Genomic DNA, 72,089 nt, shown 5'->3' on the forward strand with positions numbered 1-72,089 from the left:
ACCACACCCGAATTCATCATTACCCCATCAAACTAATTTATTTTCTGTCATCCATATTTCTGTCAATAGCATCCCAGTTCCTCCAATGAGACCCCAACGTTCTCATCTCTTCCCTCTCCTTTACTGTGTATCTCACCAGTTGTCAGTTTCTATCAATGGACTCCATAGTGCCTCTTGCATCTTTTTTTCCTTTAAATTCCTGCTGCTCCCACCTAGTCCAGGTGCTCATTAATCTCTCTTTCTTGTCTGAACTATAAAAATAGCTACTATAGAACCTTCACAGCTTTAGACTCACCTTAACATAACAAGAACCCTTCTTCTAGAATTAAACACTTTTGTAACAGATGCTTCTCTCTCTCCCTTCCTCTACCAATTGTGCGATGTTTTATGTTTGTCTTCCATCTGTGAAAGTGGAGACCTTGACCAACTAGTTCACTTCTGTATCTCAGTACCTAAAAAAAATGAAAAAGGCTATTTATTGTTATGTTTAGTAATATGATTATTAGATATTATAGTATAAGAATGTTATATTATAGTATATTATTTTTAAATAGTATGATTAAATTTTAAATATGGCTAAAATTATTTGTTGGGTTAATTACTGAATAGCTCCATTTTCTGTCCTGCTCTGATCTATTGTGCACACACTTTATCTACCTAACTTAGATTGTTGGTTAATTCACTTCCCTACTCATACAGCATCAGCCCCTCCCAAGTGATTGCCTGCTGTCTACGTTCCCATTCTAGAACATGATGCTCCAATTAAGAGGCCAGATCTACTTCTGTGAAAGCTCCATCCCACTCAGAATATTCAGAGTCGCTGTCGTTTTAATCAGGGAAATGATATTAGTTGTGATTTCGAAAGCTTCCTCAGGCTATAACGTGCAGGAAGGCAGAAATGCTAATTTTTCTTTACAAATTACGCAAACTCCTAAAACAGAATGTGCAGTTAGTTAGAGTTTTTCATCATAGTCCAGGCATGAAGATAGTATTCAAGGAAAAGAAGTATGAATTTTTAAATAACAAAAATATTAAGGTTGTGAAGCTTTCTTAAACCTTATGATTTTTTCTCTTTTAGATGTAAAAGATAACATAAGATGATACTAGAATGTGCCTCTATTTTACTCAGATTCATTTCACTTCACTTTTCTCTGGATGAGATGTCATGGGATGGATATTTTTTTCTAAACCAACATCTTTTCATTCTTGAGCTTTCTTAAATATTGAATTATGTACTCTTTTCTCAGTAGATACCATAGTTTTACTTTCTTCCTTTCTTCTTTTTCATCTTGATAATTAAAATGTTGCTTTCATATTATTTGGAACTTGAAACTTACTTTTTTTTCTTGAACATCATAGATTTTTCCTCTTGAATTACAGTTTAAAAACATTTTTTCTCCAAAAGGCTCATGGAAATATCCTCAGCATCACTAATTATCAGAAAAATGCAGATCATAATTATAATGAGATATGATCTCATGCCTGTCAGAATACCTGAAGACACAGGTATTCTGAAATTAAACTAGAACTACCATATAACCCACCAATTCCACTGTTGGGTATGTATCTGAAGAAAACGAAAACACTAATTCAAAAAAGACATATGTATCTATGTTTGTTGCAGCATTATTTGCAATAATTAAGATAGGAAGCAACATATGTACCCATCACTAGATGAATGGATAATATTTCTTTACATGGAATATTACTCAGTCATCAAAAAACAAAATCTTGCCCTTTGTGACAACATGGATCAACAGGAAGAGTACTATGCTGAGTGGAACAGAGAAAGACAAATACTGTGTGATTTCACACATGTGTAGAATCTAAAAAACCAAACAAACAAAATAACAGAATTAGAATTATAGAATACAGAGAACAGGGGTAGAGGAATGTGTGAAATAGGTGAAGGAGATCAAAGGGTATAAACTTCCAGTTATAAAATAAATAAATAACTCACAAGGATGTAACAAAACACATAAAGACTATACTCAACGATACAGTAATAATTTTGCATGGTGACTGGCGGTCACTAGACTTACACTGGTGATCACCTCATAATGTGTAGAAATACTGAATCACTGTATTATACACCTGAAATTACTATATTGTGAGTCAATTATATTTCAATAAAAATACTGTTAATTAATTTTTAAGTCCCGGGCTTGCACTTTTTAGTACTGTTACTACCACTAATGAGGAATAACATTCACTCAGACATCTGACTCACTTATTAAAATGCTACCAATTTGAACTTGGAAATTTTTTTAAAAAGCTGACCTCAAAATTTGTAGACATATATAGAGCAACTCTTTTCAAAATAGTTTTTATTCAACAATTGTAAATAACAGTTTTATTCAAAGGAGACTAGTAAGCCAAATTATGTTAAATGAGGCATTTCAAACTTTAGCAAAAATAACGTCTTTTGTACATTTGTGTATACTTGGTTGCTGTCATAAGGTTTACGCACAAAGTTAGCACATTAGTCCTCCTTTATTGGCAGTTTTGCTTTCTGAAATTTGTTATCTATGGTCAGTAGGGGTCCAAAAATATTAAATGGGAAATTCTAGAAATAATTCATAACTTTTAAATTGAGTACCATACTGAGCAGCGTGATGAGATGTTGCATGGTCCTGCTCTGTCACTCTCCCACCCAGCCATAAATTCTCTCTTTGTCTAGCTTATTCATCATACTGTACAATACAGTAAAATATTTTGAGATAGAGAGGCCATGTTCAGATAACTTTTCATTTCAATAGATTCTTATAATTGTTCTATTTCATTATTAATTATTGTTAACCTCCTACTGTGCCTTATTTACAAATTAAACTTTACCGTAGCTACACATGTTTGGGAAAAACACACTGCAGGGTTCCTACTATCTGCAGTTCTAGGCACCGTCTGGGTGTCTCAGAATGAGTCCTGTTCAGCTAAGGGGGAGCTAGTGCATGCATGTTCTACGTATAAAAGGCACATGTAGAAATTAATTTTATTTCTGTCATAGCTAAATTATCCAGTATGGTATTCATTGAATCTTTTACAATGTATTCAAACTCTCCAGAAAATCTTGAAAGTTCCTTGAATCCTGAATTTGCAAATGTACACATAAAAGCCTATTTAAAAAATAGAAGTGCAATTATTAGTTCAAAAGCTATACCCATTACTACAAATATAAACAATTAATCAAGTACCTTGTCCTTTTAAGGTTGGCATAGTTTGATAGCCAATGTTAATCAATCCTACAAAAATGAGCTTTTTATTATAGATGAAAACATCTCTCTTTCACACAATTACATAATTTCCATCATTCCTATGTTGATGTCACATCTATTATCTTAACAATAACATTAAAAAACTGGGAAGAAAAAACTTTAAGTGCTACTTTATTCCTTTAGCATTTTCAACCATAGTATAAGTTGTTATGCCTGTTTATAACTATACTTAACCAAAGGCAGTGTGAAGCCCTGAGATGAGTCTATCTAGCACATTTTTTTGTTACTCATCATAGAACTTTTACAGCTCTCTTAGACCTTCACCATAAAACACGGTGCTAGGGAGAAAAGTTCAGTATCAGATTTGTTTAGACTGCATCCAGACTGTCGTGTTGATGCCAGTTCATATGATGGAAGGAGGAATGTCCATTCCTCATCTAACATTGTAAGGTCAAGTTTTTCAGTCTCACTCATCAATCTGATATTAGCCTCTGTATTCACGAAGTATTTTTTTATCCTGAGATATTTCATGTTAAATGTATAGTATGTTAGGAAGCTAAAAATTGTTTTGGTCTCCCAAAACTTAGTGTCTTACTCTCTTCCCAGTAATGTGCATATATATGTAAAAACATAAGAAAGCCAAATTTTTACAACATACTTCAATAAAAAATATTGAAGTGATGTTTACCAATCTCTTTAAATTCAAGACACAACTAATCTAAGCCTCCAAAATGTATAAAGTTTTCCAAATTGTTATATGAGAATTTGGTATTTTTTATATTTATTGAATAATATTTTTAAAATAGCAGTCTTTTTTTTTAGGTTAGCTCTCTTGAGAAAATTCATGGCCCTTTTAACTAGAGACAGTATTTAATTTTTCCTTGCAATGTAAGCTTCACTTGATGGAAAATTTGTCCATCTACTTACTATATATTTAAGTAAGAATGAGTTTTAAGTATTTACAACTTACATACAACACTTGGACTTTTAGAGACTAAAATAAGAAGAGAGAACAGCAATTAGTTAACGTGTCATCTCACTGCTTTGAGAAATTTTAAGTATCTGCTACATTTCCCTATTTCCCTCCCAAATTAGCATGTTACTGCTTGCAGAATATTTTTGACTGGAATAGGAATGTTCAGCATACAGAGAAAGCTATTGGTAATCAATAATAACTGCTTGAATAGTGATAATCAATAAATAATAAATGTGCATACCATCCAAATTAAACAAGGCAAATTAAATACACTAAATGTATTCAGAGAGAATGAATACTCCTCTGCTACAAAGGCGGGATAACCTGCAGTCTCCCCATTGCACATCTGATGCCTGGCTAAGCAGAGTGCCAGAAAAAGGTTGGGAGGAGCATTTAGATCTGGAGCTTGTGGAAGCTCAAAGAAGTGGATAATAGTATCTGAGGGAAAAGATCCCATCCCCAATTTACATAAAATAAAATTTCTTCCTGTCTACCAGTGGTGAGGAGGCACTCACGTCGCTTTAGAAAATATATATATGATGTTTCTTTTGAACACTTAATCATTGGCAACGGTGCTAAACTAAGACAGGTAAACCATTTTTAAATGCTTTTGAGAACGAAAAATTGACAACTGGAAAGAAGTTGATTCTCAAAGATCATTAATGCAAGCAAAACGTGTGTAATAATTTGTGTATATTTAATATATGGCCACTTCAGATCTGAGAAAATTTCCTGCGAAGAAAGAAAATCCTCTGAGCCATTTTAATTTTTACATTTAAAATGTGTCAAGAGTTCACATTAATATTAACTTTATCAGCTCCTCACATTCTGGTATATTCATTGCGGAGGAAACCCTGCACGCTCCCTTCTCCCCGGGCGAAGACTTGCTTTCAGATTTGCCCTCACATCTGCGTTTACCAGGGAACAGATGCTCCACTTCTAAGGGTCAGAGTCTGGCCTTTTCCCTCCTATCACTAGAGCAGAAAGGAAGGGAGGGGGTTCCCAGATGATGGTGGCAGCTTTCCAGGGGCTGGCCTGGAGTTTTACATTTAAAGCAAGCAGGTGGCATCAATGGGCTATCTAATGACTAACAAGATAAGAGGACAATTGATCTTTTTATTAACGTGTTTTCCCAGGAGCAGCCTGCTCCTCCCTTCTGGGTTCAGTTACATTGTTCTGTTCCAAGAATCATTTTAGACCCCTACACTTTTTGGTCTGCGCTGATACTTCAAGCATGGGGCCACAAACACTGATATTCCATCTTGTCTAAATTCTCCTCTCTGAACCACCAAACTAGTAAATGCCTTTCTAATTTGAATCTGACCCAAAACAATATTTAACACACATGTGAATGTGTCTCCAATCCTCCTCTCTTTATGCTGTCTTCGAACTGTGTTTTGTATTTTTTGTTTTTGTTTTTTTGTCTTCCTTTTCTAGGTCACAGACCACTTACTCTAAAACTCTGAAGAGTATGGAGCCTACATAGATTCTAAGGTAAATGATTAACTTCAAATATGGCATAATGGATTCAGTTACAGTATGAATTTCAGTGTTGTGTACATGCGTTGTCCTTTGTCAACCTGTAGACTTTGTAAGTTATGCCATCAGTCATTTTTTGGTAGAGGGTAGAATCATGATTCAAGATGGTGCGGAGGGGAAGAACAGACTGTGTCTGTGGGGTCCCTCTTCTCATTGTTGGGTTATGTGTTGCATATTGCGTAAAGCTGACCACCTACCCAGATTTCTTACAAAAGTATTCTTGTGACCTTAGGTAGCTCCTACCCGAGGTATGTCAGGACATCTCAAATCATATAGTCAAGCAGAGAGCAATTAGATATGTCATTTTTTGAGAGGGAAACCTGAAATTATTAGGATGTGTTTCTTGTAGATGTAGGAGGAGGTACAGAACATCCCGAGGAGGCTACTGCTACCACAGGTGGTGTCAGACAGGGGAGTACGGGACAAAGGAATCTCTAGAGAATGGCCTTGCATTTCTACTCTGAATCATGGTCATCATTTGCTTTTCCACTTGTTAAATAATTGTGTATTCCTGAGTCTACTGATTCTATATGAACGTAGGCTGGTATGGAATCTTTACTCTCCCCTATAACACAATGATTAATCACCTAGGTTCAGAGCCAACCTAAATTCAAATTGGGGTTCTGCCATTTACTAGCTGCAACACTGAGGGCTTCCATTTTCTTCACCTACAAAGTGGGAGAAACAGTATCCACTTTGAAGACCTGTGGCATAGTAGAAACAAATGAGATGTAAAGCACTCAAAATATTACCTGGCACCCAGTAATCCCTAAATTTACTGATTAACTAAAGCACTTCAATTCCATCCAGACCTCCTCACTTTGTTTTTTTTATTCTTCTTCAGTCCAGAAACTCTGTGGCTGTGGGAATTACTACGGAACCAAATTCCCAAATCCCTTCAGCAGTCTCCCTCCTAAAGAGATATATTATACCCTTCATGTAAATGCCAGGAAGGAAAATAATTGGCATCCTGTGGCCCTTTGAATGGACCCCTGGCTAGCACTAGGTGGTGTGATGGGTAAAGTGACCTGAAAGCAGGGGACCTGCCAGCTCGGGGCGCAGTGTAGTGAGAAAAGCAATTAGAATGCTCCTTGCCATTTCAGAAACAGGCAAACATCAATTGGCATAGAGTTTCAGGAAGCAGAATAAAAAGGAACCTACAAAACAAAAAGCCTTTCAAGGGGATGGAGGCACTGTGCTTCCAAATCACAAACGGATGATTATGATTACCCTTGGAACTTAAAAGGCCTGAATATGGAGAGAGTATGACTTCGCCTCTCCAATAGATTTGCCAATAGTCCACGTTTCCACTTGTCTCCATCCTCTACTTTTCAGAAGCAAAACGTGGTGCTCGTTGGTCAGAGCAAGTCATTGGATGTCCCCCTCCTCCACTAGCAAAAGCCTATTTCTCCAATATTCCACCCCCCTATTTCCAGTCAGGACCGAAGGTAACAAATCAGAGAAAATAAGAACACCAGTGCGGGGTTTACAGACTCCTGCAGCACCTGGGCTCACCCCGAAAGCAGTTGTTAACACCAATTTGGTTTTCTCATCTCCAAAATGTAACTTGTCACTATTCTATTTCCCAAGTTAATTCTGAAGATAAGCATATGGGAGAGTGATCTTTTAATACATGTAAAGATACCAATTACCTTATCTAATTTAGGTATTTGTTGCAAATGCTGTTGTTGATTATGGCTACATTTTTATTTTAATGACCTAAGTGCAGAATATGGTATTATAATGGTTAAACAAGTTATCTGCTAAGCCATTTAAGACTATTAATTTGAATAAGAAACCCTAAACTCAAGTTGAAATATTTTTTTAAAATTAGCCATACTATTATACTATTTAGTCAACAGAGATAGTGTTAAAAACATTTTAAAAAGGCAAAATTTGGCAAAATACAAAAAATGATGTATCTGCTAAAGAACGAGGATTAATCATAGTTTTTCTTTTTGTTTTTTGTTTTTTTTCCTGTAAAAAGCTTTGTTTCCATTTGGTCCGATGCATAGGAGAGGCCCCCAGGGTGAGTAGGAGGATGCCTGGTGGGTTCAGAGAGAGGCTCAGGCAAAAGCCAAACACCAGGGGAATGCAGAGAGGCCCCTCAAAGTCCTCTGGGCTCCAGAAGTTCCTAGTCATGTGCAAAGGTGACACCTTGGAAGAGATACTTACCCAGCCCAGACTGGGCCCCTCGGGCCAGGCTGCAGAGGTTAGTCAGGTGGTCACCCATCTTCTTGATGAGTTTCACCTTCTCATCCAGGAAGTGGTTCTCCAGGAAGTCACAGGAATGGGCATCTGTGCGGGTAGAACCCAGGGTATGCAGACCCCAAAGGGCCTGGTTCAGGTGTTTCTCCATGACCGTGACAGCTTCCATGGCATCCTAAGTTTTACTCCACTCCTTGTGGGAAGGCTTCTGCAGGTCCTGGGACAGAACGCCATCAACCATGCTGGTTTTTGCAGCTCCAAGAGACGCTGGGTGCCCTTGTGCTTCCTCTCAGCCAACTCACAGGAGAAGCGGCCCACGCTCTCCAGAGCCACCTCATCCGGGTAGAAATAGAAGACCAGAGAGAGGTAGGTGTAGGAGGCCACAGATGCAGGTTGACCAGGGGGTTGACAGCAGCCTCTACCTGGGTGGAATAATTCTGACAATTTTGGGAGCTCACGGTTGTTTGGCAATAGGAGTTAAGGTCAAGAAATGGTTTTGACTGGTCTCAAAGGCTGAGCATGGCTACCGTGGTTCTGAAGGTAAAAGCTGGAAGAAGGGGCATCCTGGGTCTGTTCCGTCCAGACACTGTCAAAGCAAGAGACAGATCTGGGAGACCACCGATGCCACTGCCAATAATAGGTTTTTTATTGGAAGAGAAAATTATTCATAAAAATAATAGACACTATTTCTCATAGTCTTACTCAAATTTCAGTGTGAATATTCTCTTATTTTTCTATTTTCAAAACATAATCCAGTAAATGTAATATATCCTAATTAATAGAATCTTAATAATTATATCAATATTACTGTCTTAATACATATAATTTTGAGTATCACAACACTATAATATTGAAACCAAGACATGTAATATCTATGGTGGAAAGGATAATGTTAATCTATTAAGACAATGTTTTAGTGTAATACTTCAGAAATTTAAAATTGTTTTATGTTAAAATAGTTTAGTATAATTTTTCTGGGGGCTTCATGCTATATAGAACTTTGATTTCTATGGTGACATAGGAAACATGAATGGATAATGTCTATTCCTGTGACAGGAAAAGTGCCACTGTTATAAACATATGGCTAGAATAGCATTTTTGGGTTCTAGTCCCAAATCTGCATCTGAACTTTCTGAGTGATCTTGAACAATGAACATCATCTGAAGAAATAAAGGAAACTCAGAAATGAATGCTGATTTTTTAGGAGAAACTTTCAGCAACAGAGTCTAGCACGCAACAAATCCACATTCCGCTGCTGATCCTTCTCAGCACCCTTTCCTCCAGCCCCACTGATCCCATCATTTCAAGAATAAAGGGATTAGTTTAATATGGATGCTTTTTATCATCACTGGAAATTGTACAAAAAAAAGTACAAACTAAATTGACTTTTTAGTCTCACCAACTAGATATTTGGAGACCTTTTTTTTTTTTTCCAAAAAAAAGTCACTTAACTAATTTTATTAGGGGTTTATGATATGTCCAAAATCACTCCACACCAGAGCAGTATAAAAAGAATATAGAGTGTGGCCCCCTGCTCTCTCCTGTTTATAGAGGTAAAATCAACATATAGAAAATAAATACCAACATCACTAAAAATATATGTATGTTCTTACCTCAGTATTGTAAATTGTGAATTTTGTAGGAATTCTGATGAAAGAGGTGGAATACAAGATGTGTTTTAATAATGAACAGAGCTTGGGACATATAATGCTTCTCTGGGATAAATAATATTGTCTTATATTTGTGTTATCCAGTATCTGCATAATGGGCTATTTGACCAGTAAAAGCAAAACAAAAGAATAATTGAAAGGGCTGCTGTTTCACCACGAAAGCTAGGTAAATCCCAGCAAACAAGTGTTCCACTTTTCCCTGCCCAGTGAAGTGTTAATAGATATCCCACTCAAATCCTAAATTCAAGTGGAGCATGAGGCTCTCCCCTCAGATTGCAACTGTGAAGATTACTGGGTTGGCGGAAAGAATCCATTCATCTCAGAGGGCCCTACAGTGATTGTAGCTGAGTTAAGACCCTAATATTGGGTTTAGGTATAAAGCTCACTGACTAACCCCAAGTAACTGAAATAGAAACCCAGTGTCTCAGAGGCTCATCTATTCTAAGCATTCTTTCCCTGAGTCTCCTTGGCTCTCCTGATGGCCCATGAGCTTTTTTGGAGTTTCTGACCAGCTCCAAATAGAACCACTGGAGGAAGAGAAAGTTGGTACAATTGACCTTGACAAAAAAAGATTTGAGAATATAGATGAGAACCATTCCATACCTAGTTCTATGAATTAACCATTTCACAGCTGAGGGAAATATGAGATCATTCTCATATTAGTAATCCAAAACCTAAATCACACAAAGAAAACTAAAATTGGATATTCTTCTTGAAACTCTAAGTTACTCTGTGTTGACAGTAAACTGTGACTATTCTAATGACAATGATAATTAGAGCTACCATTTATTAAGTTTATTGTACACCTTTCATTCTCTTATATACCTTTGTATATGTTTATCACATTTAATCCTTATAAAATCTATCCTAGGAAAATGGTCTTGTGCCCAGTTTAAAGATAAATGAGTTGCAAAACCTTAATTAATCAAATTTAACAAGCAGCAAGTGGCAGGGCAGGATTTGAACCTATATTTTTCTCTTTCCTCCCTTCATCCCTCCTTCCTCCCTTTCTTTCTTGAGGGAGAGAAACATCAATGTGTGAGAGAAACATTGACTGGTTGCTGGGGACCTGGCCCAAAACCCAGGCGTGCCCCTCATCTGGAACCAAACTGGCAACCTTTCAGTTCACAGGATGATGCCCAACCCACTCAGCCACACCAGTCGGGGCTGAAGCTATGTTTCTCTAAGGCCAACGGCCATGCTCTTTTTTTTTTTATGTACACTACCTTTCAGACAGTGCTGCCTCCACTGTCTAAAGATGCTTTTATTTAATATACTCAGGTATACCAGAAATATGACTGAGTTGACAGTTTTATTGCATGTATGTACATTAACATCAACCAATACTTATTATTTAGTCCCATGTAGTCAATGAATGTTTTGCAAGCAGATGGGCTACAGATTCAGAAAAAATCAATGAATATTTGACTAAGCAAGTGAATTATAAAGAGTAAAAGCATTATATGTGCTTTTTCTTGGGAGTAAAGGGAAAGCTATAGTGTTAATAAAACAGGCTCAATGCTAATGATTTAGAGCCCCCTAAAGTCGAAATCAATCTGACTCTAAGGTCTTGCTCATTCCATAAACTTATTTCTCAACGGAGTTTCTTAATTTTGACATTCAAAATATAGAATCCTATCATGGCTTTTTACTTTTAGATTCAAGGCCAGTTTACTTCCTAATCTCTTCTCATTTATTATTCACTTTCATATAAGGTTCACTTTGCCTTGTTTTCACATTCTTTATGTTCTGACACACTCTGTAACAGCCTGTTCTCATTGCCTAGAAGATGTCACATTGATCTCATCTTTTCTTCCATGTGTCTATCAAATCTTCACTGTTTCCAGCTTCCAGAATCTGTAGTTCTGATTTTGCCCAGAGCTTTCTCAATTAATTAAATATAAAACATTGAAATACTTCTATGGAAATCATCTTTCCTCTCTAGCCAAAGGCATTACCAGTGGTAAAATGTATTTATTTTGTTGTAACAGAAGTTTCAACTGTTAGATTGTACTTTCTATTGATTTTTTTTTCTGGTTAGAGTAGAAATGCTATTGTAGAAAATTTCTAAATATCAAAACAAACAAGAAAATAAAAGCCATTGTTTATGCCAACACCTTAAAAAAGCTTTGTTAACATTCTGTTATATTTTCCAGTCTTTTTTGTAATACGTGAAATTGTGTTTTAACTTAAACTTTCCCTGCCTTGGTATATTTTTATTTTGCTTTGTTTTTCCTAAAATGAAGCCCTCTAAGAGTTAGGCTCACCACATTCTGGGTTCATAACAGCCAAGTAGTCAATAAGAGGGTTGACCATGAACAGTTTGGCTTGGAGATGCATTGTCTCATAGACGTCTAGAAGAATTGCTATTTCTGGGCTTATTTACAAACACTTCACTCCAGTACAGTCTGGGTGCAACTCCTGGGCAATCCTCCTCTTACTTTCATCATATGTTAGCTTCTTGTAAATTAAAACCACTCTGTTTTATTTTACAGAAGCTAGAAAAATATATTAATATGAAATTATATAAAGCATGGCATTATAAAATAATACAGCTCTCTTAATTTCTAAATTAAATTGTATATCTAAAAATGATTTTATATTTATGTGATATAAATGCCCCTGTGTTTTTTTTCTACCCTGTTCATGGGCCCATCTTAACTGTATGAAAGAAGAAATTTCTTGTTCAACTTATACTTTTTAGATATCTTGCCTTTTTTGGTCCCCCCGCTCATTTTATCATGGACTCATCAGTTTCTACCTATGAACTTACATTGTCTGAAAACTTAGTTGTTCGCCATGTGACTAACTGGGTCAGTTTCAGGGTTCACATTTTTATCATTTGGCATATTAAGAAGAAATTGGCTCTTAATTGCTATGCATCTCATTTCTTATACCTTCTAAAAATGTTTGATTATTCCACTCAGGTTTATACATTTATCCAGTTTAGCTTTGTTTGCTAATCAAACTTCTAAAGAAACTAACCAGCTTTTCACCAAAATGTATTAACATGTTACCTCATAGGAGAAACAGCTTTATAGTCTTACTGAACACCTTTTCACAATTCCCCTGATAAAAAGTGTATTCTCAGCACCCAACACATAGCATATCGTCGTTAGCTATTTGTAAATGAATACTAATATTCTTTGAGGTACCAAAACATATTTCCACGCAAAAAAGACAACCAATTTAGGAAGGCTAAAGATTTTCACAGTTTGGAAAATATGGATAAACCTTTTTTTTTTCACAGACAAAAAATATATGTATTTCCTTAAATGCTATCTATGAACCCCTTGCCTATGAAATTCAAATTTCTCATACCTTTTTTTTCTCACACACCACCTAAAAGAGGTATCAGAGACTAAGTTAAACCCAGAGTGTAGGAAGAACTACTGGAAAGAATGTTGATGCATTTGTAGTGTAGATTTTACAGGCAACAGTAAAGGAGCCGAAGTATCAGCACTGTCACTGATGAGCCTGGGAACTGAACAGCTGTGGGTGTTGAGGTTCCCTAGGCAAGGAGGGCTCAAGACGACCAACGAGACGTGTCAGGACAATCAAGACTCCACAATATTTTAAACTGCAGACATTCTGCATCCGTGCAGATTCTGCCAGCAAGAGGCCTGTATTTTATTGAAGTCTAAACTAATTCCCCTTGTTTTATGCTACTGAATGGTTCATTTGCTTTGGAAGCCTCAGGGGGTAAAGGTGAGGGAAACAAATTAAGTCAAAACTGCAAAAACTTGTTAAATCTGGGCAAGGTGTGTCTAGCTCTCTTATTGTTATATGATACGCTGGGAGAAAAAAAAATCGGTGGGAATTCCACCCTGACTGACTCCATAACAACTTGCAACTGATTAAGTCAACCTTTGAAACAGGCATTAAAAACACAGGAAAAAAATCTGACTCAGTACGCAATAGCATAAACCAGTCATTGTTTCATTTTCTGGAAACTGTGTTGGCACCAGGATGAGTAGATGAAAACACTCCAAGAATAACAAAGACTTTTCTGAAAATCAGTTAAGTTTACTGATTAATGAAGAGCCAGACTTTGATGTTAAGAACCTGATGTGCAGTGATTGTGAGCATGGCCCTCCATAAAGGCTGCCACTTCGGAGTTCCAAGGAGGGACTCCTACTTGTGCTGAGAGAGAGGGGGCAGAGAAATATTTATGATTTTTGCACCGCCCAACACGCACAGAAATATACCCTCACCTAATCCCTCTCTATAAAACTTAATATTTGTGTTAAAATATTAACACAAACTGGGATTTCACAAGTTGTAAATTGGGAAATCTCAGGCATGAAATTCTACATCTATTAAATATACAGCGGTTTAGTAGGCTGGTGACTGTGGCAGGCTTAGTGATTTTTTCGCTTTTTCTGGCAGCAGATGATACAAAATCATAGGGAATCCATATCTCTCAAACCAAAGAACAGCTTCCCAGTCATTTGTGGCATCATTAGCAATGTTGTTGTATCCCTTCAGGACAAAACACATAAATGTTCTCCTGTCACTTACAATTGTGTCAAGGAGAAAGCCAAAATAAATTTGCAAAGTCATGCACGAGCTCAGTTTTTGGAAGGAAAAAAATCTCCCTTTGAAGGAAATAAAATCAATCCCCAGCTCAAATTAAATTTTGACTACTCTGTGAAGCTTCAGTACACAGTTTCCAATAACAATCAGCACTTCGGACTTAACCTGCAGGCAAATAATGTTTCATTTAAAACAAATTGAATGAGGATCACTGACTGAGAAAGTTTTGATGCTATTTTGTCATTAAAGTTAAATCATGCTATTATTGGCTCAGCCACGAACATCTCAATCCTCTCTCCCTTTTTTTCTCCCCACATGTATGAGGGGCCCTTTACCTGGCAAGGCTTGTGGCTTCATCTTAGTTAAACCTTGTCAGGCAAATGTATCATAAGTGTAGCCTGAAGACTTTGGTCTCATGCAAAATTTAGCTTAAATTCTACTGGCATGAAATACTTCATTATGCAAAAACCTTCTGTTTGGTTTGCTGACATTCTTCTTAGTAGGCTCTCATGGTGATTCATTATCGTGGGATATAGATTTCCAAGTATCATCTTTGTATTGATTTTTATATCTTTAATAACCACTCCACAGAAGATGGCTCCACTGGTGTCATTGATCGCATCAAAAATTCAAGGCTTACAGAAATACTAGAGGGCTAATTGGTAGCAGAACATTTCAGACTTAATTTTAATGCAGTCTTAATCTTCTGCATTAAACCCACCTGAAGGTTTCCTCTTGGAGTAGACAAGGGGAAATTTAGTGCTTCATTGAAAAGCACCTGATGAGAGCATGCAACAACATCGCAATACATGGACGTCATACTTGGAAAATGTCATGAAACAAACCTTCAGAAAATGGGAGCGATCCTTTCATCTGGAGCCAGCATTGCTGGGATGCCTCTTGCTTTTCCTATCACTTGTGGCTCCACCAAGCCAGGCTTTGCTCATAGGTTTTAGAGCTAAGACTGTGGGGAAAAAATCACCCTAATTCTAAAGCATCTGCCACTCTGGGATTTGCTAGTTTTCCAGTCTAACAAAGGAAGGGATCCCTGTGCACAGACTCAGAGTGAACATCTGTGTGTGTAAGTGCTTTTAAACAACACATTCAGGATGGCTGGTGCAGGGCCGGCAAGTCTGGAGACCAGTGTCTGACCAGGTGCATCACCCTCTGACTCTTTCCTGCTAGCCCCTTGTTCACTGAATAGAATATCCAGATCTGCTTTAAGTAGTTAGAAACCTAACCAAAAGGGAGAAGCAGGTACTTTGTGCAAACATTCAGAGTAACTTGATTATAAAGTCAGAATGGATAAAAATAACTATGGGTTTATAGTATTCTTTCCAAAAACTTTTCGTGAACCTACTCTGTGCCAGTCACTGTATCAAAGCACAGTAACAGGTGTAGCCTTATATCTGTCCTGAAGAATCTCACTTTCATTTCAGAAGGTTGTGGATGGAAGGTGGAAAGGAGACTGGGACATATTTGATAACAAACTGGCTGGAAGAATGTCCAAGGATGTGGGCTTCAGAACTGGCTTATAAATAATGTCTATGGGGCCACTTTATAATGGAGCCAGAGCTGCCTTGCATGTTTCCTGCCTCAAATCTTTGGATGTTAAAACAGGGCAAAGTAACCTTTGGATGGGAACTAAGCAATTTGGTGTCCCAAAAATCTGTTTGCAAAGGTAACAAGAAAGCAGATATTATGACTTTTGGGCTGATGACTACCAGACTAAAAATTTAAAACATTGTTTAGAGTTAACATTACTAAGTTGTCAACTTTACCAGTAGAAATTCTTTTCTTCTGATGATATAATTAGTCTCTCCCCTTCTCATAAGTACTTATGACCTTTGTCTCCTAATTGGAACATTATTTGGGCTTCTGTCTGAATTAGTGATTCCCAAATACTTATTCTTATAGATCTCAAATAAATATGTTTTTGCCTCTTATTTTGAAAGACCTTTTTATTTTTAAGTTAACAAGCCAAACCTTAATTTTTTTCTGCCTCTAACATTGTGCTGTGTGGCACTCAGTAGATTACTGCCTCACTGAAAAATGGTGACATTTAAAAATTTCCTCCTCATGATAATAAAATGTTGCAATGCATGCAAAGCTCAGTATTGAGCATGTTAGTTATGCACCCAGAAGACATGTTACCTGTTAGAAGACAAAAAAAGGGGGAAACTGTGTGTTCATGTATGTTTCTCCTTGTAGAAGTTGAGGAGGTCTTTTATGAAAAGGTAGAAAAGGGGAAGACATAAATATATATATATTATGATTTGGGGGGCAAATTTTAGAGCAAAGAGCTAAACATATATGCCAACTCAGCATTATAGCATAATATAGCATAATATAGCAATATATAGCATTATAGCATTATAGCATGTAGCATAAAACATTGGATCTAGAGTTTTTAAGATATTTGGAGTTAAAGAGAAACTTTAGAAAAACTGGAAAAATGCAGGGATGAATCGAGACAGAGGCCATGTTGACAGAAAGGCCAGAGTGAATTCTTGGTGTTTAGCATGTAGGTACTTGAATATTGGGATTCAAATTATTCTTAAATTATTAGAAATTATAGTTGCAAGTTCCAAAGTTTCTCATTTTGAAAGTAGATGTAATAATCTAATAAACAAAATAATAAATATGTAAGGATCTACATATTTAAGGATTTACAATTCATGTAACTATGAATGTAGTCTTAAAATTTATCACTAAGATTATCTTCAAAATGTTACAATATAAGTGTGGATGTCAAATAACTTACATAGAACATGGTATTTAAAGAAATGACAAACACTGTATGGTGCAATTTTTTGGAAGTCATTATTCTTTTTGAATAGTTATTTGCTTCACAAAATTTAGTCATGTACCTGGTCCATAAATACCTATTTGTCGATGAAATTCAATTTGAAGTTTTATTGCAACTCCTTTCCTAAACAGGCTACAGCTTTTAACCTAAGAGAGCAGTGTAAGGAATTTCATTATAGATGTTTTTATTTTATCATTCTGTCTCTACCTGTGAAGCTTCCATCCCACAAAATATTTTCTGAGAATACAGTTTCTCAAAGAATTCATCACCCCATTTCTCTGCCTTCTCCCTTTGCATTTCATTCTCTTCCTCCTTTGCTTTCTTCCTCCTTTTCCTTTTTTGCTATCTTTGGTTCTTTTTCAAAGTTTTTACTGCTTTTTCTTCACTTCATTTCCCTGCCTCTTCTCCCTTCATTGTTTCCTCTTTCCTTTATCATGTTATTACCTAAACTGAAACCCAATACACAGAAGGATAAGTTTGATTCAAATGGATATTTTAAATGATCCACGGACTCCCTGAATATGAGGCTAAATCCATTTCCCATCTGTTAAAAGGAAGGATTACGACATGAAAGGGAACAAAAATTGTCCTAAATGAAGATGCTACGTAAGTGCAGGGAGGATAATTTTTCAAGTGCTGAAAAGTTTTATTGTTTTCTTAAGCTTTACCTTTATTATTCTTCAGTATAAGAGGAACTATTAAGGTTGTCTGTAGTCCTCAATATAGAAAAAAGTTAGTTTTTCTCAATAGGTGGTATGGAATCGGATCATTAATTTTTTACTTTTTATTGTTAAAATTGCAAACATACTACGAAAATACAGGTCTTGACTCTTAATACACTAGAAAAATAGTTAGACATTTAATATTAACCAGCTTATTGTTTCTAATTTTTTCTTTTTAAAAATAATATGTATTTCTTACCAGGGAATTGAGTTTTTACATAGTAATTCAATATTAGTATTGATAAGTTGATGATCGATCAATAAGCAAAAAAGTGGAATATAAAATTTCACTAACAAAAATATATGTATTTAATTTTCCTTTTTATTAAATTTCTTTCATAACTGCAAAAACTACAAAAGTGAGAGCTAACCAAGATTTCCAGCCAAATGAATCTTAAAAATTGAGTTTGTATATAAAGTAGCCAAGAGAAGAAATATGAAAATTTCGGTATTTCCAAGGCAGTCTCTTTCCAGGGCTTTTTCCTTCTGAGCACGGCTGGTAGATTCTGCAAATGGAGGCCCCACGTCATCCCACAGAGGGGGCCGCCTCTGCAGTCATTACTGATTCCACCCTGGAGAGCATACACAGATGCCTTTCAATTTGCCATGATAGAATTTATGTATTGTAACTCCATGCTATAAACTGAATAGCCAATGGACAAAACTGGCATCCTAACTTTTGGTTACACACTAATATTAAATGCCACATCTTACACAACTGCAATGCTTTTACTGGTAAGATCTTGAATGCTTACAAAGATCCAATGTGAGAAATATTTATCATCTTTATTATACAAGATGGCAAAACTGAGAATCAGATTTAAAAAAAACACCTATGTTGCCCAAATGTACAAAATAATAATTATTCCACATAGACTTTCTTCCTGTTTGGTAAATATCAATGCCCTGCACGATAGCAGTTTGGCAATGGTTAGTAAGTGTTTTTGTTTCATTATGTTTTATTCACTGTAGTAAGCACATTTAATGTGAGATCTAGCCTCTCAACATAGTTTTAAGTGTACAATGAAGTTTGGTTAACTACAGGCAGAATGTTGCACAGTAGAACTCTGTAATGTATTCATCTTCCATAACTAAAATCCAACAGAATCTGTGTATTTCACATGTCTCCCCCACAGATTGGGTATGCCTGTTGGGGTTTGGAGAGTCACTTATTTTATAAACACTGACCAAAATGATCAGAAACAGGACTAGAAAATTTTTATCTCCTGGTCCCTACTAACCAGACTCCACATCTAACCAAGCAAAAGACATGTACAGGCAGTGCTATAAGCAACATTTCCTTGCTCTAAGTCTTTGCCGCAAAATTACTGGAATTTTTGCCACTTTGGGACCATCTATCCCACGTGCCTCCATCAGGCGTGCATTTTATACCCAGTGTAAGAAACAGCAGCCCTCGTGCGGATGTGGGGCAGCATACGGTCAGGGTTTCGGTGAGTGAATACTTGCACCTGGCAATCAAATATCAGCACAGGCAGCCCCTCCTGCTCCCCCAGGGCAGCATCCACCTAACGGGACTGGAAGAGCTGCCAGACCCAACTCGATCCAGATGTCTCCTCCATCTCCTCCTCTTTCTCATGCAACCTTCATCGTTTCCTTTGTCCTTTGGCGATATTTTAAAGAAGTAAGGGAGCCCAGAAAATAAAACTAAGTATGTTTTTATAGTAAAGCAAACACATCACCCATTGAGCACTTAAAGCTTTTAAAAAACTTAGTTTCTTCTAGTTTTTTAAAAGGCTCTGTTTTCATTATGTTTTTAAAGATCATGTCAGATTTTTATAGTCACCTTTGACTGAAGATGGAGAGGAGTGTCTTTCATGGCTTAATTTTCAGATTGGCCAAGGCAATATTTTAGAAAGTCCCACTTCAGAGGCCGTGGAGTGTCAGCAATGGCCCAGCACCTGCACCAGTTCTGACTTTGACACACACAGTGCTGTCCTTTCATTGTGTCCTACACTGAAATCCAGTGGGTCGCTTGGGGTAGCTCCTAGTAAAGGATCTTGTTTTATCTTTTCAAAACACTTTTTCCCCCTCAGGCATGCCATGTAATCTCTTTGTACTTTAATGTCTATACATATAAACTTTAGAGAGATGAAAAGATAAAATGTTGTAAATGTGTTGAGAGCTTCTGATCACTCTGAAGCAGTAATTAATCATTCAAAATCTCCCATATAAAGATAGAGTTATAAAATGGGCCCAAACAGGGGTGGGGGAAGGACCTGGCCAGGAATGAAAGAGTAAAATAAAACTTAAAGCTAGCTAGTAAACATGAATTCTTTAAAGCAGAAATAAGTAGATGATAGAAAAACAACAGCAACAACAACAAAAAAAGAAAATAGGGAGGAAGAAAGGAAGGAAAAAGAAGACAGAGAGAAAGAAGAATAAAAGGAAGAGTTAGCTTTATTAGTCCATGACTGTCATTCTCAGTATGTGGACAAAAATGCCCACTTAGAAGCAAACTTAAAGTGATAAGAGATGGTAGCTTCTGGTGATTGATTATTTTCTGTAAAATCTACAGATGTGGCGATTGACTTAAAGTTATCAGGTAGCACAAGTCTGTCTTACTCTTAATTATTCTGTTACTAGAAATAAGCCTTGTTCATATTAATAACCCCTTGCTCCTGTATCATTCACACTTTAAATATCTGACTTCTATGACTTTCTAGTTAAGTCAGGATAACTGAGAAAGCTATCCATATTCTGAAAAAAAAGTTGTGATGTTTATTTTATTAAAAAATACCATTTGTCTGTGAGGGCAGGCTAAAAAAAATTGACATAGAAAAACAAAACAAATTATATAAGCTTTATATAAAAATCATAATCCTTGTCTTCAAATGTGTATGCAGCAGGGAGAGAGTTGGTACCAGACAGACATGGGTAGGACTCTAAGCCCCTGATTTAGGGGCTGCACTCCTGCTCCCTCTGAAGCTTAATTTCCTTCTCAGTAGCACGGATGTAATAATTTTTGTGACGTTTCAATCAGGCAAAACAATGTACACAAAACACTTGGTATTTGGTCACCTCTTGTTAAATGTTATTTCTCCTCACTAATCTTTTTCTCTTTTAAACATTTCTACTCCTTTTTTAAACGATGATTCCCCAAACTCAGAACTGTCGTCACAAAGCTGTTCTGGACGCAGCCCAGGAGACCCAGACCAGCAGCTCTGGCCTGACTTCACAGCAGGAGAGGTGCCTCTCCAGCCTCTTCCCCATCTCACTGACTGCAAAGCTGTTGGGAACAACGGCGTCCTGCTTTTATTTGTCATGGACTCTCTTCTTTGAGACAGTTACCCAAGTTAGTCAGTAAAATGTATAGACAACAAATGAACCAGAAATGCAGTAATGGGCTGCACACTCGGCCCTGAACTGCTTACTTCTTGAGGTGCTGCTGAGGCTGTATAAAGAGATTGATGTGTGTGAAAAGTTTCATCTCTCTGCAGACAAACATCCTTCATGCCATTATTTATTACCAATAAGAACTGCTCTCATTAAAGAAAACTGTATTGAAGCCAACTTTAAACACATTTCTCAAATTTGTCCTAACAATATGGAAGGTGAAAAGGGTTTCTTTTCTTTTTTCCTTTCTCTCTCTCTCTCTCTCTCCCCCCCTCTCCAAGCAACCAAAATAAACCCTACATATGTCCCTATATATAAAGAAAAAGACTCTCACACACACATACAACCAAATTAGTAGTATGTGCCATCAGGAAATCTTGAAATGATTGATATTTAAAGTATTGGCATCTCCTGTGGAAGCTTCCATCAAGAACAGATTTATAACAGTTGCATTCTTCCTTGTTTTCCTTTCCCACAAACATGTAATACAAACCCCGAAGAATCCTGCTAGCTGGCTTTCTTTTTCTCCATTCAGTGCCTTCCCCTTGTCTCCCTACCTCTCCTCATTATCCAGCCCCACTTTGGACACATGCTCCATCCTCCCCCACCCCTATCTCAAGTGGTGTGAAAATAGAAAAGCAGCTGAGTATCTGGGCAGCCTATCAGTTTGCTGAGGTTCATTTTAGCTAATCCAGACATCCCACACAGCAGGGGGGAAACTGCTGTATCTAGTGAAACAAGAGCATGAATAATTAAAACTCTGTTATTAATGAACTTCCAGTCGTTATGTAAATGAAACTGATTTCAAGACTAATTTGTCAGCCTGAATTCTTTTTCTGTTCTCCTTTTGTCTAGGACAAGAACTCATCATAATGGCCTTGATAATAAAACACTAGTAGACATGCTGTGTGCAGTGCCCATCTGAGTTAGAGCCTTTAGCGTGGTTAATTGATACAGTTACTCCAGAACAAGTCTATAAGGCATTTTGTATGCCTTTAAGTTTTAAAAGCCGCTCTTTTCCCCTTTGACAAGGCTGCCTATTCTTCGCACATACCTCATTATCATTTACCTTTACATGAGGGGCGGCATACAATTACTGCCTGGCAAATTGTTTCTTTTGCAATATCCATGATGTTCAAAGACAGCAGAGTTCAAAAAGGTCCAGGGGAAGGGAAACCCCTCGTGTTCTGAGAATGACGAATAGCCAACAGGGAAAGAAAAGGAAAGAAAAAGGAACACTTGACAAAGCGCAAGACCACGAAGTACCAGTCGCCCGCGGTCCCACCATCAAGTGTCACTCATGCTATTGGTGGCATTGTCCAAGTGATACCCTCGTGTCTGCGCTCACACATTTCAGCTACATTGTTGGGATCCACTGTATTGTTCGTGAGATCATTCACTATTACGGTGCAGCTCTGAATACTACAATCTGATTTCCTAGACTTACAAATATTTTACAAGACACAAAAGCAATAATTCCTTCAACAGAAAGCTGTTGTTCAGCAGTTAACTCATTGAGAATTTACTGAGCTGGGATCTTTAGATTTGAATTTTGAAAATGTTTCTATATTATTTTTAAGGAAATGTATAAACTAGGTCTCAGAAATTAATTAGTATTTTTGATTATTTGGCACGTGATTTTACTTCTAAAAGGCAAAGTATAAATAACATACAGATTTACTCCTATTTTGTCTGTTACATTAAAATAATTTTGCTCCGTGTTTTTAGAAAGAGAGAACAAAAGTTCAGAAAAATCCTGAAGCTTTTAAACAGCAGATGCTAATAACATGGTTCTTGTTCATCTAGTAAATCGTTTTCATTAATGGAATCTTGCTTCACAATAATATAGAGCACTAAAAAACTTTCTAGGTCCCCCAAATTTTGGTGCACTAGCTCCTACAAGGTTTCAGATTCTTGTACTGGTATCTGTAGTTCCTTTGTACCGTTGAAATTAGATAAGTGTTCTTGGCATTGCTTAGGTTTGCTATCTTTTGTTATTTTTTTAACAGCACCAAGGAATAAATAGTACCCTAATCACAGCACATATCAGCATCTACTGAAATACTATCCTCAGTCCCTCAGGGATCAGTTATTATGAACCCGGAAAGCATTTTTCAGTCACCAAATATGTGGCAGACAATGGGCTCAGCAATGGAAGTACACATTTGAAAAGGAAACAAGCAATTTCTAAAAGGAGGAGAAAGGTCAATTAACCCATATGTGAAAAGTTACTACAGGTGCTCCTGGACTTATAGTGGGGTTTTGTCCACATAAACCCATTGTAATTTTAAAGTATTGTTAAGTCAAAAATGCATCGAATACACCTAACCTACTGAACATCATAGCTTGGTCTAGCCTACCTTAAATGTGCTCATATCACAATATACAGAAAATTCTGGCAAGACCGTACACTGTGGAGTATTGATTGTTTACCCTCGGGACTGTGGCTTTCTGTCACTGGCCAGCATCGTGAGAAAGTATCATACCTAGAGCTACCTTTAGAAAAAATCAAAATTCAAATTCTGAAGTACTAGTCCTACCAGAAAATCACAAGTCAAACCATTAAAAGTCCAGGACAATCTATTGTGTATATCTATTTCCATGGATATATAGTGTACAAAAATGGGTCAACTGTCAGAGAAGCATTCTACAAGTAATTTGCAGGAAGCCAGAGACTCAGTGCCTCAGAGAAGTCTGTCCTTTTTACTTTGTCTTATAGCAAAAATATTATCTAGCCCAAGGCACTCTCAGTGGTATCAATCCTATGTGCCTGGTTACAATTCGATTCCTTTTCTCCTGGATGCATTATGTAAAAATCTATGCCTCAATTTCCCAGGCAGCTAAAGGCATACAGTTATTCCAAAACCTGTCTGATTGTCACAATTTCACAGTATAGCCTAGAGGTGTAGGTTAAGTTCCATTTCTCCAGAACTTAACGGAACCTGTGGCATCACAGCAGGAACAGCACAATTTGATGTCTAACAGGGCCCAGCATCACCCTTCTAGATGGACTGCCCCACACATATCTGTCAGGCTTGCCTTAGAGAGGTTTCGCTTCTCACTGTGCTTATGCCAGACCTTGCCCAAACCACTGACCATTCTCTAATTGTGATAGCCCCTGGGATTCCTCTAAGCCAATCTAAACCTAATATTAAAAGACAAAAGCAGCCCAGTGATAAGTTCAAAGTAGGTGATGACATTTATCACCTACACACAGACATGTGTACACATGCATACCATGTCTTCCAACTTCTGATTGATAATGGGGCTCATGAGGCTAGCAAATCTGTTCTTTCTCATTCCTAGCCAACTACAGCAGAAGTCATCAAAATATGTATTCTGAAATTAAAATCACTTAAACTATGTTGCTTCTTTGTAAAGTTAAAGGGAAAACACCCATAAGTAATAGAAATCAATTATTATATATTCCCAGGCCTGTTCTTATAAGCTGGAGAGGTAATCAATCACTCCAGAGACTTCTACAAGGTAATTACTGTTTATTCTTTAATGATAATACCATCTTCCTCTTCTTCCTTCACACCAGCCTCTTGCAGCTGCCGCCTTGCAGGAAGCAAGTAAGCTGCAGTTAAAAAGAAAAGGAAAGAAAAGAAAAAAAAAAAAGACTGGAAGAAAGTTGGTGTTCTGAATAAAGATAGCTGAACCTCATCCCTTTGTGTGACCTGAGGCTATGGTACTTTATGGCCCATGCTGCAGATACACATCATAACTGCTTTTCAGTAATAATTGCGGCCATGGCTTTGAGAGGGGGCACTGCTGCACAGGGAAATTAATGAGAAATATCTTTCTTGTGGATTTTAGTCACATAAAATAATATAGTTTGAAAATAATAAGCAGCTGCAAAAGAACATGGACCAATTAAGAATTTAAAACAAGTTGTATCCAACTAAATCTCTTTCCCCTCTTAAAAAGAAGAGGGAAATGATTAAGAGTCAAAATAAATGCTGCTGCTATTATCAAGAACCAAAAGCACTAACCAAGAGATTTCACAGTGCTTCAGTCAGAGCTGGGCTAATGAATATAAGTTACCTTAGCTGGTTTTAGCTGACTTTGAAATTAAAGTTCCAAACCCTAGCATGCAGGGAGAGCTGGACTTGAACAAAATGGACTTAATAAACTCCATTGTGTGATTAGATCCCTAGTGAGATTTCCTGCCCATCCATGACCAATTGGTATTATTTTTTCAGTGACTGGTACTTTTGTGAGCAAGATGGGAGTTTGTGGGAGTGATTAGCACTTTTCACTGTTGATTGACAGGTTCAAACAAAAATGAGACAATGGGAGGAGCCATTAGGAATTCAAATGCAAGGGTAGTGTTTGCAGGCTTTGCAACTGATTTTCATAGAAAGGAAATATATATGTAAGAAAAAGAAATGAATGTTTAAAATGTTAACTTATGAAGTATAAATTAATCTTTCCAGTTTCAGATTTTTTTCAGAATTCAAATTAATAAAAAATAAGCAGATAAGACAGCAATATTTTCAGCATTCTTTCTAGAAATTTCTTTTGTCGGCTGTGGATATTTAAGACCTGAAGATTTAGGATCTTAGAGAAATCCTCAGTAGTAAAGGTTTAGATTTGATTTTCTCATAGATTTTTGGTTTTTTCCTAGGTTAAAATAGTTGTAGAAAAATAAGTATTGTTTTTCTAAGAAAAGAAACATTACAAAGCTTTCCATTACATCCAGGGGACATTCCTTAGGGAAATAATTATGGTGAATGATACTAGCATCAACCAGAAATTGATAATTGGCCACAAATAATTAGAGTAGAATATCTTTACAGTATAAATTATGCTAATATTTCATCCTTGTCCCTAGGTGCTGATGTTGGTTTCTTATAAGTCATTTTGTTTTAAATTTACATTATAAATTTAGCATACTGTACTTGCAAATTTTATCTGATTTGGCATGGAAGCCAAGGCAGATAGTACAGAATTAAGCAAACCTAATCAAAGATGAACAAGGAGATGCACACCATTATTTTTCAGTATGTTTTGGTGGCCAGAGTTGGCTTCTGGGAAACGTAGTTTTCTGTGACAACAATGCACAGAAACAAAAACAAAGCAGAGAACAATGTGCGACCAGAAGTCACCTCACAAATTTGAATGGAAACATTTCCAATACCTCCTAACTTGTTAATATGGAAGGGGCGATAGGATAAATCCAATACCCTGTGCATAAAATGATCACCGCATCAGATATTTATGCACATCCTGTGTGTAGCTCAGCATTCAAGCTGCATTTTTTAATATGTTGTGACTAATTTATGCTAAGTTTTCATCAACCTAGCATTCTTCATTTTTCAATTGACATATGACATTCTGTAATTTGTGTGCTCAGTATGTTAATATACGGAGATAGTAAGAGAAAATTCAGTGCATCGCCATAACAGAATCGGAGCCTCGCTGAAGTCAGAGGTCGAGAAAACGAGCACAGCCCAGGGAGTGGTACTGTTAGGATTTATGTGGGCCGTCGACAACGTGCACTTCCCATGTCAAGAGGTGATGTCTGTCCTCCTTTTCCGACCAGTCTCCACACCACCTGCTCTTCCATTCCCCTCCAAAATTTCCAGACATGCTCCATGAGTGCTTCTCACACATTACAGAAAATTGGAATCACCTGGGCATCAAGAATTTTCTCTCAGCTTTTCAGAAGTTTTTATGTGCAGCAAAATTTGGGAAATGCTTTCTGCACCACTCTTCCCTAATTTGGTCTGAAAAAAACACCAAGGGTAAAAAAAATACTTCTCCATTTACAGTGATTTCAGGCACACAGCTCCCTGATCGGCTGTCTTTTCTGAGAAGGATCACGTCACCGTACTCAGTGCTTCTCTGCTGAACTTGCTACAGCCTCTCATCCACTCTCAACTTTTTATTTTTCTTTTTATACTCTCTCATCCCCTAAATTACTACAGATCAACTGTTATCCCTCTGAGTTTTCAGCTCATATTCAAGTTCCTATCTTTAGCTGTCTTTGGTATCTTACTGCCAATTTAAACATGAAAAAGATTCCTTTCCTATGTTACCAATTTATTTCTCTTTACCCAAAACCCACAGGCAGAATCTATTTCTTTCTTCAGTCTTCATCCAGGAACTAAGTTGAGGCCCTCAGTGATTGTTTATGACCTTACAGTGGACTTCTCTGTTTCAGACTCAAGTTTTGTACCTGTCCCCTCACAATAGACTCATCACTTTCCTGTAAAAAAATGCTGCTGTCACAGACTTCTTCCTGTCATTTCTCCTGCTTGTTATAAACACCTCATCAGTGTGTTTTTAAACAGTTCCTATCCAACGCATGTCCCTTTTCTCTTCCCCCAGAGGCTCCTCCAGTCCCAGGCTAAACTTGGGATTATACATCTGGATGAGAATCTTCTAAGAATTGATAGCAACACTTAATAAATGCTTTTGCACCAAGAAGGTGCACGCAGAGTGCTGTTCCACACCATAGATGGCCAGGAGCTTCTCCAGATTTCCTGGAATTACTATGGGTCTTAGAAATGCATTTTCTCTCACTGTGCTCTTTTTCCTTTCCTCCATTCATTGTACCCAGACTCATACAGCTAACACTGAGTCAGGGTCATCTGGAGAGCCACCAAGGAAGACACAGAACTGATAGTTATATGATCTGTCCAGAAAGGACCCAGCCCTGTACTATGAAAAATGGAAACATTTATTGAAGAATATACAAGATATAATAAACACTGTACATAGGACAATGACACCTTAGGCCCCTTCTTGGGACCTCACATAGTTCTTCCAATCTCCATGAGCTGCCCCGTTGTATTTTCTTGAATCTCACTGATGGTCTGAAATCTCTTTCCTTTCAAATGTGATTTCAGTTTTGGAAAAATTCAGAAGTCACGGAGCACCATATCTGGGTTGTAGGGGGCCTGAATCTCCTGGCGATTTAATATTCTTCCCAAAAACTCTGCATGAGATATGATGCATGAGCAAGCATATTGTCAGTGATGAAGCTGCCAATCACCAGTTGCCCATAGCTGCAGCCTTCTGAATCATCCAAATAGTTTTTGTAGAGGAATGTTCAAGCTCAATGCAAAATATGAAGCAGATTGGTTGCTCTGCTCACTCAGTTGTTTTGAACAGATAGCCACACAGTACACACGCTCACTCAATGGCGTCTGCCATCTCCACTAACTAGTATAGTGAAGTCATCATTGTTCACATGTGTGCATTCCAGTCCACTCTCCTTGGCTGCCAGGTTACATCGATGTCACACAAACTGTTCTTGTACTATTAACAATGGCTGGACTTTTTCTGGACATACCACATATATGCATCCATGTCTGTGTTCTATGTTAGATTATGTAAATTATACACTTATTGGAAAAAGTATTTAAAAAACAGGATGCACTTTTACCTTCCATCTGAAGAGCCTGATTCCACATAAACTAAGCTTTGTAAAATCCATCATCATCCTTGCTTATGTCCGCCAATGCCGTCACCCACCATTTTTCCCTTCTCAGATTCTTCTCCCAACAACTTTCTTCTTTTCTTCTTCCTTGTCTCCATTAACATAAGTTCCATGTTCTCATTTGCTATGTCATCATCTTGATTTTCTTTAACTTTCTCTTGTAAATGTATTTGTTGCCATGACACTTTTTTATAAGTCTTCTTTCAAAGGAAACAACAACACCCCCCAAAAAATTTTTTAAGTCAAATAAATATACATCAGTGAGAGAACCCTATCTTCTTTCTGGATGCATTGTTATTTCTAAACAGTTTAATATACTGCATCACACGCTTATATATGTCAAGTGCTGGGTGTAGAAATGAGTTCAGAGTAACATGCAAGGAGACTAACTGCTCAATAATCTAAAAGCCAGATCTGATTATCACAAAGTGAATTTTTAAAAGTTAATTAAATGACTGATACAATTATTTTAACTTGCTAATTTTAACTGAATTCATTAACATCTGAGGTCACTTATGCATTTATAAGGAGAGGAATGGTTTCTCTGTGAGTTTAGACTCGGGAACTGGGCAGATGTTTCAAGTCCTGACTGTCATTCTGCTAGTTGCGTAACCTTCACAAGTAACATAACCATTCATGATTCCCTCATTACAGGTGTGAATAGTGCTTTATTCTGAGGCTTATTTGTAAGGTCTCAATGAGATAAGACCTGTCCAGCAACCTGTAGGGCTGGGATAGGAGGAACTCTGCAGATGGTAGCTGACACTGTTGCTGGCACGCCTCTGTCAACCCCTTACCAGATAGCTAGATAGTTCTCTTGTATTTCTTGCACAGCTCTGATAGGATTCTTTTTTCAGAGCTCCCCCCACCCCCGCAAATCCATCCCTGGTATTAGACAATTCAATTCAAAGAGATTTTATACTTACTTATCAGTACCTTAGCATTTTTCAGTATCATGTATACATTGCTCATTTTTCATTCCAGTGAATTATAAATGAAAAACATTTTAAGATACTCTATGGACTTTTAATGTAGTATATCTGTTATCAGCCTCTGTAGCCACTAGATGTCAATACAATGTTTATCTAAAAGGTTTAATAAAGACTCATTAGTATCCTATTTAATGATTAAATAATGTATTCCCTTTGCAAGGTATTTTAATATTGAAGGGTTTCAAAGCACTTTACTGTAATATTTATGGAATTCACGCCAGTAACAACTGAAATGCTCCGCCTCATCCAAGTGTAAACAGTTGTTGAATAGAAACAGAGTTTTGAGCCTGAATCAAATTAAAGTTGCCTAGAAAAAAATGTACGTAAGCAGCATATAATTGCCCTAATTATATTTTTGCAGGTACTTTACTTGCAGAAACATGATATATTTATTATTAAAACTAGATAAGACCTGCATCTTATATTTTATGTTAAAGGTAACATCTTACCTTTTTATATTTATGATAGTAATTCTGAGAGAAGAAATAATCTGAAGTATTTCAAAAATTATTTCCTTCAGGATATTGACCACTTTATTAGAGATTTGCCTAACGATAATTTAAATTCTTGTCAAAACTGAGCTCTGGAGAGTTTAAGCATTCACTCTTCAGTCTTTCACCCTGAAGTTACAGTTATAATCTTCCTCTGAACATACTAAATATCTTTATTATTTTTGATGCCCCATACTGCTATAGAGAAATATAATTCAAATTTTCTTTCTTTTGACATTAGGTTGCTGTGATTTACATGTAAAATAAAGGGAAAAGACCTCAGAACAAAGAAAAGAACCATATCTATCTTTACCTGAAGCAGTTCTTACATGTATCTTTTCCAATAGCAACTGACTTTTTTTTTCCTTTGAATATGGGTCATACAGCCTATCTGCTTATTTCAGCCAAAAAATAATAACAAGATAACTTGGAAAATCCACTAATTAAATTAAATCTTTAGCCCAAATATCATTTATTATGCACCCTAGTATAGTGGCATCCTATATTGCTAGCCCTCAACCCTAAATGAATGGCACTGTAGTGAAATTTTATGACAGGAAATGAAATTTTAGTACTTTATTAGAAAGCTTCTTTTATTCTTTGCCCACCTTTCTGCATCTACACTGTAAGTTACCAATGTTCAATATTTTAGAGAAAAAAGAGTAAAAGTAGAGAAAGGGGTAAAAAGAAACTAAAAGCAAGGGAGACTGTTTGAGAACCTATTCATTAAATTTCCAAACAGTTGATGGAAATTCTCTTTCCTGTTAGGACTGCCATGTCTGCTGTGTGCATTGGACGGACTAGTGTAAACTAATCAGACCTGGGAAGAGAGGAGGAGAAGGAGATGATAGTGATAGGAGGTGGGTGGCAAGGGCAGAGGGGATGGTAAGGTAAGCAAGAGAGCTTTGGGTAGGTTTAGAATGCTGAACCAAGTTCCAATCGTCCAGAAGTTTCAGTTGACAGTCAAAAGATGGGAATAAAATGTAACTGATAGCCCACTTCAAAGCGGGGACTAGCCCTGAGCAATGCAACATGTCAGGTACCAGACACATGAGCCTGCTAAGCAACTGGAAGGTGGATGGTAGGACTGAGGTGTGCTGTGTGACATAATAAGGATGTGGCATGAGAAAACATATGAAATATTTTATATTGCTTCTTTAATAAATTTTGGATTAATTTGGATAAATAAAATTATTATTGAAGTTAATTTTACTTTTGACTTTTTAACTGTGGCTACCAAATTTTAAATTACATATGTGGCTTGCATTCTATTTCTACTGGACAGAACTATACTACCCCAGCCAGAAGTCACCAGCCTTGATAATACAAAGCAAAAATGTTTCTGGGACTCTTATGCTATCACCCCCATTCCCAGGTTAATATTGTACCACCGATTAGAGAGGAAACACTTTCTGAAAGAGAAGTGTAGGCCCCCTCAAGAGTAGTGCTGTGACGTCTTCCTTCTGTTGTGCAAGGGATGTGCTTTCTGCCCACTTCAAGCCCAGCCAAGAGGAACTTCAAAAGAAAACCATTTGTTCCAATCGATCAAGATGTTGATCCAAAGGGGAGCCTGGCATTTCATGCTGTATAGGTATCTGTAGGGTTGCAGAAACTCTTAGGTGAGCCTTTCCCCTGGTACACGAAACTAGGAACTGAAGATAGTAAGAGAGCACTTAGAAAAACTTGATCCTGGCTTCTTGCAGTTGTAGGGAGTCAGAAGTAAGAGCTAGTGAAGGGGCAAGAAAGGAGAGCAAAAAGTTAGAGGATAAATAACACTTGCCATCTCCCTATTAGAGGTGTCTAATGTGCACGGGCTGCAGTTGAAAAAGAGAAAGGAGCTTTGAACTGTATGTGAAATGAGCCCTGTATGTGCTCTGTTTGGGAAGAACAGGGCATTTTGATAACTGAAAGTGACACCTCCAGTACTAGTAAAACTATGGAATATGCCTGAGTTCAGGGGAAGGAAAAGGTCTATTCCTGCCTTTATTGTCTGTCTCTCCACTAAAATTTGAGCTCTCCAGGAAGGCAGGGTTGTTTTATCTGTTTTGTTTTCATTTGCAGTCTGAGGCCTAAACTAGTACTTGGCACATAGTAGGTATGTAATAAATATTGGTTAAATAGATGAATAAATGAATCTGATTAAAAATCAGTAATATGATTGAAAGCAGTCACTGGAGGAAAAAATGGGGTTTTTTGTACCTCTAGAGTCTAGCATGTTCAATAAACTCAACACTTGTATTAGGAAAGGCAATGCCTATGTTATTTAATGAACATAAACTGGCTGGAAGATAAAAGGATGCATTTCTGGTCAGTTTAGTAAATGTCATCCATTTTAGAAATTATAGAGTATAGTCAAACCCTGCATGAGGCTCTACCATCATGGAGTCTTCTACATTTTCCTTGACAATAGTCTCATATTTCAGCTTGTGGTACTTAAAATATTTCCAGTGTTTAAGAGTTATTGAATCTGTTTCAGCCAGTATAATCCTCAGTGAATTTCTTTCATCATTCATGGCCAATTACCTTGGTTTTTTCAATTACTGGTCATTTTATTTGAGATTGGTTTTTGAGCATGCTGAATACTTTGCATCATTATTTTATGTAGATTCAGGTAACAGTGAAAAAGATTATCATTTTGCAAAGATACATGCTGCCACCTGTGCAGATTCTAACCTTCACTAACAAAACACTTTTTAGGTGTTATGTGGGAGCTGTACTGAGGATCCAGGACCTAAAAGCATTCAGTCAGCATGAGTAGTTCTTTTGGCGTCTAAGGCTTTAGTGCTCTGTTTCCTCAGTTTTTGAGAACTCACTGGCATCAGTTTTGTACTTCAAAGTCAATAAGAATATGATAAAATATTAAACTTCTAGATTAAAAAAGTTTGTGCCTGAATATTTTTGAAAATGTACTCCTGTGCAAAAAAAAAGTACTCATGGCATATTCATGATCATTGTATTTCAAAGTATAGATGATGATTACTCTACCTGGCTGTGTAAATCTAGCTAAAAAGATTTGGGCATAATCAGCTCGTCTCCCAAGAACATGCTAACCATCACAGTTTCCATTACTTTGGTTCACCTCCTGATATTTTCATTCAAAGGTACCAACTAGCCTTTAAGCTATATAGATGAGTTTTTATCCAAAGATTTGAAAAGTATTTATGCATGTTTTAAAATATTTTATGAAAGGGAATTGGGAATCTGTTTTTATATTTCTTAAAATTAAAAAGGGGCAAATTTAGGCAAATTTCTACTATTTCATAGGTGGTGGAAAAAGAACATTACAACCTTTAATAATTTTGGAAATTATTTCATCTTTCTTAAGGAGAAAGAAACAATGGACTCAAAGGAGAAGTCTATGAAAGGAATAGAATTCCTAGGAAGGAGATGGCCACAGAAGTACTGAAAACAAGGCCAGCGGTGAGGGATAAAGATTGGGAGAAGTAAATCAAATAAAGAAGGGACAACACAGAGATATCAAATTATTGCCAACTCAAGTGTCAACTTGGGTTAATAGTTACTTTCCTAGGGTAGGTTATTTAGAAAAAAATTAAAGCCATTACAATCTGTGTAGAAAAGAGTGCCGTCATCACAGTACAGTAAGGGGGAGTATGTCACAAAAGCCATGGGTTTCTATTTTTATTCTATTAGGTAAGGTTTTCTGACACAATGAGAAAGCCAGTGGGTGTTGAAAGGAACCAGAGTCACCACCTATGATATAGAATCTTAGCTACGTCAACACTGAGGAACTAGTTCTGAAGGTTTTTTTTTTCCACTGAGAAGAAAACTCTTCACACTGGACATTTAAATTTAAAATAATAATGTGGTTTGGAAAAAACATAAACCAAGAAGAGAGAAAAAGAGGAGAATAAGATTGACTATTTCAGACTACTTCACATCTTTGAGGTCTCCATGATTATACCTCAAGTTACGGAGACAACTTGAATACATGATTCAAGTAAAATTCTAGTAAAATTACAAGAATTATGAAGGGTGCCAAAAGTGCTAGAAACCTAAGTTTGAGGCAAATATTCTTTCATTGCATAAGAAGAAGAGAACAAAATTGGATTGTATTTACCATGGAAACAATGACCTTCTTCCATTCCAAAGTGAAAACCTCCGCCTGTGCTCCCTCTCCTCATGCCAGTGTCCTTCCTCTTTCTCTTACCAGGCAGATCTACTGTAAGAATCTACTGTAACTATCTAGTTACCTTCCATTTTTCTTCTTTTAGTGACCTCTGAACTCTTTACCATAGGTTCCATTTTATTCTGCTGGAATCTCCCAAAGTTCCTATCCCAAAAATTGCTAAATACTCATTTGCAGTGCATCATTAACATCTTTTATCACACCTTTCGGATATCATTGTGTATTTTAACATCTGAGAACATATGTTCCTTCTGTACTTGTCCTACCTCTTTCTCAAGCTCCTCATCTGGCCCCCCTCCTACTCTGAATATAAGTATACTCTTCAATTCTGTCTTCAACTTTCTCAATCCAATTGTCTGCCCTGGAAATGTTAGTGACAACCAAACATTGATTAACCATTTAAGTTATGTGAGGCCTCAGTCTATCTGCCTATTCCAGGTTTTCTAAATGCTGGCCTTGTGTTCCAGCTACCCAGTAGAGATATCATGGTTGTCTTACACATTCCTCAGTTCTACTTGCTCACAATAAAATTTATCTTCTCTGTTCACAAGCCTCCATTTTCTTCTTGTTCTCCAGATTGGTTGACCATTGCTGGTGACTTATTCTTGAACCAATACTCGATACTCACAATGCACTTTGCTATGTCTACATGTGCCATATCACATAATATGCCCCATGGCCCTCTGAGGTGGGTTATGATACCCATTTTACAGAAGAGGAAGTGGAGTCACCAAAAGAACACTACACTAATGATTTGTGGAGCTGGGATTCCTATCACATCTGACTATGCTGAGAGACAATAACATTTTTATATCAACCTGAAGGAAACACATATAGGGTGAGATGAGTTTGTTCTGTTTCTACAGAGGGTAGAACTGGAACAATGAATAGAAATTATGTGAAAATAGATTTCAGTCAACTTATCAAGGGATTTCTTAAAAAGTGGTACTATAGAGCAAAGACACAAGTTTCCTGAAAAAAGTAGTAACTTCAGACTCTGGACCATTGCAGAAAAACCTTTTGGATAGAGGAAAAATCTAGACTACACAAACTCCTAAATTTCACAACAGAATAATATTTCTTGGCACTGCCTCACTTGCATAATCAATTCAGTAGTATGTTCACTAATCACATCAAAATGAAACAGATACGACCATTTAATAAGTATACTGCATATTGAATAATCAATGTTCTAGACAGTCTAAACAGTGTTAAACAGTCTAAATTCATGAAAACTTTGGTAACCTAAAGTTATCATTTTAAATAGGAAAAAGATGTTGTTTTTTATTTGTTTTATTTAGTGGCTCAGCTACTTTAGGTCATGTCATGTTTCCTGTTTGGAAAAGCAGTTACTATGGCTGCTGCAAATATTTCTAGGTGATCTACCATTACATATGAGAGGGGACCCCAGAATTTATTGATAAAAATTATATATTTCTAAATGTTCACACTTCAGACACTTTCAAAATACTCTCCATTTGATGCAATACTCCTATTGAGATGTTTTGTACACTCATTGATTTTGATGCCTTTTAGTGCTTCTGCCTGGTTTTGTTTCCCCTCTTCCACATTGGCAAAACATTCCTTTGAGGACTTTTTTTCATTGGGGATAGAAAAAAATAGTCGCTCATGATGAGATCAGGTAAATAGGGAGGGAGGAGCATGGGGGTCATGCCTTTTTTTTTAATCAAAAACTGCTGAAAACTCAGGATGGTATTGGCAGTATGACCATAAATCACCCATCATGAAATGGGCAAATATTTTGAAAGAGTCAAAAAAATTCACTGAAGTTGAATGTAGTTTCTCCCAACAGTGCCAGCTGGTACACTGATACAGATGGTTCCTAGAACACTCGCTAGAGGGGAAACCCGTACTATAAGGGACCCATCCTCCAGAAGATAATTCTGGGCTTTTCTGGGTCCCCTCTCACAATGTCAATCTGACTATAGCATCACATGTGTGGTTTCAATTGCAAGAGGAAAGAAAAGTGAATTGAAAAAATCTGACACTGTCGTAAAACTGAAGAGAACATATCTTATCTTTTTGCATATGAATTTTTCCTTTTTCCCATAGGTGTAGTACTACACTTGTGCTTAATGCCTCCTGGTTTTTTGCTCATTTGGGTTTTTTTAGTGTAGATTTTAGCCTGTATTTTTGTTTTTGTTTTGTTGTTGATTTAATACCTGCTTTCAGAAAGGTCTGTGCTCAACATTTTGTATCATGTGAGAATTATCCCTCAGCGAAACTGATAAATAGGTGCAAGGAGCGAGAGTCGTCACCAACCAAAACCACAGTGGGGAAAATCTGAAAGGTGAGTTACCAGAGAAGAGATGCCCAAGGCTCTAGCCTACCATGAGACTATGTTCGTTCACTTTAATTAGCACCTCATCCCTTTCAGCTTGGTGTCACCCAGCTGGCTAGAGCGAGATGCCACCTCCGGCTTGAACTGGGCTCTATTCCATTTACCTCCATCTTATTGAGACATGTGGTGCTTTCTTTAAGTACAGTCGGGGCTGTCATTTTCATTGCAAATTTAAATCTCTTTTTGGAAAAAGGTGATAAGAATAGTTTGTTTCAAGTCCCTGGTGGTTAAGCCTTAAGCAATTCCCAACAAATACATTCAAGGACCCTTCTTGTTTGATGACTAAAGTTTGTGGTCCTATTAATAGTTGCAGCATCCAGGTTCCCCTTAGTGCAAGGCACCCCAAGGAGGTCTCTACATGAGCATCACTGTTTTTCTGTGCTTCAAAGTTTATGTTGATTGCTTTTAGCATTTTGGGTGGTGCTTGCTGGTAAGTGCATATTATGAGAAAAATACCAGCATCTGTGCACATTTACTTAAGGTTCCTTTCTTGTTTCTTGTTACAAAATGGAGTGCTCACTGGATGCATCTCATTTCATTGCAGCTCTTCCATAACACAAGTACTAATATCCAATACCGCACATGTGAGAACATAATGTCTTCTGTTTTTCTATGCAGGTTTCAATCATCAGTATTTGACTCATTTCTTTATAAATTATCTTGATGTGCATTGTGCTTGAAAGTTATTGCATTAATAACATTTTATCTATGTTAAGATCAATATGTACATTTATTGGCTTTTGTCCCCAAGACAAGGTGTTGATTAAACAGCTCATGTTATTTTTCTTCTGAAACCCTTTTATATGCTTCCTATGCATCAGGGACATAAGATTTGGAGATAGAGAATTTAACAGCACATTAAAATTATTTCATTTTTATATAATATTCTAAGCAGTCTACCAGATCTCTTCATTTGGTCGTTCAACTTCAAGATCATTCTTTTAAATTTATCATTATAAGTCATCACGATACCTTAAATTCTATGTGAAGTATTTTCTGGACATTATCTGGTTTGGTCATCATTACAATTCTGAAATGTATAGGTTAGGAAACCAAAATTCAGGCGAGTTAAGTGATGGACTGGGATCACCAAGCTGATGAGAGAGTTGGCAGAGCCCAAGCCTAGACCCTGTCATATAGCACAAGGCTGGAAACACGCCAAGCTAGACTGAACTACCTACCTTCTGCTAGAACCCCTGACCTAGCAAACAACCAACAAGAACAACTAGGAGGTCTTAGGCATTTGTGAGGGCCTCAGACATTGTTAACCATGTTACTGAGCCCTAGTAATTGAACTTCTCAGAGCCTAGTTTTACATTTGTAAAATACACAAAATCATGAAAAATTCACATGACTATTTCTGAAAACCAGGTAATGTCAAGTATTTAGCACAGTAGTAAATGTTACCTTCATTTCTCCTTTATACAAAAAATATAGGTGGCTAATCTAGTGTTACTAGATGAAACTGAAATATTTTCAGTTGATAGTTAAGAGGTTTATGATGTTTATCTACACTATTTGTCCTGAAGCAGAGTAATAGTTCAAATATGTTTGATTCCAAGAACTTGAAGTATAAACCAGAGGGGAAATGTTTTATAAATAGCAGAAGTATAGGTAAATATTGGGAAAAAGAAGTACACAATTTATTCATAATAAGAATATACTAATAGTGATAACTAGCTACTTCATTATTCAACTATCACATGTTTTTTATAAACTTGTTTCATCCTTATAATAATCTTATCTGATATATAGTCTTTATTAACCCTATTTTGCAGATAAGGAAACTGAGGTGCAAAAAAGGCAAGGACATCCAGGGTAGGAACTCATGCGAATCAGTTTCATGATAGCTCCCACATTCAACCATCACAATATAATACTTTAAGATAAATTAACTGCTACTTGTAAAAATAATTTTATCAACATGTATATTATACTAGTGAAGAGACACCCCAAACTTTTGTATTCCAAGATTAGAACATGATTAGAACATATGCATATTTTAGCATGTCATTTCTTTACTTATTGTAATCAATCATTGTCAATAAAACTACTCATTAAATTAAAAAATAGATGCAAATTCAAGAAGTTTATTTTGTACTTTGGATAACACTAAAAATATTTGTTCATTAAATGTTTTCCTTCTATCACTGTCTAGTGACAATTATTTTAAACATATTAAAAATAAGTGCAGATATTTAAAAATTATTTGGAAAATGTAGAGGAGCTAATTAAGATCCTAAACTAGAGCCCCCAATAAACTACCTGAAATGACAATGAAATAATTCCACAAAATTCAAGCTTTAGAAGAAACAAAGCTTTATGTTCAAATTCTCTCAGATATAGATTCACATGGGAAAGATTTCACCCCCTGGGGATATGTATTAACTCCATAAAGATAAAGAAATAAATGAGAAGAATGCAACATTCAACATCACTTTTAATGTTTTAGTCAGCTTTTGAGGTGGTTTCTACTCTGTATGGTAAGCCTGAAGGAAGGACTAGGGCCCTTCACAAAAAAGCCCTTGGGCAAATGGGCACCTGCCTGGGGCTGGACCAGCTCAGAGCAGCTCAAAGCCTTCCTCCCCCTGATTTGGAGGAGAACCACAATTTGTGTTTTGTTCATCTGGGTAACCTCATTTTCTTCACATTTAACTAGTGGGAGTTAATTGAACTACCTGCTGAGATCTCTGGCACATAGCTAAATGAGGGGAAATGAGGTTACCGTGTTCCCTAACCCACTTCTGGCCCCATTTGCAGTATGGGCTGGCTTTCACAAAGGGTCAGAAAGCACTTTGAAAATGGCAGATTACAACCAACTACTTTTTAGCTACATCAACGTAGATTCTTTGTTTTCCTACTCCTTAACTCCATCCTCCTAAATAGTCTGCTCAGTTTCTTCCCCTCCATCCCAACCAGATTCACCCCCCATCTTTCCAAGCCAATTACCAGCAAATCCTTAGGACCTTCCCGCCCATATCTACATGTTCCATTATGTTTCCAGAGAAGTAATGTCTACAACTTCAGTTCTCCACTGCTCTTTGGCACCTTACAGACCTCACTAATTCCTGTTCAGCTAGAAAAAAACCTCTATCTATACAAGATTAAACATTGCTTTGAAAAATAAAAATCTAATCCACTACCAACTTCTTATATTATTTTAAAATATCAAACTGCCTGTTATTTTAGCACTGCTATGACTACACTAACCAATTATTTGAACTTTAGTAGAAACAAGATACTGGTTATGTCTTCTATGAAGAACAGAACATAGTTTGTGACACTCCTGGTCCCCCAGAAAAAGATTAAATAAAATATTTTGAGTTTTACTTGTTTTCCCTTCTTCAGGAGAAAACAATGCAGATTGTTTTCCCCTGAAAAAGTGCTAATGGGAATTATTTTTCTTATCCCTTTAAAAATATGTATTATTCTTCTACTATCCCAGTATAATACATTAGAACATTTTTTAATTCAAAAAATTAATCACTATCTATTTTTGTTTTAAACATATAAGTATAAATTATTATAAAGAAATAAGGCAAATACCATATATACCTTGTTTTGTCTATGTGATTCTGAAGCTGAAGTCAAAATGCCTGAATTAGCCATGTTTACCAGTTACTGTAAATTTTTACTTTACATTAAGAGAATTCACTGAGTAGTTTTCCTTTACTTTGAACTTGTGTTTTCATCACTATCAGTGCTTCATGCTAATTGAATAATAGTAATATTAAAACTTTTAAAATATACCACAGTATGAATATAACTTTACTTCATATTTATGAGCACAATAGACATTGGCTAGGATTCTGTTTGTAGATGATGTATAAATAATTTCTTCATACAGGTTATGATTTTAAGACTACAAACTGCATTATATACATTCTTAAATTCTATACTATGTACCACTTTATTTTCATTGAAATTTCTTACCTTTTCCATCTTGACTCCTCTCGTTCTCACCAATATGTTTACGTAGGAGTTACCCAAGTTTGGGGAATTATTTTTCTTATTTGGTTCATCTCCAAACTTATGATAGAGAGTTGACTACCATGTCAACACCAGGAAGCTGAACAAACTGTCGTCCTCAGGACCTGGACTCACCAATAAAACAACTCTCCATCAGGCATTTTATAAAACCTAAACCCAAACCTAATGTGAATATCATAGAATTGTTTCTAAAACTACGTCTGTCTTATGTAGCCTCTCTGATGAGACACTCTTTAGACCTGTAAATTCAAGGTAAGAGTGATAAGTGTCTTTGATATTGCATCTTACTTAACCTATTTAAAAAAGATTCATGGGTGTTCTATCCTAACAAGATAAGGTAGATGAATCAGTCGGGACAAATATGAAGCTGCCATGTTGAAAGTTCAAGTATATTTGTGCATTTGGAAGCATAAAAGTGTATTGACAAATAGCAGAATATTTCTGGGGCAAATAAAAAAAAGGAGTTAGGAGCAGAATAGTACATGTATGAGCCAATCATCTGATAAACTATTATTTATATTTCAGGGTAATTCATTCTTTCAATGATAGCACTACATAAAACCAAAAACTACATTGACTACAAAACTACAAAAACTACAGTATATTTGGAAGTATAATCTTCTTCAGAAATATATACATTTATAATAGCAATGTGTAAATAGAATCAAGAAGCCAGGCATGATGAGGTCTTACCCACATTTCATATAAACTGTCAGCCACAGGGTGATTACAGGATAAAAATAGTAGAGACAGTGACCAGCTTATTTTTTACATTGAATGTGACTTGTTTGAGCTTGAACAAGGTGTTTTCAAGCATATTTCCTTTCATAAAACTTTTAAGATGAAAATGGAAGACACATGTTTAACAATTATAAGATAAGCTCCTTTGAAACTCTCTAGGCTAAGATTGAACATTCTTTAAATCATGGTGTCTCTGATTTTCAAAAGACCAAATCCTCAAAAGAAAGCAATTGTGATGAAGTTAATTAAGACAATTCTATGGCCATATTTGATCATATTTAAAGGCTATAAGTTTCTAAAGGGTATAAGTTTTCATGGTTTAAATTGAGTAAGTCTTCAGTGGGAAAGGACCAATCCCCCTCACCAGATGTATGTGGGTATCTGCTGGAGACTACTTATGCACAGTGTGGGAAAAGAGATCCCCTGCTGATCTGGTTTCTATAAATCTAAATTTCAGAACAAAAATTCAAAGATTGACTGATTAAACGCACAGAGGTAGATTAAAAACATGATAGATTAATGCATCTAAATATTTTTATTATATCTGATTATTTAACAAGTACATTCTTAAGTCTTAATCTCTTTTCTAGTTCAAAAGTCTGATTGGACTACAGAGGAACAAAACAATTTGCCCACACCAACAGATCACTTTAGTTGGGTCCCAGGTTTCTAAATGACCCTCCACACGGACTCTTGTAGACATCTGAATTCCATAAATCCACAGGTGTTTAAGGAACCCTAAAAGACTGAATCAGACAGCAGATTCATTCTGGGGTGACTTTACAAGGGTATCATACTGTGTAAACAATGCTCACAAGGATTTCTTGTTACTACTGAGTTAAATCAGTAGCAGGGAGGGAGAGCCACTTTGAGTTTTCTTTCTTAAACTGTGATGTGTTTCAGTTTTATTTCTGTGGTGAGCTCTGTATAGTAGGTTATCTTGTACACAATGCAGGTAGCATTTTAATTCTTTACCTCATGATTAGGACGCTGTGGCACAAAACATCACCTCTTGAAAGGAAATAACACTCACCTGGGAAAGGAAAATGTATTCTGTTACAAAGATTTATCTAAAAATCTCTCCATGCATTGTGCTAAGAAAACAATTTTGAAATGCCCAAATATTATTTATTTGTTTCTCTTAAAACCAAAAGTTTTGCATATCTTAGGTACCTTTTCCATACGAGAAATTTGAGTGAGGTTAATGTACGGAGATGATGGAGTTTACCCACCAAATGTCTAAAAAGTTGTTTTATTTTTGTTTTGCTTCTTTTTTTGTTTTGTTTTAGTAGTTAAAACAGAAACCAAATTCAGAGAACAAATTTAAAAAACACATTAAGAGCTTCATAGGATGGTAAATATACAATATGTCTTGGATACAATGACAAACTATGATATTCAAATGTCCCTCAATAGAACATTGTTAGTTCAGCATAAACTAAGAAATTGAGTCTAAAGAAGAAAACCAATAAATTGAAACAAGAAAAAATGTACTTGAAGAATAAACATAGAAAATGAGCAGAAACTGGGAAACAAAATCAAAATCGCTAGGATATTTTCAAGATCAGAAGAATTCAGTGAGGAAAATTCAAAGGACTCTTCAAAGGAGTTTGCCTGCAAAGGCCTAATGAACTCAAATAATAATTAACTGAAATAAAAAGCCCAGGGTGTCCCTATTGTCCTCAAAACATTGAGATATCAAAACATTTTAGAAATATGTTTATGATAAAAGTTTTTGTCACATATTAAAATAGTAAACTTTGAAGTGTATATGATAATGAGGCAGAATAAAAACACAGACATCAAAATGTCTCCTTATGTAAATGTCCCATAGTTGTTTTATCCACTCATCTACTGATGGACACTTGGGCTGCTTCTGTAACTTGGCAAACATAAATAATGCTGCAATGAACATAGGGGTGCTTATGTTATTTTGAATTAGTGTGTTGGGTTCCTTCAGATACATTCCCAGAAGTGGGATCTCTGGGTAAAAAGGCAGATCCATTTCTAATTTTTTGAGGTGTCTCCATACTGCTTTCCACAGTGGCTGCACCAGTCTGCATTCCCACCAACAGGGCAAAAGGGTGTCCCTTTCTCCACATCCCTGCCAGCACTTGTTGTTTGTTGATTTATTGATACTAGCCATTCTGACAGGTGTGAGTTGATATCCCATTGTGGTTTTAATGTGCATTTCTCTGATGATTAGTGACATTGAGCATTTTTCTTATATCTATTGTCCCTCTGTATGTCCTCTTTGGAGAAGTGTCTATTCAGGCCTTTGCCCATTTTTTAAAAACTGAATTGTTTGGGGAATTTTTTGGTATGAGCTCAATGGAATACTACTTGGCCATAAAAGGGAAAAAATTTTACCATTTGCAACAACATGGGTGGACCTGGAGAATATTATGCTGAGTGAAAGAAGCCAGTCAGAAAAAGACAAATACCATAGGCTTTCACTTATATGTAGACTATAATGAACAAACTGAACTAACAAGCAAAATAGAGACAGACTCATAGAAAGCAGGCTGACAGCTAAGAAAGAGAGATTAAAGGGTAGAAGGATCAAACAAAAAGGGAAACAGACCTATGGACACGGACAACAGTGAGGGGATCACAATGGTGGGTATTAGGGAATTAAATGGTAATGGAAAAATCACAATAAAAATTTTTAAATGTTCCCTTATATGGTCTAAATGGCATTTCTGTGCCTTAGTTTAAATGTTCTATTCTATTTTGATAGAATTGTTTCCAGAATGCCTCAAGAGCAATGAGCAGGTCTCCCAGGGCAATAATAATTTCTTAGACAGCAGTGCTATAGAGTACACGTAGTATCAACAGGTACTAGAGTCTTGTGACCTTCTGCATCAGGAAGGTTGCCCCTGCCTCAAAAAAACATTTGGGAAAAAGGGAACCAGATCCACTCAAGTACACATTGATTAGCAGTCCAGCCTGAGTCAACCATCAATGAATCATGTGTAAATGATGAATCAAGTAAAAGACTGAAGATCAAAAACCATCAGCACATAAGAGTCAAGGTCGACCTTCATATGCTTAGACATCCACCAAGATAATACCTCCTGCTTTATGTACGACACCCTCCTCATTCTTTGTGTGCATGTACAGTTTCAACAGTTCTTTCTAAATGCCTCTATATAGAAATTATTGTTCTAGCTTTCTTGTGAAAATGTGCCTAAGTTTTTCCTTTGAACATCTCCATCAGGAGACTCTAATTTCTGAGAGGAATTTGGTTTGGAAAACAGGCCAGAGTTCCTTATATCCTTGTTCAGTGAATCTGATGATTAAACAAGACAGTCAATGTCCATGTACGAAAGCCCATGTGTATGCAGCCCTCTCTCTGGCTGTTGCTGCACTTTACTGACATCATGTTTATAAGGCTGATCTCTTCTCTCTACCAGAAACTCCTCAAGGACAGGAACTAAGCTATTGTCATCCTTCTATTTCAACTCCTAGTGTATTCTCCATCACTTGAAAAAAGCCGTGCTTCATAAGTTATCTCTGAAAGCAATTCAAAGGGGAATTGTAAAACATTGGCATCTCTGCAATCAGTGTTATCTACTTGAGAGAAAAAATACACATTCTGAGATTTTAAAAGCTAAATCCAATATTTATAGTTCAATTCAGAATATCTTCTACAAATTAATAAAACTTCAATACAATGTTAGTACTAATTCGTAGATGGGAATTCTTTAAAACACATATTGTCATACCATTATTCCTATTTTCTCCCAGAGTGCTATAGACAGATTGTGACATATCTCTTGCTTCCAGAGTTATAGAGCTTTTCTCCCAGGGCTTTTGCATATTCGGACAAGCACATGAGAATACGCGATACGCGTTTCTCCTGTTTTGGTTGCATGAGTTAGAAAACCTCCCTCATGCTTGGCTGATTTTCAAATGATCGAGTATTTTCATTTTTAATTTTAGTTTGTGATTATTGACTCAATAGAAAAAAAGTAACTTCAACAACATGCACACCTGTTTGAAACTGTCTAAGACTTGAGAAAGGCAGCAGGAGTTCCAGATGGAAATAATGGGCAGGCTAATCATTGTATGAATTTAAAACAAAGGAATATAAAAGAGGACTAATCACATCTCTGAAATTTAAGCAATGTAAACCCACTTGAAAATATTTTAGGAAATGAAGATATTGCTGAAGTACAAAGGAGCTAAAGTTGTATATTCAATAATACGGTCAACTGATGTGGCCATTTCAAGTTTATACTCTACAGCAGCAACTTGCCACCTTTTCATCTCATAGCACACATACATTAATCACGAAAATTCTGTGGCACACCAAACTTATACATTTTTGCCTATCTGACAAAATAAGTATAATTTTGATTCATTCATACTGGACAACTATTGTTGTGTTGGCTTTTGTCATTTTTTTATTTGACAATCTAAGAAAAAAGAGGTCAGTGCCCCTGGTTTAATAGTCAGGTATTGCACGTTTTAAAGGTTTTTCGTGGGTGTTGGAGGGGTGGAGAAAGATGGAGGAGGGTGTGGGGGGATTAATGGTGATGGACAGAGACTTTGGATGGTGAACACACAGAAAAGTGTACAGATGATATGTTATAAAACTGTGCGCCTGAAACCTACATAATTTTGTTAACCCTTGTCACCCCAATAAATTTTAAAAAATTCTTGCAGCACACTGCCTGATAAGTGCTGTTCTACAGTTTGAAAACCAGGCAGGCTTTATTTTTAAAAAAGAGGAGATGTAGAAAAATGTGTGTATATGTCAGTCTAAATAGCATTGTTTTCACAAATTCTTAGAAACTGCTGGTTTCTTAGCTATACGTAGTAATATATTTATCCAATTCATTGAAACTATTTAGTAAAGAATATATGCATTGATTATAAACTTTTTGTTTGTCTCTGGTAGGAAACGAAGGTGCTAATCTCTAGTGATGTTTCTTTCATCTTTTTTTCCAATCCAATATTTTGATTATCTTTATCAAATATGTTTAAAACTCTCGTGACTTTGCATATGTGGTTTGAATCAATAAAAAGAGAAAAGACAGGCAAGAGGTAAAATACATAAAAGACGCTTTACATAAGTCTTTTTGTAAATTGACCAAAGAAGTGAAGAACACTTTAAATTCTATTCACTCTTTTAATATCAATTTTCAAGTAGATTTGTGTATGTTTCATAAGTTCAAAATTCAGTTAAATGGGAAGAACTTTATTCTGATAATGACAGTCTATTGACTGAGACCACATGGGAATGAGAGATGTAGTACAGCAGAAATACTTAGGTTATTGCCAGGAAAAAAATGGGCTGTAAATGAGAACTGCTTGGGCCTAGATGTGTTATAGTACAAATGTGTTTCTAATCATTGGAAACCATCCCTGTGCAATATTTAAACTTAAGCTAAGAATGCTTTATTTCTAAACTTGGAAAGACTGATTTCATGTGAATAAAATTATCCTCAAAATTGGATAGAATGTTCAATATTCTGAGTTCAGAAAGATGTTTTAAACAGCGAGGCATTTAATACTGCCATCTAGACACTATTCTGGTGTGCTGATGCAGAGTGTACTACTGACATTGATGGGATGAGAAATTTGCCGACACAGGGACTGGTAAATCCACTTCCGCTCCGAGTGTCTTTCCCATCCACAAACAGCACAGGAAGTTCATTCGTTTGAGGAATAAAAGACTATGTGAGTAGTATAAAATGACTTGGATTATGACTTCTTCTGATATCAAATATCTAAGGTATATTTTTAAATCCAGAACAAATATAAAAGTACATGTAAGTGATATATTAAACCTACAAAAATGAGGAAAAAATATTTAAATATATATTATACATATAATATATATGTATTCCTGGTACTAGTGAGACATATTCACATCTGAGTATTTCACAACTCTAACCATTATAAGAGACAAAGTTACTCAACCTCAAGGAGATCTGTGAAATACAGGATCCAGTAGAAGTAACGCCATTGAGTGTGGTTGGTAGGGTATGTGAGTATCTCACATGGGATGGACAGCAATTTGAACATTTCACCTAAAATGTCATATGGTATACTTGAGTGTAATATCATTATGTTATAGAATTACATGCCTATGATTTTATAGTAAAGATCTTGTAATAAAAAGGGGTATTATTTGTGTCAGACTCAGTATATTTCTAGAGCAAATTAAAAAAAAATTCTAAAAAAAAATGCAATAGCATGCTAGCTGAACAGATAAAATTTCAGTTTGCCCCGCATGTCTAATTACAAGCCAGTGTACTATAGTAGCCAAAAGTTAAACCCCTGGTGAAAGAGTATTTTCTGTCCATCACACCAATGGTTACAATAAATGTTTCTTTCCATATATGTCTGGCTAACTGCCTATCTTTAATTTCAGGCCCTTGAAATTTTATCTCATGAAATATTAAGATATTAAGATGTGCTGTGCTCTCCTATTTTTAGTTCCATTTTTCAAAAGTGTTCTATTTGTATGCTACATCAGAAAAGAAAACAAAGTGACTATATGTTGCTTCCCTTTGTTGGGATATGTGGAAGGAAGGGAGGGGAGGTTATTTTGGGAACAAGTTTATCTTTGGTCTGCTGAAACACAGCAGTGAAGTAATTTCTATTCAAGTTTTGGCCTTGCCACTCAGTCTGTAATAAGCCAGAACTATCCAACAGAAACCAGGACACATTCAGTAATGGTTGCCAGAGAAAGCACCAGAAGAATTATATTTATAAGGTCAGATGGAGTGGTCATTGGTCATTCACAGCCCAAGCCAGTGTCGGTAGATGCTGTGCACTTGTTCAAACCCCCATAACTCTTTGAAACATGAGGGCAGCTGCATTGCTCTCTCTCTCTGATTGTTGATGTGGAGAAATAGGAGAAGTTGTTGGGTGAGTAGGACAACAAGATCAAGACATTTTCCAAAACAATTTTACATGAATAGTTCTCTTCGCTTTTAAATGAACTGGATACCAAAGAGTGTTAACATTCATGAACTTACGTCTCCTTCATGTTTTGACAATGTTCACTGACTTAACAGCACCAAGTTTTGCAAACGCTCTTGCCTGAATGCCAATTCTGCATATTAAGTTTGCTCCATCTTGCTAAGTGTGTCAGAATCTTGCTGATTTTCACTCACTGAAGTGGAAGACATGCTTCCATCAATCATCAACATTCTTAGCAATTTATCCATTCCATAAACTGAAGCAAGATATGGTGTCCCATTTTTAAAATTTAGTCATGCTCATCATTTTTAAAAGTGTAATCAGAAGGCTCTGAATTCTTCCTCTGAAGGTAGATAGTTTATTTTGAAGTGTTTTTTTTTTCCTGGGCAATATCAAATGTCTATGCGGAAGTAAACCATAAAGTAACTTTCCATCATCTGCAGTGTGTTGGTGGGAATAAACAACACAATCACACAATTTTCCTGGTGGAGAAATCCTTTAATATCACCCATGACATCCATATTATGTCATTATGGAGGAAATGGAAGCTTGGAGAAATTAACTTTCCTAAGAGTATGCAGCACTTTGATGGCAGGTTATCAGCTGGCACCCAGAAGTCTTGATTAAAAAATATTCCCCAAAAAGTATACATCAACTTTTATCTTTCACGTGTCCCCCTTCTCGTGCTCCCCTCTCCCTCTCTTTTATCCCTCATATCTCTCTCCAGTTCTTCAGTTTTACTTTTTCTTCACCTTGGGAGACTTAGAAACAACAATTATTTTCTTGAAATACCTTTTTAAAAATACATCAGTTACTTTTTTGTTGTTGTTTCTTGTAATGTCTGTGCTCAAGGCCATTCCTAGCAAAAGTGTGCAGAACTGACACATTTCAAAAAATGCAGTGCTAACCTACATTACCATTTTTTACTTAACAAAATTAATCTGTTTGTTTAAATCCTGGAAAGGGTTTGTACTTAGAACTCACCAGAGAATGATATTTGTGACACAGATAGATAAGTATTAACTCCTTTTAAGATTTTCAGTACCTTAGGATGCCAGAGTAAAGAACCTAAAAACTGCAGATCTGATTCAAATGAATCAGGATAATGCAGATGGTTGAAGAAGGCACACAAGCAAGGAAGAGATCTCCTGTTCTCCTCTTCTGATTGCCTTGCCCACAGAGGAATAAGGATTCAAAGAAAATCAGTAATCATGGTGGTTGTCATTAGCATATTCCCAATAAGGGAGCTTACATAAAAATTCCCAGAGAACGTGAACGACTGCTTAAAGATCAATGTGCAGAGAGCACACTTCCAGCTGCTTACCTCCTCCCAAAACATGAGCTATTTGAGACTTTTAAAAACTACAATTGGTAAAAGATATGGACAAATACTGAGGGTTATTTAATAATGATCATGATGACAAGGAAAATACAGCAGGTATATTTGCAAGTTTGCCAATGATTGCAATGCTGTAGTACTTTAGGTTTCCCATTCTTTAATTAAATTCCATTTGGGCAGCCACAGATTCCAAATACTTATTAAAATACTGAATATCCCTTTTCTCCTCACCCCTTTGTAATGTAGAATTAAACAAGCTACAGTGACGTGCCTTCAATGATTTATCACGAATCTGTGAGGAAAAAGGGGTTTCTCTCTCTTAATTGATGAGTGAAAATCATTAAAACAACATATGTACTCTAAAGAAAAACCTTCATAAAAACAGTTTTACAGAGGGAAAATTCTAATTCAGGTAACTATGAATTTAACACACCAATATTGAGAAAACATTTTATAAGATGTGTTTTCAATTAAATGCTAAGTAAGGAAATTATAGGAGCTTACTTAAAGTCAGACATTACACATCTGATGAGAGCCTGTCATTGGTACACATTTGTCTTTGCTTCCTTGCACAGTTTCTAGTTTCTGTGGGATACAAACACCCATTGTTGTTTGTCAAGCTGAATATGTAACCCTCAAACATGAGACCAAAGGATTTCCCCTTCATAGGAGGAATGGCAGTCACGAAATATGCAAACATTTTATCAATAACAAATTTTCTTAATAAATTACCCATGACACAAACTATTGGCGGGGCTTCTTGTTACCTAGAGAGGACCTAGGTGATGTCATCGTCGATCAGACCAGTAGGAAGCAGGTGGCTAAATAATACAATAGGGAAGTGTCACAATAGTTTCATTCTCATTCTTGAAACCCAAACTTTTCAGTGGTGGTAGACAGATTGCCTTCATTTTTCATCCATAAAACAACCATCTTGAACATTTCATCAGAAAGAGCTTTTTCTTACACTGGCATTGCAACCAATAAAACCTTTTATGCATGGCAAGTTGGCAGGAACTATTAATAAAATGTCTGTCAATTGCACATCTCTCTTTTTTTCTTTAGCAAAAAAAGGAGAGAAATCATTAATTACAGTTTTTGTCACATGCAAAAGACACGGTGATTGTTCTGGTTTCTTATCAGCCTGAATTCACCTAGTGACCACCTCTTGTGTTGAATTTGAAAACGGATAGGTCCTTATCCATCTAAACAAAAAGCTTCAGAGGAATCCGAACACATTGCCTGTGTCTGTCTGGGCAACAAACGTGGTATTTTAGGTTGACTCTGAAAGAGGATTATGAATATGGATTGAATGCAAATACTTCATCTATCTTAATCAGAATACAGGAATTCAAGCTGTTGAGAGAAAAAAAAAGACCTTCGAATTCCCATACAAGGAAAGAAATTTTATAGTGCTCATTGAATAGAAAGCAGAGATCTAAAATGAGCTTAATGAATCCCGTTCATCAGAAAGCAAACAACAGACTTAGTAACAAGTGTAGATCAATTACCCTGATGACAAATACAGTGAACGTCCAGAGTGGGAAACGACTCTTTAACACAAAAAAGAAAGTGATGTTTTTTTTCCTTTGGCAAGTTTGCTTTGTTCTCACCTTTCTACCTGGTAATTTTTCCCTCTATTATTTTGAATCCTCTCCATTCTTCTAAAATAATCTTTTCTCACTCAAGTTTGCAGATGTTAATAATAGGAAACAAAGAACACAACTATACAATTTCTTTAACCAAATATATGAAGGGCCAGGAATGATTTGCACAGGTTTCTTCCGAATTTGTAACAAGGTTTCAGCAACAACACTGTATAGAAAGCTGCCGGTTTTCTTTATTATTTCAACTTATCTGCTCCAAGTAAAAAGGTATAGGTAGATAGTCAGGTTTACCTCATCTGGGTTCCCCATTTATTTTCATTTAATGGATGCTTTCGTACTAAGAGTGCTGAAATTCAAGAGGTTTCTTTCTTTTATTTTCCTTCTTTCCTTCTTTCCTTTTTTCTTTCTTTCTAAGAAACTTTTCAATGTACTATACCACTAATAATTACCAGTTTATGATGCCATAGGTTTTTAAAATATATACTATAATTATTTTTCGATGTTCATTCTAGAATTTCTTTATGCAGGGTCGGAAATTTGAGGGATTAAGTTTAATTTTATGAAACAAAAATGCTTTATAATAATCGATAAACATAAGATAAGAATAGCTATAGGTTTTTCGTCTACAGGTTTATTGCAAATTTACGTTGTAATATATCTAGATTCAAATCCTAGATTTATTGGCTGTGTAACTTTAAACAATTTGTTTAACATTTCTGTGTCTGTTTCATCATCTACCAAAAAGGAAAATACTAGTAGTTACTTCACTGAAGAATTACATAATTTGAAGTATAGGAAGTGCCTAGAACACTACTGGGACATAAAGTGCTATTTAAATGTTAGCCATTATTATACACAGGTCTGTTTTTATTTGATCCAAAGCCAAAAATAAAAAGAAGTGAACTCAGTTTAATGAAAATATTAATGCCTACGCTAAATCTTTTCTCATTCCTCACTGCTGACAGGATAGGTATGGTAAAACTTCCAATCAGAATTTTACAAAATGGAAGCTGTGACGGCTCATTATGAATAGGATCCTATGAGCAGCTATTTCACTGAGAGACTATAGACAATAGAGAACAATAATGTTGGTAATGTTCAAGTGTGTGTTGTTCTGTCTCAGTTAGAAACAATGAGTACTGAAATCTGGCCAGTGCCATAACTGATATTAGCTTGTTTATAAAGTTTGAATTCAAGGTAAGAGTTGACTGTGGTCCTTGTCACTCTATCTACATGTCATCTTTATCATCTTTTTCTTAAAATCCTCTATTGAATTGAACTTTTTATTACCACTGGTTAAAAATGTCATATCATATGAATCTGGCAAGCATTCAAAACCATTTAATCTTTCATCAAGGTCTAACCAGAAGAGGTTTATATCTCATTTGTGCATTGTCGAGGATCTACCCCCATTCCTCTCCCACACACCGGACTGACAGATTGAGCGAATAAGCAAAGAGCCAGAACATTGCAGTATAATTGCAGTGTCAGCACGGTTAACTGTATTTATGAGAAGAGAGTTAACACTATGACATTAATAATTTCGTCAGATTACACATGTTTGCTTGACAAACAAGCAAGCTATTCTCTTTAAATTATCTGTGACTAGTGCCATTTTCAGCTGAACAGCCATGAATTCCAGTTTAAAAAGAAAAATAAACTCACCAAAACACTATTCAACTTACATTGTTATGTTTTGGAGAGAGGAAAAAAAATGTCTTTAAATATTTGCATTGAGCCAGACTTTATAAATCCTGGTTTCCTGTCAATAAGAAAGAAAAAAAATGGTTAGGAACGTACAATAAAAAGTAAGGGCCAGGAAGTATAATAATTGTGTCTAGCTGTACTGTAGTTCAAAAATAGCCTCAGGCAGAGACATGAAGTCTTTTCATTTGCCTTGACTTTTCAAACCACTAGATGCTTACCTGCACTGGTTTCTGTGATTTGTGGCAGTTTACCAAAGGCACAGGATAATAAAGACAGTTTGTTACCCTCTAATTTTGGAGGGGCATAACACGAGAAGCTTGTACAGCAATCTCTTCCCCACATATTTCACTCCATAAGGGGAAACAATAAGAGAGAACATGACATGTATTAGAGAAGTAAATTACAATGTTATACTCTTTGGTCCAATAAACTATGGTGAGCTGTCATGCTCCTGACTACTGAAGTGTTGTTTTATGCTACAGCTTAATCAGCTGGGTCCAGGCTGTGCTTTCTTAGGCGGGTGCCATAGGCAGCATAAATGCTATGATTCACACACATGATCTCAGGAGGCTATATGGTGAGGTCTGTACAACCTGCCACGGAAGTTATTGGTCAAGGTGATGGATCTCCTTGCACTTAATTTAAAAGAGGGAATGGGACTTGAACCCGATTGTAAAAATTATCACAAAATATTGAGCCACCTGCTTGTCTTATTTAATGTGAGTATCTTTACTTATGTTGATTCCAACGAAGGTAATGTTTCATCATTGGAACCTAGAATCTATACCATTGTGAGAACCTCGTGGGCAGGAATCATCTGTATTTATAAAGCTACGTGAGGCAGCATGATGTGAACTTGAATGCAGAGTGTTAAAAAGAGATATATTGATTGCATCATTAGCAAGTCCCAAAACAAAAGTATAAGTACCTATAAAATGAGGTATCAAAAGAAATATTTGGCCTTTATTTATACTTCTGATAGTAATTTTATGTTCTTTCATTATGATAATGAAATAGAATGATAATAACAGATATATAGAATGATAATAACAGATACATAGAAAGACATAGATGATATGATATAGATATATATGTAGAGATATAGTACATTAATATATACATAATTTCTGATAATAAATAAATACAGTATTACTGTGTTCTTGAATAAAACTAATGGTTTTTTCTTAGTCCAAGAATATATCATTCATTGGCTGCAAAAAAAAAAACTCACCTAGTGTCAACCACTTAGAAATCATGTCATCAGAGTTTTAAACAAAATGAAGAAGAGATATATTTATAAAACATAAAAAATAAAGCCAGTTTTCCCACTAGGATGACAATTATAAAAAATAGGTGGTGAAGATGGGGAGAAATTAGAAACTTGCACACGGTTCATAGAAATGTAAAATAGCATAGCCCTGTAGAAATGGCACAGTGGTCCTCAAAAAATTAAACTTGGAATTAACACATGATCTAGCAATTCCAATTCTCAGTTTATACTCAAAAGAATTAAAAGTAGGCACTTGAACATATATTTGCATAGCAGTGTTCATAGTAGCCAAAAATGTTGAAAACCTCCAAATGTTCATGTATAGATAAATAGGTAAACAAAACATGGTATATATACATATTTAATATATATAAACCACATTTTATATATATAGTAATTACATAATACTCCACATACACATGAGGTCTGTCTGGAAAAAGTCTAGACGTTGTTAATATAACAAGGACAGTTTGCACAACATAGATGTAACCAGACAACCAAGGAAAGTGGCCTGGTATGTGCATGTGTGAACAATAATGACTTCACTGTACTAGTCAGTGGGGCAGTAGACACCATTGTGTAAGTATGTGTACTGTGTGGCTATTGCATTCAAAATGATTGAGCGAGTAGAGCAACAAATCTGTGTCAAATTTTGCATTTTACATTCCCCTGAAGAAACCACTGGTATGGTTCAGAAAGCCACAGCAATGAGGAACTGGTGATTGGCTGCTTCATCATTGACAGTGTGCCCACTCCCACATCATGTCTTGTGTTGTTTTTTTGTCAAAATATCAAATCATCCAGGTCACACAGCCCACCTAAAGCTTAAATTTGGTGCCCTGTGACTTCTGGCTTTTCCCAAAACTAAAATCACCTTTGGAAGGGAAGAGATTTTAGACCATCAGTGAGATTCAGGAAAATAGGATGGGGCAGCTGATGGTAATTGGAAGAACTGTGTGAGGTCCCAAGGTGCCTACTTTGAAGGGGCCTTAGGTGTCATTGTCCTATGTACAATGTTTCTTGTGTCGTATAGCTTCTTCAATAAATGCTGGTATTTTTTCATATTAAATGGCTGGATACATTCTATATTATGTAGACCTTATATATTATGAAGTTTTATTCACCCTAAAAAATAATAAAATTCTTATACATGCTACAACAGAGATGAGCCTTGAAGACATTATGCTAAGTGACGTAAGGCAAACACAAAAAAAGAAATCATATCATTAGAGTTTTAAACAAAATGAAGAGGAAAAATATTTCTAAACCATAAAAAAATAAAGCAAGTTTTTCCTCTGTACTATATGATTCTACTTATATAAGTTGCCTGGAATAGTCAAATTCATAAACGCAAAAAGTAGAATAGTGGGTACCATGGACTTAGGAGACAAGTGAGTGAGGAATTACTGTTTAATGGATACAGAGTTTCAATTCAGGATGATGAAAAGGTTCTGGAAATGATTAGTGATCAGTGATAGTTGCAAAACAATGTGAATATATTCAATACCACTGACTTGCACACTTAAAATATAGTTAAAGAACTAAGTATTCTGTTTATATATATTTACCACAATAAGAAAGCAGTTTTATTAAAGAAAAATAGGGCCACTCCTCCAAACTATTTGATATACAGAATTAATAATTTACCTATCAGAAGGGAACTAATGTAAATTTAGAAATTTAAGATGAAATCTCAAGGTCGTGGATCTCAAACGGATGGTAATATGCTCCAGCTAGGTCAAAAATTCCTATGTGGTGGACTCAACCCCTTGTCCTAAAGAACACAGTGCTCATTAGGACTCTCTAGATTACAGTTTCAGGGGCATAGTTCACTGTGCTGTTGCAATGTTCTTGTTTAAGGATAGATTTGATATCCACATTAGAGAAACACAAGTGTGAAAGTAATTTTTTAAGAATAGAACTCATTCTGTTCTCTATTCAGTGTAACATTTTAGCCCTCCAACTATGAGTAAATTTTTACAGCTTTTACCAAGGACATCTGAAAATTCGTCCATAGGTACCTCTCAATAACATAGGTATACTGTTTTGCAGTATTTCCACTATGTGATTTGACTCACACCAGCTCCCTGGGTCAGCTCATGTGTGTGTTGAGAGTGCAATGCAAGTTATTTCTGCTTAGGGCTGCTGCAACTTGAAATCCTGTTCTCATAATAACTTACACTCTGTTCTGAAAGTGTTCTGTGCACCTTATAAAGTCTGTGGCTCACCTGTCATTAACGAGACAGAGCATGTCTCTTTGTTTCTACATTAACATCAACTACAATATCAAGGTTCTGAAACCTGGAATTGAGAAAATCTGAGTTTTAATTTTGTTTTTACTGTCTTATATCCACCTCAGTTTTTGTTCTTTAAAATGGGATTGATGTCATTACACCATTCTCATTAAAATCACTTGGAAAACACCACATTGTGTACCAGATGGGCCTCAGTATTGTGCAAAGATCATCACACATAGCTGGGTTCCTTTTGTTTGTCCTGGAGGAGTTTCTGTCCCTATTCTGAGAGACTGGCGAGCATGCAGAATTATAGGAAATGCAGGGAACAAAAGGGCAGAGTAAACAAAACTGTGGCATTTGCATCACATACAGGTCAGAAGTAAGCTTATTTTTGTGTGAAATTCAGGAATAGGATGAGCCTGGAAAGGAGGGTACCTAAATGGTAACACCTTTCTCATCAGCTTATGAAAGGCTGCCTCATAAAATATTAAGAACTTGAAGGGAAGGGGTGAATTTACTCTGATAAAAGGTTTCTTTAAAATTCTGTGAGGTCAATAAATTACCACTTAAGATGACATTTCCCAAAATGTGTTCCAAGAAATACTTATTCTAAATAGGGAGGAAAAGGGTCTCTTATTCCAAGTGGCTTTTACAGTGTATCTTCATTGGAGATTGGCAATGCACATTGAGCTATCAAAGGCTCTGTGAAGTTCTGAAGTGAAGGAGATAATTGAGTTTTGTTTATTCCAGAATTTCTCAGACTTGCTTGACCTTCAACCCATTCTCCATCCCCCAGCCCTGCACACAGTCACTTATCTAACAAATATTTATGGAGGGCCTACTCCAGGCCAAGCATTTGTCTAGGCCCTGGGGATAGAGTAGTGAAGAGCCCAACAATTTGGCCTTGGCAGACTATATTATTAGGAGGAGATAGACAATAATAAGCAAATCAAAGTACCTAATTGTGTCAGAAAGACTTAAGTGCAATGGAGAAAACATGTTAAACAATAGCAAGAGGAAAGGCTGGGTATTTTATAGAAGGTGGTCAGGGATCAGATCACACCTGAAGCACCGAGATGTGCTCATTTGATCAACCTCTGGGGGTGGGGAGCGCAATGGAACCCCCAGGGGAACATGTGACCACTCTCCCAGAGAGGGAGCCCCTCAACACCTTCTCCCTGACAAAGGGAGATGACACTAATAGGAAAGTTCTGCATGGGTTGCACCAGCATTTGGCAGCTCTAATCAGAGATTGATTTTACCAGTATGAATAAGTAAATTGCACATCTTCCAAAAGCAAATTAAGCCTTTGGGACCCCTAGGGTATTGTTCATTTATTAATTCATTTACAAATTGTTTGCTCCTTGGCTTCTAATTAGTGACATATCCTTGGTGACCGCATGTTTTGGAAGAGTGTACTCTCAAGTCCTTCATTTCACATTATATGGCGGCCATTTATCTTTCTCCTTGGGACGGAGGCAGCACGTGGGAGCAACGGGTCATACATCATTTGTCATAACCAGAAAGGTAGCCTTCAAGTCGCTAAGCGGAACAATGAAAGGGGACTGACAAGTTTGCTGCCTGAGTGAATTCCTGATACCGTAAGAAGGGGCTCCAATTACTATTGTTGTAATCGAGATTGAATGACACTCCTTCAAAGATAAAATAGTTTAGAAAGATAGGAAGTTTACCTCTTGCTATCTGGGGACACATAACATTTTTTATTTCTGTGGTAGAAATATTTCCTATTTTCAGAGCCAGCTACATAGTTTCTCTGGTTCAGAGAAAAATTGAAATACAGGGCCTGTTGTTCAAAAAGCAGGAAGAAAATATTTTTCTTTTCTCCATGGTCTCTTTCTCTTGACTTGTGTTAGCATTTATTTGCAATTTAATTTCATTCTAAATAACATTTTAAATTACTAGCATAAATTTTTCCATTCAATTTTATATGGTGCAATGCCCCTTTTAAATGCAAATATAAGAGCTTTTAAGTCACGTGGATTTGCTGAAATTACACAATTCATATTTCGTAACTTGGATAGGTACATGCATTTCATTCTTATCAGAAACATGGAAACACTATACAAAACTAACTCAACTGTTTCATTTTATTTCTTGATCAGGCACGTTGTACCATCACTCTTTACCTTTGTCACCATCACAACACCACCTCAGTAACAAATATAATGTACTTTGCTTGTATTCACTTTAGGGCTCACTAAACTCCCACACATAAGCATCCACAGGAATTCTGTGCTCATGAGGCATAACAAATCCTCTGTGTGAATGCGGGGACAAGGGATGATAGACACATAAGTTGTGTGTATCTCTGATGTTCATGTCCATGCTCCATTGTCTTATTGTACTTTGCTTTACAACACAATTTCAAAAATAAAATTATTAAGAATTTTATACTTGCAACTAAAAAACTTCTACGTAGCAAAAAAATAAAATCAACAGAATAAAGAGGCAACCTACAGAATGGGAGAAAAATATTTGCAAACCATATTTTAGATAAAAATTTAATATCCAAGATATATAAGGAAATCATACAACTGCATAGCAAAAAAAAGAGAACAATTCAATTTAAAAAAGTGAGGACCTGACTAGATGTTTTTCCAAAGAAAGCAAACAAATGCCCAACAGGTATGTAAAAAGATACTCAACATCACTAATCATCAGGGAAATGCAAATCAAAATCACAATGAAATATCATCTCATGCCTGTCAGAATGGCTATTACTGAAAAGATAAGAGATCGCACAGCTAGTGAAAATGTGGAGAAAAGGGAACCCTTGTGCACTGTTGGTGGGAATGTAAATTGGTGCAACCACTGTGGAGAACAGTATAGAGATTCCTCAAAAATTAAAAATGGAGCTACCATATGATCCAGTAATTCCACTTCTGGGTATAACATTCCAAGGAAATGAAATCACTCTTTCAAAGAGATTTTTGCACCCTATATTCATTGCAGCAGTATGCATAATAACTAAGGCATGGAAACAGCCTAAGTGTGGATAAAGAAAATGCGTGTGTGTGTGTGTATTCTGTCTAGAAGGTATCCAGCCATTTAATATGAAAAATAGAGACATTTATTGAAGAAGAAGCAAGATACAAGAAACATTGTACATAGGACAATGACACCTCGGCCCCTTCAAAGTGGGCATCTCGGGACCTCATACAGTCCTTCCAGTTGCTATCAGCTGCCCCATCCTATTTTCCTGAATCTCACTGATGGTCTGAAATCTCTTCTCTTTCAAAGGTGATTTTAGTTTTGGGAAAAGCCAGAAGTCACAGGGCACCAAATCTGGGCTGTAGTGGGGCTAACTCACCTGCATTATTTAATGCTTTGCCAAAAAATTGTGAATGAGACATCATGAATTGTCAAGCACATTGTAGTGATGAAGTTGCCAATCACCAGTTTCCCATAGCTGTGGCCTTCTGGATATTCTGAATCATCCAATAATTTCTGCAGAGAAAAGTTCAAGCTTAACACAAAATTTGAGGCAGATTTGTTGCTCTACTTGCTCAGTTGTTTTGAATGTGACAGCCACATAGTACACATTCACTCTATGGCATTTACTGCTCCCACTGACTAGGACAGTGAAGTCACCATTGCTCATGTGCATTCCAGTCCACTCTCCTTGGCTGCCAGGTTACACTGATGTTGAGCAAACCATTCTCATTATATTAACAATGGCTGGGCTTTTTCCAGACAGAATACACACACACACACACACACACATATATATACATATATGTATATATATAATAAAATATAATTCAGCCATTAAAAGAAGGAAATCTTGCCATTTGTGATAACAGGGATAGATTTTGAAGGCTTTATATTAAGTGAAATAAGTCAGGCAGAGAAAGACAAATACTGCATGGTTTCACTTATATGTAGAATATGAAAAAAAAAAGCCAAACTCATAGTAATAGAGAGTAGAATGCCTGTTGCTAGACACTAGGGTTTGGAGGAAATGGGGAAATGTCAGTCAGGGCTTCAACGTCTACTCTAAGATGAATAAATCCCAGAGATCTCATATTCACCATGGTGACTGCAGTTAACAGTACTATATTATCAACTTGAAAGTTGCTAAGAAATTAGGTCTAAAATGTTCTCTTTATGAAAAAAATAGTTGTAACTATGGGAGGGATGAGTTAACTAACCTTACTGCAGTAATCATTTTGCAGTATATGTGTGTATCATATCATCACGTTGTACACTTTAAACTTAAATAATACTTTATGTCAATTCTATCTCAGTAAAACTGAAGAAAAAATGAAGGTTACAGAAAGAAGCCAAAAAGAAACGCCAATTAATAGGAAATATGTTCTATTAAATCAAATTAATTTCAACCTTAATAGTCTATTTAAATAACAGAATTGGTTAATAGCACAAAAATAGGATTAAAGAAGCTGATATAAATCTATTTCCACAAGTTGTTTCAAAATATTAAGACATTCACTGGCTGATGACATATCAATCTGCTTATATTGGACATTACAAAGCAAGCCCCGTAATAGGAAGAAGGAGGAGGAGGTGGAGGAGGAGAAGGACAAGAAGAAAAGGAATAATTTCAGTATTGTGACAGAGAGCATGACAGCAAGTGCTAGGCCCCACTGGCATGAGGCCTGTGCCCAGGATGTGCACCCATGAAGCTGGCCCTGCCAACTTCATACAGAGCACACCAGCAGGCACCGTCGGAACCATAGATGAGGATATTGCCATCTTACAAGGACTGTTCATTTATTTTGCAGATGTACCTCTGATAGAACCTCTAGAATATAAAATATTCCCCCCAAATATATATTACATATTAATTTGAAAGTAGTTTCAGGACTTAGTTTGAACAACTAAACTCAAAAAGCTCCCAGCTTGTGTGTCCTTTCTCTTTAGGCTCAATTCAAGAAACTTGATCCACTGATAAAATGGTTCAACCATCTTTCAAAGTATGCAATATCATATTCTTCTTACCTTCCTCTCATGCTAAAAACCACATTTTGATTAAAGTTGCCCATTACTCCTCCTTTCTTTCCACCATTACCACATTTCTTGTGCAGCAAATCCCTGCCTTTCAGAATGATCAGAATCTACAGTAATGGAGTACTTCAATTGCCAAAATGATTTGTAGATCAGTGCACAAAAGAGTGTGAAGCCAACAAGTATCCTAGTAACTCTGACAGCCCCTTAACTACGTCTTAGGATGTGGAGACATAAGCTTCTTCTCTTTGAGACAACACAGACCTTATTCTGCTGAAGTTGCATGGTCTTCCTTTCATAGGAAATCACTTAGAAAATATATTTAAGTGACATGGCAAAAAGATGCTGCCTGGAGTAGACCAGAAACAAAAAGCTGCTTCCTCACTCTACCCTTTTACCAGTCACTCTGCCACCCTACACTGCCTTGAGCTTTTGCCCTATTCTGGTAAGTGCTTTGTAACTAATGTGGAAAAGACAGCATCTTGACAGACAGTTCATATAGATTTACTGTAAACCTAAGGCTTGCCTGTATTGTGGTAGAAATCATATTACCAGAATTCTAACAAGAAGCATTTTGATGTTAGAAACTGTTAAAAAAAAATGAGTAAAAAAAAAAAAAGACCCCTTTACACAGAGCTCAAAGAGCTAGCTAGCTCAAGTACCAAAGCCCTATTTTCCATTTTTTATGTAAAGCAAATGGATTAACTGGCACGAAGCTAAACTGACACCCTGACTCACGCTGCCAGGCAAGCTCTCTGTTGAATTGTTTGCACCAGCCATTTCTTGTGTGCAAACAGGAGGGACTTGTTCAGGCGGCAGCCACTCTGAATGGTATGTGAGGATTTAGGGAAATACATGCTCAGGACAGCTTTCTTAATCCTTGCAAGTCTGCCCAACAGAGGGAATTCCAGGGTGACAGGTGAAGGACGGTTCTGGTCTCTCAAGGCTCACAGTTGAGTCCAGAAAAGAAAGTTTGTGGAGCTTTGTTATATATTCAGTTTCTCCTCCCCCAGCAAACACCACTGTTAGGAGAAAAAGTTAAATGAGGGGTAGTAACAAACAGGCAGCCACTAACCACTGATTAAAGTGCCCTGATGCCTCTCTAGAATCAAAGGAGTTTTTTATCCTGCTAATGAACAAAATTCAACTGAACTAACATTTGTGTTAATAATTACAACGTACAGAGCTAGCTGTGTTAGAAGTGATCATGAAAATGTGAAAGCTGGATATAACAATATTTCTCAGGTGCATTTCCTCCCGTTTAAAGCAAATTTGCCAGGAACACACGAGTACCCTAGCAGCCTCATTGTGAGGACTGGAGGGGATTTTTTTCAGAATAAGGGTGGTAGATTGAGTCCTAGGTGAGTAATGAAAAGAGAGCTGAAAAACAAAATTCCTTATTAGAAACAGAAGTGTTAACCTGACAAACACACTCATTCAAACTCTCTAATACTATGTATGAAATACATATGGTACTCATTTTCCCTTAAAATGAGCCATGATAAAAAACAATTTTATATTCTCAGAACCAGAGAAGATATGCATTGGTGATAATATTGATTTTTTAAAAATTCTACTGAAAGGCCGTTATTAGACCTAGGTTATAGTTACAGTGAAAACTGAGAGCTGCTTTTAATCCCCTGTGGGGGAGAAATGATGTTGGCTCCTTTTTGTCACTGTCAAGGTGTAGAAAGAATGAAAAATACTTTGGTGTATTTCATTATTAGTACATATGAACAGTTTGAACTCTCTATTATTGGCTTGTCTTTTTTCATAGTCCATGCCTTTTTCAGGTTCCCTTAAAAAAAAACTATTTGACAAGGAGAAAATAGCTTTCTTGGTTTGACATGTGGGTGTATACAAGTTCGCACAAGTTTTCACAAGAAGGTAAATGATGAGCATGCCCAGCAAGCTTAATCACATTAATACTCTGAATACAATCAGAGCTTCAAATCTTAACTCTATCCTAGTGCTGAGTATGAATGGCAAACAGAGACCAAATGCAGATATTTCTTGACCCTGGACCCTTCCTTCACCATGTACCATTCAATTATTTTTGACAATGAAAATCTACCCCCAACCCTCAAAGTAAAATTTATATTATATATAAAACAATATGAACTATCTCAGTTAGTTATAGCTACATACAGTCACTTTGAATGTGGCAGAAAATTGTCTAAAATCAGCAATCATAGACCATCAGAATGCTACTGATACCTTAAGAGTTATTGTATCACTTTCAACTAAAACCACAACTAAAGAAGAGCTCAGGCTCTTTCAATGTGCCAAAGACAAGGGAGTTTTAGGGTTGTTTTTAAAAAATATTTCAATTCTTTAACAGTATTGCTGGTAATAATTATGGGTAACTTGCTATTTTATTTTTTTGTGTATGGTAAAGAAAGTGGCCAGATGATTTTTAAATTAATGATCTCCCTTTTCACATCAAAGTTTAATTGTTTGATATGATTATACTTTCTACATGTTTCTTTTTTTCTCCTATGTTGCTTTTTTTTCTTTTAAGACAAAAAGAAAAACATATTTCATGTGAATATTTTACTTGGACACTATTTAGACCAAATTATAGGAAAAACAATGTTGTGGAAATGATTATTTTTCATTAAACTTATGAATTGACAGAATAACTTAGTGAATCAAATAATCACATTTTAAATATTAGTTCAGTAAGGCATGGGGAATTGTAAAAACAGCTCTTTAAATCTCAACACTTTACAATAGCTTTTTTCCACTTTTTCGTATGGGAATGCTACTTCTTAATATCTAGGTGTTTGTCCATGATGTCTGTCTGTGTGAACTTAGTACTGGTTTTACTCCATTGAGCTAAATGAGCAAAGTGATTTTAAACACGTCTATGTCATTATGTATGAGACTCCAGCCGGCTGTGCATAGTTTTCACCAGTTTATAGTGTGATGTTTCACATCAATTTTAAAGAAGATGAGAGAATGGGTTAGTTGAAGAGTTTGTCTCCTTGTAATCAACTGTAAAGAGACCAAAGTCATGTAGCAGATTCCTTCTTTCTTTCTTAGCAGGAAAGCCTGTGTGAATGCAAATTGCTTTATTGGTGAAGGGAATTAAAATTATAAAAAGCCAGGCTTAAAGAAGTGCAAAATCAGGGCTGAGTCAGAGCAGGACAATATAATTGTGGTATGGATTCCCATATGGGACTAAATTATCTAGATTTTAGTAATGTCAGCAGTTCTGTGCAGTTGCTGGAATGAGGCCAATGTGCCATATTTGCTTCATTTTTTAAGATGGTTCTGATTCCACACAACTTTAAATATGCAGAAAGCTAAAGTTGTTAGGGTATTTTGGTGGCATTTCTCAGATAAATGTCTGTGCATGTCAGGAATTTTATTTGGCTATTAAACAGGAAGTGATACTGATGTGGTTTTATTTTTCTAAGCAAAACGCCATTTATTATCATTTCTATCTAGATTATAACATCTTCCCAGTAGGGGGAAAAATACCCTCTTCTGTGAGTACATATCAAGGTTGTCTTCCTTTACAGTGTACTATTCAGTAACACTGTTTTGTAGCAACTCGATAAAGCTGATAGTTTTTCTGGGTAATTACCCACAGCCCCCTGCAGGACAAATTAGCATTCATGACCTGAATAATGCTTACTAGAAAGAGTTCAACGAAATTTACTTAATCAGAATCATTGCTTTCTCTTGGCTAATTTTTTTTACCTAGTCCCTAATGCCTGCTAATAGCAAATATCTTTCAAGCTAGTATTTAATACCTGCTAGAGAAAACATATTTTTTTAAATTTTGTAATGTTCTTGTGGTCTTGGGGAAAATGTGTATTTTCACATAGAGTGTATAAAAAGTTAAGATTTTTATGTTCTTAAATTTTTTCTAATTGAATTTATAGGATTTTTTAGTGCTTATTGGTTTTTGAAAGAGGAAGAGAGAGATTTTCCATTTTTTAATTATTTCTCAACAGTTTATCAGTTTTTTAAGGACACATTTAGAAAATTGGTCATGGTTTTGGAGTGGATGTTTTATAATATCTCTGTATTCCTGGGCTTCGAAAATTAGAGAACTTGATAACAGACCATGTGTGTTGTTTTGATGATTTGTTTGATTTGTATTTTATTTGTTTTAAAGAATGGTTTGTTTGATGAGTTTAATCAAAATACAAAAAAAATGTAGTTATTAGGATATTAGAAGAAACGAGGAGAAGAAACTAACATTAATTGAGTTTCTACTGTGTGCGAAAAATTACCAGATAAACAAATCTATTTCATTAATTGTAGAAATGGCTCAGTAAGGGAAGTGCTAGCATCTCCATATTTGCTATGGAGAGGAGGAAAACAAACTTCAGAATTTAAGTATTGACTCCACTTTATACATATAGTAACAAAAACATGATCCAAACCGGCCTCAGTCAAAAGTTTATACTTTTCTTTGTGTGTGTGTGTGTGTGTGTGTGTGTGTGTGTGTGTGTGTGTAGTGATTTTACATTTCCAGGAAGACAAGGAAAGGAAGTCCTACACCAATTTCATTTCCTTAATTTCTAGTTGGAAAAGACTCCTAACCTGGAAAAGCAGGCATTTCAAAAGTGCAGATACAAATCTGAAGGACAACCCATGTCCAGTAGGTCATACCCATGATCTGATAAGCGTAGAGTGGTCCCTAGCAATGTGATTGATTATCTTTGAGAGGTTATTTTAGCTCATCTCTCCTCCTTCCAGTCATCTTTCTGACTCCCCACAACCCAGTGGAATGAAAGGCAGGTGTGAATGGCTGGAAACAGGGATTTCCCTGATGGAACTTTACTGAGGATTGGGAAGTAGTCCAATCAAATCAAGCTAAAGGGCAAAAGTATGAGATAAGATCCAAAATAACAAAGCAAACTGGGAGGTCCGGCAGTGCTTCTATGTACTTAACTCTGTGGAGACACAAGAATTTCTGCAAGATGGGGAAACTTATCTGGAGACTTAGTTTGTATAACAACCTCACAGTTTTTAGTTAGGTGGGATGGTTGTTTGGGTTTGCATATTGTGTTTGTTTATTGTTTATTTATTATATGTTTATTGGAGGTGACTTGAGAAGAAGCTAGTAGAGTTTCTACTACTCCGTATAATAATTAGATCCCCAGAAAGAAACCTTTTGGCTCCTCCACTGATTAGCCTCCATAACTCAAATGTATTAAAACAGTTCAGCACAAATGAGAAAAGAAATCTGCTCATTTAGGCCCCTGTGCCATGCGCCGCTGAAGTGAATTTGGTACTTGATTAAGTTTGCCGGGGTGCCAAATGGTTATCCCATTTCTAAATCTAAATAAATCAAAATGTTTTTTCAACTTTGGGGGCTTCAGAAAACCCACAACACGTTTTTTGCACAGATTTTCCTTCCAAACACTAGAATATTGCAAGAAAAATTCAATCCATATGTTTCAGATTTAGTTAGAGTTTTATCAAAATCTTATGTTGCAATTGACATTTGATGTTCATGAAGTTTTCTGAATGCTTTTGATTTGCCTCTAACTCAAGAACAGAAAGTTGATTTGTCAAGCTTATATGTACCAAAACCCCAAAATATTAAATTTGGGTTGAAGACAACAAACTTAAAATTCTGCATCAGGCATAAAATTTAATAAAGCATTTGTCTTGCCATCTCTACAACGTTGTGTTTGTGCAGCTATGCATGTATTCCTGGCAATATGGAGTGCGTAGATGCACTTGAGATATTGATGTAGTGAAGAGAAAGTGAGGCGATAAAAAGAAACAGGGTCAAATTTTTTCTCGATTCTGATCCTCTTTCTTGATTTAAGTATCAACAGTATATTATTTATAATTTAATGCAGAAGAAATGTGCAGTGACAGCCTATGTCTCATTTTCTTCCATTACTCAGTCTCTGATTGGCACTCGAGCTCTTCATCCCCTGCCAGTGTGCAGAGGATGATATATCTTCTGGTCAGTGGTGCCCCTCCCATCACCATGCAGACAGATGACATTGGGGGAGAGCAGGCAAGAGTGAGAACAAATAGTTTAAACTACAGCATTAGTGACATAGGAAAGGCGATATAAGAAAATCTGCATCTGTTGCTACTAATACTATTTTAAGGGGTTTTAAAATGACTACGATATTTTCCTTTACCTATGGTTAACAATGCGGCTGTTCCTCAGCTTAGAACATGAAAATTGGTCCTTCTAACCAGAATTCATTCAGAGAGAGGCATTTCATTCCTAAGAAGTGAAGCATATCAGGAAAAAATGGTTTTTGTTAATACAAAATAAATAACAATGTTCTAGCATTTTTTATGATAGTTTAGGAACAGGCCATTGACTTTGTTATGTGATTTGCATATGCAGCCTCTTTAAAAGTCTTTACTATTTTTTACTTTCAACATTTCTTCTTTGAGAACAAAAATGATATGTAGAAAAATAGTATTTCTATATAGAAAGATAAAAATATATATAACTAGAAGAAAATAAAAAATTCTCGAAACCTAATTTCTCAAAGATAACTAGCATTTACACTTGTCATATATATGTCCCTCCATTGTACTTTTCATGTATAAACATGCATGCACTGTGTTTTTTGCAAAAATGAGGTCATGTAGCACATGCTACCTTATTCACTGGCAGTAAAGAGCAATAGAAATTATGCTACATTTTAAATAGCTGTGTCTAGTATTTCAATATTGGAATGAAATATTTAATCATCCAAATATTCAAATTTAAGTATTCAAATTTAATGACTACAAATTGTAATTTTAAGATTATTTCAATATATTGTGTTGGTTACATACACAATACTACAAATATCATCTTTACCTTAAATTTTTGCCCATATCAATAACTGCTTATATAGGATAAGTGTCCAGAACTAAAATGAATACTCAAAATATTAAAAGCCAATATTAAGGCTTTTAAAGACTATTTATGAAAATGGCATGCACTTTGCATTCTTTCTTTCAAAATGAGAATGGATATATGGCTCTCTCTCCATGGCTTCATCTGAACCTTGTGAGGACCAATTGCCCACTTTTGCAAGAAGGCCAGAAGGTTGGGATGTATTAATACCATGTGGCAGGTGGCCATAAAAAAAAAGTAGGCTGAGAGTCCAAAGTAGCTAAAATACACGTGCTGTTCCAAGACTCCATCTTGCTATTTAGATTCCTGCATTTCCTTCCTGCATCTTACTCAAGACCCTTTTCACTACCCCATAGTTATTACCTAAAGGAGCAGTTAAGACTGCTCCTGAGCCCCATGGGCTTTTCATGAATAGAGACCATTTTTTTTTTTACTGTATTGATAGTTTTATAAAATAATATTTAATTGTAAGAAAGGGTTTCAATGTTCATGAAAATTCTTCTAAGTCCAGCATTGCCCAACTTCCATTTGAGGGCATAGTCATCTGTAATATTGCTGTGTGTACAGGAATGAAGTGATTAGAGAATGCAGTCACTCTATTCCTGCTTAGGGATAAGACAACTAAGTGAAAAAATATTTATACGCACCCTACAGAAAAAGTCCCAACATTTATACCCAGCCCTTCATGTATTCACTGTGTGACTGACTATAAGCAAACGGCTCGTGCTATCTGCTTCAGCATCCTCTCATCAAACGCTAATAATATCATCTTCATGCCACCATATAGGAAGTCAGTGGTACTGGCAAGGGATCTTGTGTTCCATGGGTGCTTAATAGTAGAGACACTAGATATGTTTTGACAGGGAAGATGCAAGGTACTCATTGAAAGTCATTTTAAGTGCCTCTAGACCATGACATCCAGAGCTCCTGTTGATTAAGACTTCTGTTATGCTAAAACAAAACAAAAATAATAATAGAATGAGAAAAAAAGGAGGAAAAAGACTTCTGTTGTGCTATAAGTAATAGAAAAAGAATAAGTTAAACAAATAAGGGACTTATTTTTTCCTACATAATTTCACACCCAGAGATAGGCCCTGTTGCTGTTAATTAGTGACTTAAGGATGTCAGAACCAAGCTGCTTGGGATTAATTTAGCCTTTTCCCTCAGCCATCAACATGCAGCTGCTGCTGTTTCTGCTTTAGACCCAAGGCCTGGTGTTAGGATAGAAGAGGAGGAAGTGACCAGGAGGGAGATGACGCATCCACATGAGAAATCTAGAACAGACTGCAAATATCTCATTGGTCATTGCAGTTCCTCACTGCAACAAAGGTTTGGAGAGCTAGCGCTTGATTTCCTAAAGAAAGCCAGAATAATCATCAGCCTGTCAAGGATACCTTTTTCCCTCTTCCTAACATACCTCTTTCTCTTGCTTCCTTTCTGAGATAGAGTAGACTCAGTTGGTATGATTTGAAGGGTGTTTCAAATCCCACCCAAAAATTCTTCCTAATCCATCTAAAATTTTATCATCAGTGAATTATGAAACCACCTGTTTTTGTTTAAATGCCTTTATCTCTGGAAAGAAAGCACATTGCTTCATTTCTGTTATTAACACATCAATAACCAATAAGTTTGTTGATTAGATCCTTGAAGAGGAACTTATGTGAAACCAGGTTATTAGTAAGGAAGGATGGAGAGCTCAGTTCTGAATGGCAGATACTAGCCAGTTGGACACAGAAATAGGTAACAAGAATTGAAGAACAGCAAGTGCAACATGAAGACACAGCAAGAGAGTGGAAGCTGTTATAAAATATTAGAGAAGCACATCAATAACAAATGCTTCTTTCTTCACAATGTGTCCTGGAAATAGCTTGATTGCTCCTTTCTATTTAGTCCTTCACACTTGTGAATATATCTAATTGTACATGAAAATTTGTATTGATACCCATGACACATCAAAGCACCAAAAAGAAAGAAAAGGAAAGGAAACTTGTCCAACCCATGTCTGATATTCTGTTAGATCCTGTTTCAAATTTCACATTATCTGAAGCCCAGTGTGGCTACACTCAGGAGCCCCTATTCAAAGAAGGGGCAAGAAGCATTGGTTACATAGGCTGCTGTTCAGGTGAAAGTCTTCTCATTTGATGTTAAGGAATGTCTTAGGAAGGAAGCATTATCTTAACATTTTTTAAACACAAAAGAAATAGTGTAGTTTTGTGATTCAACCTGTGCTTTTTGGAACCAAACTGCCTGGGCTCAAATCTACAAGACTCTGGGAAAGGTATTTCACTCTTCCACACCTTAGTTTCTTCATTCGTAAAATGACCATAATAATGGCCTTAAATTTACTGTGAAGAGTGAATGAGGTAACATAATTTATGTACTAAGAACTAGGTCTGGAACAGAAATATTTGCTAAAGTAAATAAGTAAAAAGCATTACATTTTCTTTCTATCTCATATCTTTTCCTTATATAGTAATATCTATATGTCTAGAGTCTTTAATAGTTTCAAAAGTGTTCTCCTATGTATTTGCTCATTTCAGGTAGGTAGGCCATTTTTATTATCCACGTTTTACAGGTGAGTGCATGGAGTTAGGGAGATAATTCTCATGCCCCAGGTCACACAGATTGTGATGAAGTAGAAATTTCAACCTAGAAATTGGAAGACAAGTTCAATGAGCTTTCTGTTATGCCACATTGATTTCTACTTGGAAGAAAAAAGTTTGAAAGCTTGGCAAAATGAATATTTCAGGATTGATTCTGTTTCCACATACTCATGATTCCCAAAAGCCAGGTCTTTCTTTATGTGTAATTCACTATATCTGCCTAGGAGTGTTTGACTTCCTTATTTCTGTGTAATTTCTGTACTATTCCTCAAGGGCCACAGTTTATTTTCCTAATATCGAATGACCCAGTAATTATAATAGCAAAAAGCAAAAATAACCTAACTATTTTGACATAGTATTGGTTAAGTAAACTAAGATACAACAATTCAGAGAAAGCACGATATCCATAACTAACGTGTATTTATTGAGCATCCACTATGAGCAATGCATTTTACTAGCTCCTTTAAATAGCTTCTCTGTTGACTTCCTACGAGTGGAGCATAATCGTCACCCTGCTATATAGATGAGCCATAAAGCCAAGGTCATATGACTAGAGAAGGATATAGCTACTGACGCATCCTTTGACCATTCTTGTTTTTGTTTTTTGTTTTTATTGCTAATGGAGCACTGGTTTTGTTTGAGAAAACAGGAAATCAGCCCCAAGAGGTGAATCAAAAATAATCTAAGCTGATTAGAGTAGTTCCCATCTCCTTTGCAAGTAGTAAATCCAAGGATGGGCATCTGATCTAATTCTGATCAATGAGACTTAACAAATTTGCTGGCGGCTTCTTAAAAATAACTTCTCCCAACCTTTATTTTTTCCATTTTCTTTTTTCTGCTCCCTTCTTACCTCTGAATATTTCTATATAAGTAGGTAATGCTGAAGGCCAAAGCAGTCATTTGGGGATCATGAAGGGATTAGAACAAAATAATGAGAATGATGAATTAAACAAGAAAATAATCTAGGTCCCTGACAATTCTAGGGAGCTTCCTAGGTACTCTGCAGTTGCCTGCTCTTGAGGATTTGTTTGGTGTGGGGTATTTTTAATGAAAGTCATATATATGCTTTTGGTGTAAATCATTGTTTATCTGTTGTTTGGTACTGAAAACAATTGTATTAGTTAGAATTAGATAAAACTATGAGTGATTTAGAACTGAAATATCTCTCATAAAAGCTCATTATAGGCAGTCTAGGGCAAATGCAGCATTTCACTAAGTCCTCAGAAACTCAGGCTTTTCCTGCTTTCCGTTGCTCCACCCAGTAGTGTGCTTTTGCTCCTGGGATCAAGAGGGCTGCATGAACTCCAGCCTGCAAGAGGGCATTCCAGCCAGCTGAGAGGAGGAGTGGTTAGTGAAGA

At 36.2% G+C, this 72,089-nt stretch overlaps 1 pseudogene; it reads right to left on the reverse strand.

The window, feature by feature from the left end:
* Positions 1 to 7,861: 7,861 nt before the first annotated feature.
* LOC119063060 (ferritin light chain-like) lies at positions 7,862 to 22,085 on the reverse strand (annotated as a pseudogene).
* Positions 22,086 to 72,089: the final 50,004 nt, after the last annotated feature.

The sequence above is a fragment of the Artibeus jamaicensis genome, unplaced genomic scaffold (assembly GCF_021234435.1).
Source record: "Artibeus jamaicensis isolate MK-2021 breed Jamaican fruit bat unplaced genomic scaffold, CSHL_Jam_final scaffold_1019, whole genome shotgun sequence".
Taxonomy (NCBI): Eukaryota; Metazoa; Chordata; class Mammalia; order Chiroptera; family Phyllostomidae; genus Artibeus; species Artibeus jamaicensis.